Here is a 66,707-nt window from a genome sequence, read left to right as displayed (position 1 = left end):
CATCCCTTGTTTAGCATATACTCAAGAAATAACCATAAAAATGGGCAACCAGAAGCCCTCAGGGCGGCTCTGTCTATAAAGTAGCCATTCTTTTATTCCTCTACTTTCTTAATAAACTTGTTTTCCCTTTACTCTTTGTGCTCAGTCTGAATTTTCTCTTGCATGAGATCCAAGAACCCTCTCTTAGAGTCTGGATCCAGACACCTTTCCTGTAACAACCATGTATGAATTGAAGAAATGATTAGACAGAGTGAAAAACAGATAAAAAATTAGTACTTAGTGTATGATTTCAATTTTCTAAAACTCTACAAAATTCAAACTAATCTAAAATGACAAAAAGTAGGCCAGGGGTTCTCTGCAGGGAGGAGAGTAGACAGGATCACCAGAGTATTACAAGGGATCCCTTGGGAGTGATTTATATATTATAAGTAGTGATGTTTTCTTATTAGTTTAACACTTACTTATTGTTTGTTTGCTTGTTTCCTGGCTTTCTGTGTCTCCTACTAGAATTGATTATCTATAGCAAGAGTTGGCAAATTATGGCCCCATGGGCCAAATCTTACTTATAGTCTGCTTATGTATGGCGCACAAGATAAGAAGAGTCTTTATATTTTTAAAGGGATGTAAAAAAGAGAAAAGTGCAGCAGTAAGGAACAATATGCAACAGAGACTATGTGCACCTCATAAAGTCTAAATATTTAATATCTGGCCTGTTACAGAAGAAATTTGCCAATCTCTATATGATCAATTATCTTCTATTCAGCCTGTGTATTACAAAATAGCTAGAAGAGAGTGTTGGAAATAAATTTTTGGTGCCGCAAAAGAAATAGCACTTGAACATGAATTTTCTCAGCAAGGCAATTTTACTTCTATAGAAGAGTGCGTCTCATGGATGGAGCAATGGTGACAGCATACCTGAACGAGGGAGGGGAAGGGGTTCTTATCCCTGACACAAGTAGCCCCTGCTGCTGTGTCATTCCCCTATTGGCTAGGGTCGGACTGCACATCTAAGCTAATTCGGATTGGCTATTTTAAAGAGAACAGAGGTATGAGCCAGAGTGGCAGGATGAGTAGTTTGGTGGGAAGGATGGTTACAGAGCAGGTGACTCAGAATGACTAAGAACAGAGCAGGTGACCAAGGATGACTAAGGTCAGAGCAGGTGAACAAGGGTGACTAAGGTCAGAGCAGGTGATAGAGGGTAGGAGGAGGTTGTTTACTGAAACTAGGGGCAAGGAGACATAAAGAACAAGGAAATTCAACTTTAAAATGAAGAACAAAGAACGGGGAGCTGAACATACTGATACACTGGTTCTTCGGAGAGGATCTCAGAACTCATTGTACTTAACAACTTACAAGCTAAAACCTTTGAGGAGGAATTTATTATATCCTACAATATTCCCCCTTTCAATTTTCATAGTACTTCCTCTTCAAACTTTTTTTAACATACCTTGTCTTTGCTGCTCAACTTAATCCTCTAAAAGAAAAAGCTGATCTGAATAGGATGAAGGAGAGCTAAGGGAGGTTTTAGTAAATCCTGCTTCTATAAGTCTTTGCACTAGCCCACGGATGCATGGTATGACGCAACACCCAACAAGAATGAGTACACCTACTACAGCTGCAAGAGAAGAATTGAGGCTATGATTCCTTTCCATTTATTGAACCATTTTTCTAGCCACCCTGTGAGGGGTTCATTTACTCCTGAGTTTTTGGCTAACTCATTGGACAGGGCAGTTAGACTTTGCAATGCCTTTGTTATACTTCATCAGGGGTGGTATTGTTTAGGATGAAGGTACAACATTGAGTTTTAATCATGACGCAAACTCCTCCTCTTTCTGCTAATATTATGTCTAAGGCTATTCTATTTTCCCAAGCCATCTGGCTGGTAGGCCCTAATTGCTCAGCTATTACTTTAACAGAATCTCTAGTGTAGTTAATAAACTGCTGTTGGTTGTAATAAATGTAATTTATCCAATCTATGTTTTTATTCATTGTCACCCACCAAAGTATTGACTCAAATCCTGCAGCTATTTAATCTCTGGCTTTAAATTTATCTGGTACTCCTCATGGGACTCCAGTTACATCTAAATAAATGTGAGAGTCACAAGACCCATAAAGGGTTTCCCTTGTTTTATGATGTTGTATTTTTCCTGTCTCTGATTGATGAAATGCCAGGGTGAAAGCGATAGCCAATTAAACTAGAGCACAAGTGCTGCTCCAGTTACTTGGCAGAGAATCCAGTAAAGGTCCACCACAATACCACCATACATCTGCTCAGGGATGAACAAGGGCTGACTCATTGGTAAGGTCTTGGAAAGTCTAAGCTCACTGCATCCTTTCAGGTCACCAAGAAACGCTAAGTTTCCTCCTTGTTATGAGAGACAAGATGGATGGCCTTCGGGGGCTGACCTGCAGAATGTTGAACTTCAGGACATAGCAGAGAGAGAGCTTGGCATGACTTGTTACCCCAGGCTGTGTAATCCTGGAAAAGAGCTACCATGCAGCCCATGCCTGGTCGACTGGAGGACCACCCTAGTGGAAAGGGGTCAATCTGGACCTCTGGTCTGCCGTCCACTCAAGCAGAACAATTGCTTTTGTTTAATGTGTGGATGGAATATTTGATCTATTCCAACCAGGCATTTGCATTTTGATATCCTGTCTCTATTGCTAAAATTTGTTTTAAATCATTTACTTCTACAACGTCTACTTTGGTCCTATCATTAGATGGAGGAGGAACAACTGTTTCATTGTGAGAGGTTTTGGAGGAAGGCTTAGGGGAAAGTGTAGGCAGTGGGGGATCAATGAAACATTTCAAAGGATCTGATAGAGTCTGTTCCTGAAACCTATACCGTAAAGCTGGCTTAAAGAAGGGAACCAGCTTAGAGAAGGGAAAAAGCTTTGAGGGTTTGGGATAATAACCTGTATTGGATTGCACTGGTTTAGCTGACAGCTAGGTGAAGCTGTTCCTTTAGTAAAATGAATGTATGGCTTTAGGAAATTACAACTACTGCTTGAGGCAGCCCATCCTTGCTCTTTAGTGGTCCACAGAACGTTGGACCAACTGCAGCATAAAAGCTCTGTCTATGAGGGGCAAGACTCGCAGTTGACACTGGGGTCCTCATTGAAATCTTCCCAGACTAAATGATCTCAATTCATTAATGTCCAATCTGAGGAGAGCCAGGAAGGACAGAGGTACTTTTCTGAAGTGGAGAGCTGTCTTTGGCTTAAAATGTCTCCACAGGATGTAACACAGCAAGCATCAAATGTAATAGTGTGAGGTGAAATTGACTTGGTTACATTAATAACTAGGTGGTCAGCAATAGAGCGAGGAAAGAAGAAGTAATAGAATGGATGAAAGAAAGCTAAATTTTTATTACCTTTAGTTTGGTAGGCTTTTACCCTGGGACTATGGCCCATGACTCTGGAGGGGGCGGTGCTTTCTTGACTCAGGTGTAATGGGTCCATCCATTTTCTGCTATTCGGACTGTGGTTTCAGTAGTTAGAAGCATTAGGTAAGGTCCTTTCCAGGCCGGTTCCAGTTTTTCCTTCTCTCCAACTTTTGATCCCCAGGCTGATGTTGGTGTACGGGAAACTCTAGAGGTGGCACCTGTGCTAAAAGACCTTTAGTTCTGAGGGAAGATAAAATGGAAGATAAACCAAGTATATAATTTCTGAGAAATTGATATTTTGTTTCCAATGTAGGAAGATCAGTAGTAGAATGTAGATAAGGCGATCCATAAAGCATCTCTTAAGGGGCTAGGCCTATGTCTTTTCGGGGAGCAGTTCAGACTCTTAACATGGGATAGGCCTTTCTACTTTCCCTAATGAAGATGGGTGCCAGGGCGTATGATATTCCCACGTTACATCCAGTACCTGGGATAATTTCTTAATGACATGTGCAGTGAAATGAGTCCTATTATCTGAATTAATGTTTTCTATTAATCTAAACCTGGATATAATATTTTCAACTAATGCCTTGGCTACATTATTAGCAGTTGTACTTGAAAAGGGAATAGCTTCTACCCAGTGAGTAAGGTGATCTACTACTAATAATAAATACTTTAGACGACCAATTGGAGGCATCTCTGTGTAATCAATCTGGATAGTTTGGAATGGCCTTAAGCCTGGACTCCTTCCCCCAAGATGTAATCTTTTACTAAGCAACTGTCTGGAACCCATTTGGCCAGGGTATAAATTCCTATGCACCCATAAACTCTGAGGACTGCGTCACACATGGCTTGGGGCCCACAATGGGTCCCTTGATGCAGCTGGAACAAGATTTCCCTTATAAGGGGCTTGGATAACATGTCACTCTGGTCTAGCAATGTCCATTTTCCTTCTAAATTCTCTTTAGCACCTATTTTTATTAGCTTTTAGACCAAAGAAAGCCAAACACCATTTTATATTTGACAATACTTCCTGTATGATTTTATACCAGATAAGCTAAATTTCACCTTTATATTAGTGTGCCATTAATGTTAAACTCAATTTTAATAAAACCTTGTAGGCATATTTATCCAATTTTAATGTCTGACCATAAGGTAAAAATTTTTATAGACTCTTTTTAAGCCTTTATAATTTTTGTTAAAGAACAGGTTAGTGCTTTAAGAAAAACCCGTTGTGCTTTTATTTTAATGTCCAGTTTACAGAGAAACTGTACCAGTCAGCCTGAGCTCTTGTTATTTGAGTAACTTTGCAAGGAACTTGGCCCTCTTTAGTGAAAATCATAATATTCTGAGACTTTTTTGCATACTAGGAATACGAAAAAGTATGTGAGAGGATAACCAGAGAATCATGTTTTCTGGACAGGGCACACTGTACTGCACACTGTAATACACTATAAACAGTAATACATTTAAAAAGTGTGCCATCTGGGTCAAAGAAACCAAAAAGCAAAACACCACAAAACTTGTATAGGGAATCCATTCTGCTATTTTCTAGCTTTATAATCTTGCACCATATTCTTAATACTTCTTTACTGTATTTTTATCATATGTTAAATGAAAGGAATAAATATATCCTAGAGATATTTTAAAGCTTAAAAAGATGTAAAACTATTACCACATTTCTTGTTGTACAATGTTAACTCAGTTGTAATTAGTACTAGTACCACAATATATCATGTGTTTTATGCATAAAATTAGAATATGCAAAAATATTGTAAAATTTTGGAAGCATTGTATTATTGTAAAAAGTTTTACTACTTTTTTATACTTACATTTTTTACTTATACTTTTTATATTTAATTTTTTTCTTATACTTAAATGTTAATGCATAGTTGTTTTATTTTCATTTTGTTATTTCTTAAATAACTCGGAACACTTTGGCTCAGAAACATTTTTTTCCTTTCACTAATAGAAATTATTGAGTCCCTTTAGGAGACTCTAAAGACTGAAGTCTGGAAAACAATCAGTTAACATTATACCAGATTGTGACTAGAACCCATTAAAAAAACACAGGAATAGCCTTGAATGCTATAAAAGAGGAAAAGCCTAAAATAGCCTGTAGAGGTGAATCCCCAAAAATCTTGGTCTTGTAAGTGATCAAGGAGGGGTAAATTTATGATGAACTCTAAGGTCTTCAAATAGGGTTCTGTCATTTTCAGAGCCTACATTGGGCAATTTAAAAATGAAATGTCAACTGAATTTAAAAGTCCACATAGAAAAATTATAATATCTACCAAGAACTAATATAAAAACACTCTAATAAGATAAGATCATGAAAATCTAGGGGGAGAATGTTTTATACTAAGATTCAGACTCCTACTATAATGAAGATAAGTGGTAGAGAATTATAACTCATCTCTGGTTCCCCAGATTATTTTATCATATTAAACAGAAATTAACATAGGCAAATACAAAACACATCAGTAAATAAATGTGTTCAGGTGGTTGTTTTTCATGAGAACATATATTAAGCAGCCACTGTGAAGAAGGATTTGTGAAAGTGTTGAACATAAATGCCTTCTGCTGGGTAATGCCCTTTTACATTTTTACTGTATCTTTCACACCATTCAGAGATGTGTCTTCATGTGCTGTCAGATATACAGTGCAGTATAAAATGCATTCTTATCTAGATCGATCATATGTTGTATATCACATATCATATACTTATAAATAGATCTATTATCTCTGTGGCTTAGAGATATGCACCTATCATTACTCCAATGTTGGTGTGAGCAGTACTGTTTTCAGAGGGAGAGATAACAGTATATTAACTACTTATAAGGCAATATCATTTTCTCAATATCATCAAAGTCTATATCTTAAGTTTTAAAATAAAGAATACAAAGTAGGAAATTAAAGAAAAAACATCCAATGGAGAAAGAATATTTAAAATCACTGAAGTTTATTTCATGAGTTTTTATTATCATTACAGTTTACTTCAAATCAATCAACTGACCTTTCCCATAGGCCAAGTTGATTTGCTTTAAGATTACAGTGAACCCACTTGTAAGTGTATAGAGACAGGGCTAAAGTGGTAACAGTGTCATAAGTTTACTCTGTGTCTAGGAAAGAGCATTTCTTACGACTACAGAAACCTGACCAGGCTTCAGATACCGACTCTTCAATTTTGACATAGCTGCCTTCACTTCTTTGTTTCTTAGCGTGTAGATTACAGGGTTTAAAATAGGCGTGAAGATGGTGTAGAATACAGCAAGGACTTTGTCAACTGAGTAACTGCTGAAGGGCCACACGTAGATGAAAATGCACGGTCCAAAGAATAAAGTGACCACAGTGATGTGAGCCGTCAATGTGGAGCGGGCCTTCGCCATGCTCGCAGAGGAGCGATTCCTAACTGTAACAAGTATTACAGTGTAGGAGACAACCAAGAGGAGAAAGGAACTCAGAGAGAGAAAGCCACTATCTGCAACTATTAGTAGGCTGACAACATAAGTGTCTGTGCAGGCTAACTTAGTCACTAGAGGAAGGTCACAGAAAAAACTATCTACCTTATTAGGGCCACAAAATGGCAGGTTAACAGTGAATGCTAACTGGCTGGTAGTATGGATGAAGCCCACAAACCAGGAAATGAGGACGAGCACAACACATACATGGCGGCTCATGATCGTCATGTAGTGGAGAGGTTTGCATATAGCAACATAACGGTCATAGGCCATGGAAACTAGGAGCACCATTTCACTGCCAGTGAAGAGATGAACAAAGAAAATCTGGGCCAGGCAGGCATCAAAAGAAATAGTCTTGCGCTCAACCAGAAAGTCTGCAACCATTTTAGGGGTAGCAAAAGAGGCAACACATACGTCTATAAATGACAGGTTTGCAAGCAGAAAGTACATAGGGGTGTGAAGGCGGGAATCTGAGGTCACAGTGAGGATGATGAGAAAGTTGCCCAACAGAATTGCTAGATAAAATAGTGAAAATATAAGAAACAAGAAAGGTTGGAGCTCCCTTGAACTAGACAGTCCCAGCAATACAAATTCTGTTACCCGAGAATGATTTGTCTCATTCATTGATTTTGGAAGGGACTTAGTTTCAGTTACCTGAATAGGAGAGAAACAGAGATCAGTTAATGAAGTGAGCATGGGTTTGATGTTCCAATTACACTTAAACTTTTCAGAATTGCAATTCCTATTCCTATTTATGTGTCTGGGTTTTCATGAGTTATTACAAATTATACAGCTAGTACAGCTAAGTATGGAAGGTTGAGTTAAAGGGGAGAATTGTCAAGGAGATGTTCAACCAATGGGGATATCTAAATACATGAATTTCAGAAACAAATTGACAATTTAAAAATGAATTTGAGCATCTGAAGTTTTTGTGACACTACAGAAATCCAGTCTAAAAATCTATAGAGACAAAATCTAAACCAATTTTTCTAAAGTAAATGATATAAAAATTTTTGAACATCTGCCACAGAGGAAGATAATTTCACAAACTTAATGATGACTAAAAAAGTTAGACACAGAAGAGTATACACTGTGTTGGTCTACTTCAGTGAAGTTCAAAAATGGCAAAACTAAGGTGTAGAAAAACCACATAGTTATCCTTAAGGGACAGGAAGTGGAAATGAGAGGGGCTTCTGAAGGGTTGGTAATATTCTTTCTTGATGTAGTTGATAGTTACATGGGAGTGTTTACTTTATGAAAACTTACTGAAATATGAACTTTTGCTTTTTTCACTTTTGTATACATAAGTTGCATACTTATGAAAATTAAAACGAGAGAAAGAGAGACGGCATTAGATTTGTGTAAGAGAGCCCACAGGAGGAATCATTGCCTTAAGTGATTATATCTTATTTCTTCTCTACCGTTAAACGTTATATAAACTACAGTACAAAACCCTGGCAAAATTGAAGGCCCCAGATATTATTGGAACTCTTTTATGATTCAGATCTTCATGGTGTTCTACTTTATCGTGAAACCTAGCACACTGGTTCCTTTCAATTAATCCCTGAAGCTATGAAGCTTCTTTAAACTTAGACATTGGTGTTATTAACCATAGACATTTTATTGAGCTATGATTGACATTTGATTTGATGTGATGTGGCTTAACAATGTATAAGTTATATTGCTTACTATAAATACTAATATAACTAATAAGTTATATTATTACGAATTCAGACCAGGAAAAATCTGATTTTTCTTTTCTACTCAGTTACTCTATATTCTATGTTATCAGAACTTTCTTCCTTTTATGTTATTTTTATTTGTAGAAGCTATTTAGAACTTAGAAAGGTTTATGGTAAATAAAAAAAATAAAATGTGAATTGTAAAGGAGCAGTATATTATCTGATTTTGAAGAGTCTTTCTCTACATCTTAATCAGCTCTTGGGAGAGGATCTCTTATATTTCACTCATTTCTAACCACTTGCTATTTTTGATACTAATATCTTCTTAGATCATAACTGCAAATTGCTTAGTCTCTCCTTGGGTTAGACTGGAGGGTTTATGTATAAGAACGGAACAGGTGATAAATAGTTTTAACTCCCAGAAACCAAATTTAGACTGACCTCTGTATTTCAAATCTCCAATTCTCCCCCGCAAAATACAAATTTTCTCCATTATTTGCAGGTGATGTGTTCCAAGACCCCTAGTGGACGCTTGAAACCACTGATAGTACTGAACCCCATATAAGCTATATTTTCCTATACATGCATACCTAAGATAAAGTTTAATTTATAAATTAGGCTCAGTGAGAGATGAACAGTAATAACTAACAATAAAATAAAAAATTACAACAATATACTGTAATAATGTTTATGTGAATGTGTTTCTTTTTTTCTCTCTCTCTCTCTCAAAATAGGTTAATATTTTTGGACCACAGTTGACCTCAGGTAATTGAAACTGCTGAAAACAAAACCATGGATAGGGGGGACTCTTGTATTATCACAGATTGTATCAAAACTATGGCTCTAGGCATTTTAGAAGAGTTTAACAGGTGGAACTTGAAGGTAAAGCAGGCTACAGAAAAAAATATACAAATCTCTCTTTCTTCTCACTTCCCAGAAGCCTTGGCCCTTCAATCCTGTGACATAAATACTGCATTGAATCCCTAAGGCATGAATAGAAGTAAAATCTAACAAAATTAGTGAATAAGAGTTCATAGGTACTCCATTAGAAAGAGCAAAGCCATAAGCACAAGGAATGAGTGTCCTAGGGAGACCCTCCGGTGCTACAGCAGATAAGGACATCAGGAGGCATTTCTGAGCATAGAAACTTCCTGGCGTCTTTAGGCTAAAGCACCTAATCCAACTGTGTGAAAGACAGTCATAAGAATCATCCTCCCAATAGCTTTTCTGACTCTTCTGCAGAGCTCTATTGTACCATTTTCATTGGCTTCTTCGGGTGCTCAGAAAAAGAAAAGACCCTGTTTTTCACGGAGAAAAGCATTGGGCAAATTGATTCGATCAAAAACTTTCTTAGTACGTAAGATGAAAGTGGTGGAACACATGAACTCTAAACTTGTTTCTTACCTAAATCCATTCTTTTTTAGTTCACTTGCTTTATATAAATTTAAATGCCTGCTTTTCCCCAGGCACTGTGCTATGCACTGGTGATAAAGCAGTTAGGTTTACAACTTGCCTCTCTAAAAATTATTTGCTAATATTAATAACCCTTTGTTTATTTAGACAAGCTGATGAATTCACTTCCCTTTACCCCCAGTACATTCCCTATTAGATAAAATTGACTGTCTTTTTTTCCCAATAAAATCACTGTACTTCAGTGAAAACAAAGCTATTATTTTAAAATGTTCTATGTTGTATCATTGGGTAACTGTGTGACGCTGAGCAGTTCCTTTAGCCTTTCAGAGACTATTATCATCAAATATTAAATCTTGAGACTATTAACCTCAAAGAGACACTAAACATATTTCTTAAAAGATTATGTAGATGAAAATTATTTAACCAACTGTAGTGACTAAGTATATGTGTGCATTCTTAGTAATGTATTATTTTAGATCAGAAGAAGTAAATATTTTCTCATAATTTTACATTATGTGGTCTGACTCACACAAGAATGAGTTTCCAATAAGTAGATGTGCTTATGTAAAGACCGTTTTTAAAAAGAAGTTCTTGAAAACTTGTAGATGGATTAATGCATGTATAAAGGGCTGTGCTAGGCAAACCTCAGTTCCCTCCTATTTTAAATTCTGTCAAATGAATCTTGCTCAATATTTCTATCTCAGATATTATGACTGACAGATGAAGTGAAATAAATAGGTATCATATGCAGGGGTCACCAAACTCTACCAGTTCAAAGAGGTATCTTTCACAAACTTCCCAATATTGCTGTTCCCCTGACCCTCCCACTCCAAATGCAGATCAGAGAAATAGCAGTCTCTGTTATAGACTATGTTAGAGACAAACGCTGGTGCATGGTCTTCAGAAGGATGCTGACAAAACACTTTCACTTACCTAAGATGAAATGGAAAGTGTGGAGCTATCCTATAATCTGTAGTCATTAATGCTTGGGAAGAATTTCATTGTTATTCCACATCTCCTAAGAAAACAGAACAATCCCTGAGGAGATAAGTCATAAAGAATTTACTTCTAAATAAGACAGAAGTGGATTCAGGGTGTCTGTAGCTGAGTTGTCTTCAAGGAGGTGAGACAGGTCTGGATGCTGTATCTTAATCTAAGCCTTAGGCAACTAGAGGAGCATTTGGAGCAGTCGGGAATCTGAAAGGAGAAAAAGAGTAGACTGAAAAGAAATGCTGAAAACAAAATCTTCTGCTTCACAGTTTTGCAAAGGATTCAGCCTCACTGGAGCTATAAAACTGGAGAATGTTTTAGGAAGTACCACCAATAATAGTGATTTTTGTATGATTTGGGACCTGTAAAGACTCTGAAGTAGTGGGAATATTGCATCATTTTATCAAAAATTTCATCAGGAAAGATTTAGGGTTTTCTTCCTTTGATCTGGCTTTCCCTTGATTCAAAGTGTAGGTGACTTTTTACTTCTCACAGAATCATTATATAACTAAATCAAGCATCTTGTACAGTAGTGATATAATGAATTTGCCATAATAGTAGTAATATTTTAAAATATATTTTAAGGAATTATACATGGGATAGCTTTTGTTCACAAATAGAATATATATCCAGCAAGAAATGTTGAATTTCATTAGTGGTTTATATTACTACTTTCTAGTCATTGATTAAGAAGGACTATTCTAAACTATAAGCTTTAAAAACCTGAAGTTCAAATCAATGGATGCTGTCCAACGACATTATGGACTATTAAAAATGTATTAGTCATATTGAGTACAATGTACACTACTTGTGTTTGTGGGTGATAGGTGCACTAAAAGTCTTATACTTCACTACTATACAATTTATCAATGTAACCAAAAACCATTTGTATCCTAAAAGCTATTGAAATAAAAGAATATATTAATTTTAAAAAATTAAATATATATATTAGCCTAGGATATAGAAAATATATTTTCCAAGTCTATCTTTCACTAAATAACTTTATAATTGTAAGTAAATTACATGCCCTCCCAGGTGCTCTGTGTTTCCTCAAAAAAGAGTAGAATTCCCTCTCCCAAACACATTCTCCAGTTTTTGAAAAACATGATCCAAAATGAGTAAGTCAGTTCAAAGATAAGAATAATTACAAAAGATTATATTAAAATTAATATATATCCAAATAAAAGGGTAAAACACCTGGTCTTAGTAAAGTCATGCAGCAGTTACTCTTCGGAGTTAGGTGTTGGAACAACAGTAGGTAAAATGGGCACAGAATATTCAAAGATTAATTTAAAACATTATGGAGGATAATTGACTGTCTCTGGTCTCTGTTCTCTGTTCTGACTCAATCCCTGTCCTTGGCCTTAAAATATCAGCACCTACCCAGGAAAACAAACTTCACTGGGAGCCACTGGATGACGGAGAAAGATAGAGAACCCATGTCTTTCCAGACTTCAGTCTTCACCCTTTACACTCAAGTATCAGTATACCAAGCACACTGATATAAGAAAAGCCATCACAATTATTACAAGCTAATTAGGAATTTGACGTCACTGGGCTGTACTGACCAAAAGACCCAGAGGAGAGTTGTGATGGCAGAAATCACCTTAATCAGGGATAGTTGTGTGAGACAATTTGTTTGCCCACAAGAATTAAGTGTATCACCTCAAGGATTTCACAAATGGAAGAAGCAGCAGGCCTAATGGAAATGATTTGTTCTGTAAGAGATGTAACACTTTTTTTTTAAAGCAATGAGTAATTTTGTTAGCTAATTCTTTATGCTTTCGAAGAGCTTTAGAAAAGCACTATTGGGAGTGTCAAAAAATGATGGGGATTCATCATGCGACTGTGCATATTACACGGCAAACACCTTGGCATTTTGACAGCTTCACAAGAGCCATATGCTTGGTTTCTAGGGCAAGGATTCTAGAGTAAAAAAGTGAAAGCTGCTTTATTAATACAATAGAAATGCTGTATCCTACAGAGTAGATTCTAGTAAAGAGACTCCAAATAATTTTGCAAAAATTTGTATTTCTGAGTTCAAATAAAGAATCTGAGCATTAATGGGACTCTAGATTCATAATACAAAGCTCAAGACTCTGGTACCATACAATCTAGATGTGTCATGATAAAAGGTCCCCTGTGCACCCCCTTTACAGAGAGCCACTTCCCCCTCCTCAAACACCTGGAAACCATTAATCTGTTTTCTGTGCCTACAGATTTGCCTTTTCCAGACATGATACCAATGAAATTGTACAATGTGTAGCCTTTTCAACTGTCTTCTTTCATTTAGCAATATACATTTAAGATTCATTCTTCTTGTTGCATGGATTAATAGCTCATTCTTTTTTATCATGGAATATCCCATTGTATTATCTACCACAGTTGGAGTATCCATTTGTATATTGAAGGACTTCTTGGTTGCTTTCTCTCTGTTTTTGGTGATTATGAATAAAACTGCTATAAACATTTGTTTGTATGTTTATGTTATTTTTCAGGTCAGGTGGAAGATATGATTGGATAAGAAGATATGTTTGATTCTATCTATTTTAAACTCTGAAATTAGGTGCAAACAGATAAGGATTGGTATGTCTTCATGACTGATTAAGCCCCTTATCACATGACATGCTTCTTTTTACTTTTGATTATATTTTTTCTTCTGAAATCTACAGAGTCAGATATTGATATGACTACTTTAGCTCCTTTATAATTACTATTTGCGTTGTATTGTATATCTCTGTTCATCTTTTTATGTTTAAGTAGTCTGTGTCTTTATATTTAAAGTGGATTCATGGTAGACAGCAAATAGTTGGCTCTTGCTTGTATTGTTCATTCTAGGAATGTCTGCCTTTTAGTAGACTTCTTATACTGTTTACATATAATGTGAATGATATGTTCAGTTTATATCTACTACCTTGCTATTTTTTTTTAATTTGGGACTTCCTTTACTTTCCATTTTTGTAGTAGAATTCTGTCAACCATGATATGCCTTACTTTTGTTTGACTTGAAAAGTCTTCACTTCACTTTCATTTTGAAGGATAGTTTTCATACTTAAATGATTGTGTTGACTGTGTTGTTTTCATTCTGTTTTTTAACAATTCTAATCATGTTTTATACTAGTAAGTATTCAGTTATTTGAATTCTGGTTTTTCAGAATGTGGTTGTTCTTTTATCCATGGCTACTGTAAGATATTTTCTATATGACAAGTTTCCCGTGTGAATTGTGATATGTCTTCTTGTGATTTTCTTTTGATTTATCTTGCTTGAGGTTGGTAGAACTTCTTAACTTTTTTGATTATAACTTTCAATCAAATTCAGAACATTTTGGTCCCTGTTTTTAAATATATTTTTTCTATACGTTCCTTTTATCCTTTCCTCTGGAACTCCAATTACATATGTGTTAGGCCAATTGGCATTCTCTTACATATTACTGTGACTCTGTTCAATTTTTTCTTTCATATCTTTGTCTCTGTACTTCGGTTTAGAGATTTTCTGTTGCTATGTCTTCTAGTTTACTGATAATTTCCTTTGTGGTGTCTAACATTTTTCACCTCATGAAATTTTGATGTTGTTAATATATTCCATTCCTCTCTTCATTCTGTTTATATTTTTATTTATATACTTGAGCATATTTATGACAACTCTCTTAAAGTTATTTTATTCTAATTTCCACATCTTGATAATTTCTGAGCTTATCTGAATCAGTTTCCAATTCTACTCATTATGATGTATATTTTTATGCTTCATGACATTTATTGATGGTGGAAACTAAAAATATTTCTGAGTGCTGGATTCTTTCTTTTTGTATTCAAAAGTAGTAGTCTTTGTTCAGTCAGCAAAATTACTTATGGGCTAGGCTAATTATGTCATTTTATTTTAAAATATTTTAGGATGAGTTTAGAGTAGGCTTCTCTAAGCTACTTTAGCCTTGGTATTAAGGAATTATCTGATATTTAAGGAATTGCCCAGGATCGACTAAGGTCTTAGGTGTTTTTATTTTATTTATTTATTTATTTATTTAGATGGAGTTTTCAGTCGTGTTGCCCAGGCTGGAGTGCAATGGCGCTATCTCGACTCACCGCAACGTCTGTCTCCCAGGTTCAACTCATTCTCCTGCCTCAGCCTCCCAAGTAGCTGGGATTACAGGCATTCACCACCAACCCCAGCTAATTTTGTATTTTTAGTAGAGATAGGGTTTCTCCATGTTGGTCATGCTGGTCTTGAACTCCCGACCTGAGGTGATCCACCCACCTCGGCCTCCCAAAGTCCTGGGATTACAGACATGAGCCACCACACCTGGCCAGTGTTGGAAATTTTTAAAACTCACGCAGTTATAGAGTTTCTATATCCCATTGTAAGGATATAGAATTTTTAACTCATGCAGTTCAGCTTATAGCTCTACAAAATTTTTCCTAGATTTTAGGAGCTTTAGCCTTTGGGTACTCATGTTACTATTCAATAACAACTCAAGTGGGCCCCATAGAAATGTCTGGAGTGTTTTTTCTGTGTAATTTTTCTGTTTTGTGGTTGTTGTTGTTGTTGTCCTGGATGTAGATTTTGGCCATCATCAACCTTCTGAACTCCATTTTCTGTATTCTCACTCATCAAGTCAGTTGTGCCCTGCTTTGAATTACCTGTGCTGCCCTGAAATGTAGAAAGTACCTCCGTGGAGGAAACTGGGTTGATCATAATATTAATCTTATGTTTTATTCTCTCAAGGATCTTAGTCTTGTGTTGCATGTAGACCAGTGCTTAAACACAATGTAGTGATATATTTTATACAGTTTTCTTGTTGCATAATTATGAAAGGAAATTAAATACAGTAGTACCTCATGGCTGGAAGTGGAAGTTCATACTGTCTTTTTTTAAAAATAAAAATCATGAATACTGTTTACTTCTCTTTTAAAATGATTTATAATTCATTTACCATGAAATTTACCCTTTTAAAGTGTACAGTTGGGTAAATTTTATCATATTAACAAGGTTATGCAGCTATCACTACTAACTCTAAAACATTTTCCACAACCCCAAAAGAAACCCTGTAACCACTAGCATTTACTTCCCATTTTCCCTAAATGCTGCCCTTGGATACCATTAAACTATTTTCTGACTCTTTGGAATTGTCTATTCTGGACATTTCTAATAAGTGATATGACATAATAATAATGTGTCTGGCTTCCTTAACTTGCATATTGTTTTTAAGTTTCATCTACGTTATGGCATGTATCAATACCGTATTCCCTCTTATAGCTATGTAATATTCCATTGTAAGGATATAGAAATTTTGTTTATTCATTCATCAGTTGATGGGAATTTGCGTTGTTTCCAGTTTTGCTTGTTGATAGTACTGCTGCTATGAATACTTGTGTACAAGCTTTTGGATAAACATCTTATTTCTCTGAAATGAAATAGAAACCTATGAACTCTGACTAGAATTGGAATTTCTGGGCCATATGTTTCACTTTTTGGGGAACTACCCAGCAGATTTCCAGAGTGGCTACACCAATTTACATTCTTACAAGCAACAGATGGCGAAATTTAATTTCTTGACAATTTTGACAGCATTTGTTATCTTCCATTTTTTCTTTTTATTTATTTATTTATTTTTATTTTTATTTTTTTTGAGATGGAGTCTCACTCTGTCGCCGAGGCTGGAGTGCAGTGACCGGATCTTGGCTCACTGCAAGCTCCGCCTCCCGGGTTTACGCCATTTCCCTGCCTCAGCCTCCCAAGTAGCTGGGACTACAGGCGCCCGCCACCTCGCCCGGCTAGTTTTTTTGTATTTTTTAGTAGAGACGGGGTTTCACTGTGTTAGCCAGGATGGTCTCGATCTCCTGACCTCGTGATCCGCCCGTCTCGGCCTCCCAAAGTGCTGGGATTACAGGCTTGAGCCACCGCACCCGGCCCATTTTTTAAATTACTTACAGCTATCCTAATGGTTGTGAATTGGTATATCATTGTAGTTTAAATTTCCATTTTATTAACAACTAATGGTGTTGCACAATATTATGTGGTTAAGTTTATGTGCATATCTTGTTTGGAGAAAAGTCTATTCAAATCCATTGCCCATTTTTAAGTGGGTTTTTAGTCTTTAGTTGTTATTTTTGAGAGTTCTTTATATATTCTGGATACAAGACCCATGTCAGACATAAGTTCACAATCTTTTTTTCATTTGGTGAGTTTTCTTTGAACTTTCTAGATTGTATCATTTAAACCTCAACAGTTTTTAATTTTGATAAAATTAATTATCTATTTTCCTTTGGTTACTTGTGTTTTAGGTGTCAAATCAGAGAATTATTGCCTAATCCAAAGTCACAAAGATTTACATATGTTTTGGTATGTTGTGTTTTCATTTTCATCTTAAAGCATTTTGTAATTTCCCTTGTAATTCTTTCTTTGGTCCAATGGATATTAGGAATATGTTGTTGAACTTCCACTATTTGTTAATTTTTCAAGTTTTACTGTGTTACTGATCTCTAATTTCATTCCATTGTAATCAGAAAACATAGTTGGCATGATTTTAATCCTTTTAAATTTAGTGAGACTTGGTTTAGGGCCTAATATGTGGTCTATCCTGGAGAATGTTCTATGTGCACTTGAGGAAACTATGTATTCTACTGTTGCTTGGTGGAGTGTTCTATAAACACATTGTCTATTTGGCTTACAGAGTTTTTCAAGTCTTTTATTTCCTTGCTGATCTTCTATCTTAGTGCTCTACCTAAAATTAAAAGTATTAACATTTTTGTCCATTATTGTCAGTCTATTTCTCCCATGAATTATGTAAGTTTTTTCTTTACGTATTTCAGGACTCTGTTGGCATTTAATGAAATAATAACATACACACATGTGTACCAAATTGTTTAATCTTCTTGATGGGTGTATGCTTGTATCATTACACAATGTTCTTTCTCTTTCTCTATTAAGACTTTTTGTTATAAAGTACATTTTATCTGATGTTGATATATCCACTCCAACTCTCTTTTGCTTACTGTTGGCATAGTTTCTCTTTTTTCAAGAATCTTCTGTCAACCTATTTGTATGTTTGAATCAAAAGTGAGTTTTTTAACAGGCATCGCATAGATAAGTCGTGTTTTCAATCAATGCTGCTTATATCTGCCTTTTAATTGAAGTATTTAATCTATTTATATTTAGTCATTAATAATAAGGTAGGGCGTCTGCTACTCTGTTATTTGTTTCTATATGTCTTGTACCTTTTGTTTCTCTATTTCTTATTATATTCTTCCTTCATGTTAAACATATATTTGCTAGCATATTGGTTTAATTCTCTTGTATTAGTGGTTTCCATGGAGCTTACAATTATCACCTTAACTTATAACAATCAAATTTGGATTGATATCTATTTAATTTCAATAATATTTTTTAAACCTTGCTTCTGATACGTAGTTATATTTTTCCCTCTTCTCCTGGCTGGTATTGTCATGCAAATTGCATCTTTATATATTTTGAGCTGAACAACAAGTGGGTTTGTAGGTGTTTCTTTGTGAAGTTATCTTCTAAATCAGATAAGAGAAAAAAGTATTACAAATAAAATATATATTTATGTATTTTACATTGACATATGCCTTTACCTTTATTAGTCCTCTTTATTTCTTTATACGTATTCAAGTTACTGTCTAGGACTTTTATTTCAGCCTAACGGGCTCTTTTTAGTATTTACTGTTAAGAACCAAACTACTTCTCTTTAATAAATGTTCCCTGGGTTGCTGTAAGCCTTTCTTTAATCTCCAGGGTTTGGAAACTGTGGCTCTGTAAATTTTTGTCAATTTTTCATTTCTTTATGGAAGACAGATTTTGATTTAGCTCCTTGCTTTATCATTTTGGTGGCATAACACTCTGTTTTGTAGGGTGTTTTTTCTTTTACCATTTTTACTGGATATATATTCAGTAGAAAATAAATCATTCTACCAAAAACACACATGCACTTGTATGTTCATCACTGCACTATTCACAATAGCAAAGACATGAAATCAACCCAGGTGTCCATCAATGGTATAATAGATTGGATTTTTTAAAATGGTAAATATACACTATGGAATACTACACAGCTATAAAAAAGAGTGAAATCATTATTTGCAGCAACATGGATAGAGCTGGAGGCCATAATCATAAGCAAATTAACTCAGAAACAGAAAACCAAGTATTGCATATTCTTACTTGTAAGTAGGAGTTAAACATTGAGCTCATATAAATATAAATATGGTAACAATAGACACTGTGGACTACTAGAGGGTGAAAAGGGAGCTTGATTTAAAAACCACCTATCAGGTACTATGCTTACTACCTGTGAGATCCATAGTCAGTATTTGAGTTTTGGAGTATGGATCTCATCACATGTGTGAGCATCACACAAGATTCCCCTGTAACAAATCTACACATATATCCCCTGTATCTAAAATAAAAATTGAAAAGAAAAAAAAAGTCTCCAGGGATTTTCATGATCAGATAAATTTGACAACCCCTCAACTAGTTGACCTCTAAAGTCCTTTCGAATTAGATGTGCTGAGAACCTCACCTCCTCACCTCATGTGCCGTGAACTTCACCTCCTTCTACTTTATGTTTACATTTTTGGCTTTTTTGTTAAAATTATTTTTGCCTTCTGAATTGGCATTTCAAATAAGTTGAGCAAATAACAGTGTCATTCCTAGATAGCATTGTGGGTTTATGGCTGATTTAAACTTTGCAGTCATATACACTTTTTATATTCCTTATTTATGAAAGTTTTCTTTACAACAATAATTAACTCTTTTTAAAGTTTTTTCCACCTATTGAAGCATCCATATATAGTATGTATATATACTTACTATATACATATACATACTATATGCATACTATATCTACATATATACATACATAAAACTATATACATACTATATATAGTTTTTTTATTCTGTTAATACAGTGAATTATATTAAATTATAATCAAATGTTCATTCAGTTCATCATCAACATTGCATTGCTGTGTAATCTCAAATGGATAATATTTTATTATTATATTTTCCTGAATTTGTACTGCTCTGTTTGTAAAGGAATTTTGTATTTTTGTTTTTGAGTGAGATTGGCCTATAATTTTTCCTTCTTAGATGACCCTTTTCAAATTTTGAAGTCAGAATTATTCTAGCTCATTATGTGAGTGGAGCAACGTTCTCTCAGAAAGAGGAAGCAATGTCAGTCTGTTAGAGATGATACTTTATTAATTTTTTAATTTTAATTTTCAATTTTTGTGGGTAGATAGTAGGTGTTCAGATGATACCCTCGCACTGAGAAAATCAGCAGTTTCTTTTCTCCTTATGACTCGCTTTACCCATTTATATTTCCAGAGTTCATCATGTCCAAAATACATATATATATATATGCATTATATATGTATATGCATTTAGTTTTATGTTACAAAATCAGGAAAGAAAGTATTCAAGATAGACTCCTAGAAATACAATTATCAGCTCATGAATATGGACATAATTTGATAAATACAGCAAATTGCTTTATAAAAGTTGTTCAGTAATATTTGACCAAATAGAACTTCCATGTTTTCAAATTTTTAGTCTTAGTTAGTAATATCCTTTTGTTTTACTCTTTATTAATCTAATAGGGGTTCATTTTTATCTATTAGATTGATTTTTTTGCTACTTTTGTTTTCTATTTATATATCTTTAAAAATATTCTACTCATAATGTTTGACTCACAAAACTTTATAAGTAATAAAATAAGTCCGAGAGAGAGGGTTAAGTTCTAAAAACATATATAATGGGTAAGCAAACAAACATATGCCAATGTTCTCTTGGCGTGAGTCTTGGCTGTGTCTTGATTTTAACCTGTTAAGAGATATTAACACATGTAAAGAAAGACTATATTCAGCACCAATTATGTAAAGAAATAACAGAGGGAGTAATTAAGATAATGGATAGCAGTGACTATGTCAACATTGTTCAGGTAGATCTTTTTCTATCAGGCTTTCAGAGTCTGGTAACCTCACACATGCCAAGCAAATAACCAAAACTTTTCACTTTAACACAGATTTATCAAACCACTCCCAAGTAATTTGACTTCTGTTCTAATCATGATGCTGTGGTTAATTAACTTCACAATTATATTTTTTTATTGTAATTTGACAAATTTCTTCAAATTTCTTACAATTAACAATTTGGGGTTTCTAGGTCTATGAGTATGGGGTCAAAACTTAAACTGGCGCAATTCGTTAAGTTAATGTCACTTATCTGATTTTCTGGTGGTTTGCCAGCTAAATGTCCTCTCCTGGCCATGTAATTCTACAACCTTTATAAAGATTAAGCCCTTTTTCATTATACATTTCTGTGATTCTCTGCTTCTTTAATATGCAATTATTTCTACAAGGCCAAAGGCCTTTCTTCATCTCTTATGTGTACACATATTCTGAGATAAGTTAAGTTTTAAGAATTGCTAAAATGCATTGAGTTGCTTTGGACAAAACTGAGCATTAACACAATGGGATTATTATTAGGTTGGTGCAAACATAATTGTGGTTTTTGCAATTACTTTTAGTTGTGAAAACTGCAATTACTTTTGCATTAACCTACAAATTCAACGTGTGTTTTATTATGTATTCTACTTGCCCTTATTATCTGTTAATAAATATTTTATTGCTATCCTGATAAGCTTAAAAGCTTTTATGGAACAAGGGCCTATGACTTTTACCTCTTTACTTAGATAACTGTCATTGCCCATTATAATTCCATTGATAGAAACCTTTAATCAATGTCAGTTTAGTAAAGTCGCACCCAATGAAGTAATTCCACACATGGAAAAGTAAATGCGAAAGCAAGATCAGATTGTTACAGGGTACAATGACCCACATAAGCTAAGACTTAGAGATAGACAATCTAGTTTTTCACTGGCTTCCAACCCCATCATTCAAAATGCCACATTTGTGAAAAACAAGGGTAGAAATCACCTGAATATCAATTGCTCTGTGAAGTGTATCCTTTTTATGGCACTTGCTGCATGTGCTTGCATGTTAAACTTTTGATAAACTAACAACTATGGTGAAAGATAGGACAATATTTGCCCTAGGGTCTCACGATCTGTTTTAAGTAATAAAAACAAAACACATAATCATATCTTTAGTTCAAAAAATATAAGTTTGAATTGGAAGATATCATAAACAGAATAAACTCTTCAAGCTCGAATTTTATGATGCAGTGATGACAGTGCCAGATGCTGTGGCTGATAAAACACTGAATCAATCATGTGATGACCTTCTTTCTCTTATTCTTTCTAATGTTTGATGAGCTATTTCTGAAGTTTCAATTAAAGTTTGAGAAAAAGAGAAGCATGTGATATATTTTCTAATTACCAGTGTATATATTTTCTGCAACTTCTTTGAAAATTACACTCCCAAATGAAATTAAATAAACAAAATCACTGGCTATTCAGATACTTTGTAGTCATTGTCAGTTCATGACAGGTTTGTTATTAGTGGTGTAATGAGAGTTTGTAAGTGCTACTATATTTCTTCCAGAGAGTGTAAGAGTAGTCTTGTAATTTTAACTATGGACTTGGTTATATTTACTATCCTATAATTGATACTGTAGTATTTTATATGTTTAAATTCTAGCACAAATAATAAGTATGAAAAAAGACAGATTTGATAAGCATTAATGCCTTATTTGAGAATATAAAATTTTACCTTTATAACATTAACTTGTTAGCCAGAATAATTATGAACTGTAATTGATGAGGTCAAGCAGCACTTTTTAGTCTTCATGTCACCTTTTATGTCAAAGCAAATTCTGTTTTAACTCAAATAATGCTAAATTATTCTCTATGTTACCCAGAGTGAATCACATGAACTAGCTAATCTTCTTTAATATAGAGCTGATTTTTAAATGCTGCAAGAGATTTTTTTTTTACAGGGTCTCACTCTGTTGCCCAGGCTGGAGTACAGTGGCGCGATCTTGGCTCACTGCAGCCTCGACCTCCTGGGTTTAAGTGATCCTCTTACCTCTGCCTCTCAAAGAGATATTTTTTAATGGTGCCTGTATAAGGGGAAAAACTGCTTATGAGTTTTAATGCATGTAGTTGCAGCTTTAGGGAGGATGATGTGAGACACAGAATATAGGAACTGGCATCATAAGATTCTGCACTGTGTTTGCCAACTCCAGATCACCATATTCAGGCCCTCTAATTCAGTCTACTAAAAAACTATTTGTGACATAAAAACAATAACAATAATCACATATGATAATTTCAAAGCCCAAAAGTAGGAATTTGTATTACTTCTTTGTAATTGTCTAAAAACCCTGCCTGGAACCCACATGTCGTCTCCTTAGCGTCCTCATGGCTTCCTTTATGTCTTTATTCCTCAGAGTATAAATCATGGGGTTAAGGAGAGGAGTGAAGACAGTAAAAAACACAGAGATAAATTTGTCAATTGGGAAACTTTCAAAGGGTCAAATATAGATGAATATTAATGGGCCAAAGAACAGAAGCACCACAGTAATGTGGGCAGACAGAGTGGAAAGGGCCTTGGACGTCCCATCAGAGGCTTGACAATGCACAGTAGCAAGGATGATAGTGTAAGAAGTGAGCAAAAGGAGGAAACACATAAATGAGAGCAGACCACTGTTGGTGAGCACCAGGATCTCAAAAACATAGGTGTCTAAGCAGGCAAGCTTGATTACTAGGGGGAGGTCACAGAAAAAATTGTCTACCCTGTTGGGTCCACAGAAAGGCAGATTGACTGTGAATGCCAGGTGGCTGGCTGAGTGTGAGATGCCAATGGCCCAGGAAACCCCCACCAGAACAGTGCACACCCTCCGGCTCATGATGGTCATGTAGTGCAGAGGTTTGCATATAGCAGTGTATCTATCATAGGCCATGGCAACAAGGAGCACCATCTCACTACCCCCAAAAACATGCAAGAAAAAGATCTGTGACATGCATCCCTGGAAAGTGATGGTCTTGTGTTCATTGAGGAAGTCTGCAATCATCTTGGGAGTGGCAAACGTAGCCTGACACACATCAATGAAAGAGAGATTGCTAAGAAGAAAGTACATTGGGGAATGCAAATGAGAGTCTATAATTACTGTGATGATGATAAGGATGTTTCCCAACACAGCAGCTCCATAAAACACAGAGAAGATAAAGAAAAGGAAGACTTGGAGTCGCCAGGAGCTAGACAGTCCCAACAAAATGAATTCAGTAACCACTGACTTATTACTCCATCCATTAACTGAATCTGGGCTGCTGAAGTTATCTAGAGGGAAAAAAAGATAATTGAGATGGATTAAGAATAAGCTTTTCACCATTTTGCAAATCAAATAGATGCTTTGATTCTAATCAATATAAAAATTAAAAGGTGAAGCTATAAGACAATGAGTATTCACATGATTGTTAAGAATTAATATTTTGCCTGGGCTCACTTAGATAATTATATGAATTATTATTTACTTTTGACTTTATGCTTTGCCAAGATAGATAGATGGATACAGAGAGAGAGAGATTTATCTAACAGATCAACCTATATAGAAAGAGAGAAGTCGAGAGAGTTGCCATTGTATTCTAAAATGTTTTTGTAGAAATGTGCAATACCTTAATAGAACTTTGAAAATCATACATACTGTACTTACACATTCAGATTATTAATAGTTGAAAATGAGGAGTCTAGCACCATTTACAGAATCTTGAAGGGACAGGCAAGTTGGCCAGGTGTAAAGATATGGAAATCAGCCCAGTTGCTTTGATAAATGACATCAATAAAGGAATGGCATGAGGCCATATATTTGAGGTATCTGCGGCAATAAGAATAGATTAAAATTAATTTGTAACAAACTAGTGTGAGCAAGATACTGCATTTGCTTATCTGTATCAAAAATATGTAAAGTATACAACAGTGAGTTAAATAATTTAGCAATGACAGATGTATCTTCCTAGAATGTCAGAAGCATACATCCTTTTTAATCAAAAGTGATTCTTTTAGTATCACAGTTGTACTCTTTACCCTTTCCAATAAGATTCCTCTTTTACAGAAGTTAAGTTTAATATTATCTAAAATGATTGGCTACCTGCTCTTCAAAGACGAGACTAAATGCAATTTCAGATAGCATAGTAGATTTTCTAATTAAATTTATATTTGAACTACTTACCTTTGCTGATGATTTTACAGCCCCTTCTTACTGTATTTGAGCTAATATCACAATAACAGAAGAGTTTTCCAAAGCCTATTGAACAGCATCTCTGATGTAATTAATTTGTTCAACAAATAATTACAGATTGTCTTTTCTGTACCACTCACTTTTATAGACTCTGGGGACAAAGCAATGGGAGAAAAAAATGAAAACTGTCCCATCCTCATGTAACTTACATCCTAAAGGTGTGGGGGTGGGTGGTGTTGGCATAGGCAATTAAAAATAGATAAGCAAAATATGTAGTTAGTGACATCTGACATGATATACATATTTATGAATTAAGAGGGGAGAGGTGGAGAGACAGCAAAACGAGAAAAAAAGATAATTTGGTAATGAAGATAACCACCTTGGTCAAAGGAAAATATTTATTGAATAGTGCCGTGGAGCAAATAAAGCAGAACAAAGGAATATGGACTATAACCAGGTGATCAGTAAAAGCCTCACTAGGCAGGTTACATTTCAGAAAGACTAAGGAAAAATGAGGAGCAAGCCTTGGGGAAATCCACTTCAGACCAAGAAAATAGCAAGTATATGCAATACTTATTTGTGAAAAATAAGCATTCCCTTGGGAAACATCAGTGTAATTTTGCAAGTTTATTAGAAATTAATTAAATGAAAATTTAGTTTTTAACCTTATTATGGACTTGACATGCAGAATTGACTTTTTTGAATAATATTATCCTCATAGGCTTAAGCATGTTTATAATTTTAGGGAGCTATAAGTTTAGTCTTAAAATGTAGATACACACTAACAACTAGCCTTTTTATTTTCTAGAATGAAATATGGATATAAAATTGTTTTTCAAATTATCTATTGACATATGTATGCATATGTACATATGTCAATGTAAAGAATTTGAAAACAATTTTATAATTTTGATGTAAGTGCATGATGCTAATTTTATCTAATTTTATTCAAAATAAAATTGAAACAATCTGTTTTCTCAAAGAAGAGCCCTTTAAAATGAAATTTGTAGCCAGATCCCAGAAGCTACGTGGAGTTCCCTGTGTGTCTACAATAATAGTCAATAGTTAGTTGAGACAGACACGTATGGTATGACTTTCAAATATTGAAGTCATGAAAAACATAAAAATTACTAATTGATTTTTTGATATTACCTCACAGAATCGGATGCCTTTTGAAGTATCTGATACTATAGCTATATGTATACAAAGCCTGACAAAAATGTAGAAAGTGATAAGTATAGTAAGTCAAAATTGTCTAGTCTAAAACCATTTCAGTTTGTCTGCAACTTGATTCTACAAGTACAGGCAGAATTTCTCTAAAATCATTCTAAAAATATTTTTCCGTAGTAAGAGATGATCATATTCCATATTAACAGTTGTGTGACTAGTCAGTCTTCTTGGAAAGGCAGAGTGTGACTTTCCTCAAGATGCCTTAATATAAGGACACACAGTTTGAGATCAGATGTGGGTTTAATTTCTGGCTTCACTACTAGTAAGTAGTGACAGTGTAGAACAAACACTGTGATAGTGTTTGTTCGTTCATTCCAACTTCTTGAGTACCTTTGGTGATTACGTACCAAAAACGCTGCAGGCCCAGAGAGATAATGATGATCAAAACAGAGAGGATTAATGTCCTTGTGCAATTTACTGGAATTCTCTAAACTTCTGAGTACTCATTTGTGATAGTGTACATTTCAAAGAGCTGTGTAAACTATAAAGTGATATTCTAATTGAAAATTATATAATATAGTTTTACTTTCTTACAAGTAAAGCCAATCTGAATGGAAAAATATTTGCTTCTGAGAATATTAACAATCTAAGAGACTTTTAAAGACCAAATAAGATTAAAATGAAATATTAGAATTAAGTCATTATTTTCTAGAATAAACCTATAATTTATTAAAACATTGGAATATAAATCTGACAAAAAGGAAAGTAAACACTGAAGAAAAACCACATAGAGTTCTTTACAATTCTCTATTCACCCATAGCTACTTCTAACCTTTAGCATTCTTCACCTCTAACTTATTTTTTTTTTAAAAGTAATTCAGTAAACTAGAACTAGAATTATGTTACAAATGGATACCATTGTGAAATAGGGGAAGACATTCTTTGATGTTTCATTATTAACTCTACTTCAGATTTGAAATACAGAGTTAAATAATGCCCTGTCTTGGATATCAGATTATACTGGAAATAATCTTCTCTAATGGAGTTAACACCCCATTCTGAGTAACTGATTTGGAAATTAATTGCAGGTCTCTGCCTAAGGTAATGATAAACCAAATATGAAATAAAACTTCCATTTAAAGGAGAAATGTGAAATTTGTATGAATTACTTTCTGGACTCAGAAATTAATTTGACCGAGCAAGGAACTTTAACTAAAAGCATTCTGGTCAAACAGGAAGGAAGAAGCAAATATTATAAGGCAGGAGGTCAAACTGTAGACTCTTCTGTGGCTCAAACTCTAGATTGCACAGCTCAGATTAACAAATAGATACATTTAAAGGTCTTAGTGATAGTGGTACAGATGTCAGACATGAAAAGAGCCAATCAAAGTTGTAGAAGAGAAAAGATAGTGTGGTAATGAAGATAACCATATTTATGGGAAGAAATTGTCTTCTTACTATGTAGATAATTAAGTTGGATAAAGGCTTTTGGGTATGACGAGATCAATTTAGTTATCTTGCAGTGATATGTGACCAATAATTACTTTATTATCCTTACAAAGCTATAAAGTAGATACTATTACAATCCTCACTTTGTGTTAGAAGCAGCTACATTTTAGTGCTAAAGTTAGCGTCACAGGGCACACTGGTAGTCTGAAGGTTTGAATACGCAAAGAACCTATGCTTAACTGCTGTATATTGCTTAATTAAGGCTCTTATTACTGAAAACCTCTATCTAAGGATGTCTACCTGGTCATTAAAATAACATTATTATTATTATTATCATTATTATTAATTATTTTAAGAGACAGAGTCTTGCTCTATCACTCAGGCTGTAGGGCAACTATGTGATTATGGCTCACTGCAGCCTGGACCTCAAGTCATCCTCCCAACTCTAAAACAACAAAGTTGTGCCCAATTATATTCTCTGCTCTTTCTGAACTATACATCAACATATTCACTTTTATCTTGCTACTTCAGTCCCATGCTTGTGTTAGCAGTGCCAATAATCAGCAATAATTCGCTATTTTGTTTTATATTAGGCTTTCACACCCAAACCCCAAGTCCCCATGCTCAAAAACCCAGGTTGCCTTGACTGTAGGAATAACTGTAGCCCAGAATCCCTTTATCTCTCTGAATGGCAAAATATAGAGTTGCTCTTAAGCTTGATGCGATTGGAGATAAATCTCAGGAAAGTAACAACAGGGTGAAGAAGAGAAGCTTCCAAAACTTTTTTAAAAATAATTTTAAAAAGGGGATCACAGGAGCCTATAAGGAACTATTTAAAGATCATGACACTCCCCAAAGTCTCAGATAGCCAATCCCATGAATTGCGAAAGTCAATTAATAAACGAACTTTGTTAAATAAATTCATCTTTTTGCTATGGGAGTTATTAACACTATTTTGGTTGCTTCTCCCCATATCAAGATGGTAAGAACTTTTACATTGTTTGCCCATAATTGCAAATGAGAACATATGTCATTGAGAGAGAAATGTAGTGACCTCAAAGTTTGCGACAACTACATTTGCCCTCATTTAATGTTCTGCCTCTATCCATGTGCCTTCTTTGTCCTTGTCTAAAGTGACTGTGCTAGTAAATACTAGCACACATGCACAGGGCCTGAAGAAAATTAGATCTAAAGAAATATAAATCCGGCAATGGGTCTAAGAAAATTAGAATTTTGTTTTCTCTAATCTTGTACTTCTTCTTTCTCTTGAAAATTTTTATGTCAAAGGTTTTCAAATTCCATACAACACAATATTTTGCCAAAATTATCCAATATTGTAATTGTCACTACACAGTAGTTGACCATACAAGAGAATCAGAAAAGAATCTTAGTCAGACATAAGTGGGTAAAACTGCCCAGACATAAAAATAGCTTGCTTTGGGATATTGCAGAAACATATCCCATTAGAGCTGTAGAAGGACTTAGGAAATCTACAGAGAAGAGCAGGTGACAAAGACAAAAGTAAATGTGACACAGAGTGAGTGCCCAGGAAATTTGATCAGCCTGATCGAGGAGAGGAGCCCAGTCGTCAGCCCAGACAGATAGATCACGTTTCTTCTTCACATCTTCTCTTTAATTTTCACAGGCATTTCAATTCTTCTGTTTCCAAATCTAGTCCTCCTTTAGTCTCCCTTTTCCCAGGTAATGGCATTTCTATTGCCCCAGTGGTTTCAGCCAGAAACTTCACTCCTTCTGTTTTCTCACTCCCACATCCAGTCCTGTTGTGCCTTTCTCTAAAATATTCCCAATCCATCAAAGCTTTCTATTAAAATTTCCCTTGTCTAAACCTTCCCTATCTTTATGCTTCAATGTTTCGAAGGCCTTATAAATAATCTCCAACTCTCTACACTGAATTTTTTCCAATTTCTCCTGAATGCTCAGAGCAGTCTTTAAAAATAAGATAAATCTTTAAAAATAAGATAAATAAGTCAAACAACTTTAAAATGATAAATGTGCAGTCATTCCTCTGTATATATGGGTTCTGTGTCTATGGATTCAATCAATCACAGATGAAAAGTATTCAGAAAAAAAAGTTCCACAGATCTTCAAAATCAAAACTGAAATTTGCAACACATCAAGTACTACATTGAATTCACTTAAATTAAGTGATATGTAGACATTGTATTAGATATTATAAGTAATTTAGAGATGATTTAAAAGTATACAAGAGAATGTACATAGGTTATATGCAAATGCTACACCACTTTATACCAGGGACTGAAGCATCCATGGATTTTGGTATCTGCAGGGGTCTTGGAACCAATTCCCCATAGACCCCAAGGGACCATCATAGTCCCCATTGCTCTAGGAATGTAATCCAATCTCCATAATGAGCCCTTGCTATCCTGTATTTTACATATTAACCTTCAGCTTCATCTCTTCTCACTCATGGGTCATTCACTAAATTCCTGCTTTCATTTTCTGGAACACACAATCCCTTTCCACTTCAGGGAGTTTCCATTTCTCTTTTGTCTGCCTGAATATTATTTCCTTTGGCTCTTCTCATGTATATCCTTCTCACAGGAACTAAACAAAAGGTTATTCATTACACAGAGCACAGAGAGGCTTTTTCTAAGCACCATTCCCACCTCTTCACTCCTATTTCTTTTTTCATCTCACAACATTATTTACTACCTTCCTAATGCTCATTAAACTTTTAATTTGTTCTTTTGATTTTCTTACATGTTTTTGTTTCTCTCTCTTTCCTGCATCTCCACTCCAAGACAGTAGGACCCATGTGGGGAAAAACTGAGTCTCAGGATCACTATCATCTCCCTAACACCTGGCCCAGAACCTAGCAAATAGTAGATGCCCACAGAATATTACTGATTCACTGAATAAATGAATGTACAAGTGGCCTTGAGGTGGTTACTTTTTACCTTTCAAAAATACCATAAAACTCTTCTTTTAAAAAATGAGAATGTTATAATGGGGTCATACGTATGTTTTTATTGACACCGGCTTCTTTTACTCAACCTAATGCCTTTGAGATTCACTCAAGTTACTCTGTGAATCAATAGTTGGTTCCTTTACATTGATGAGTGGTATTCTGCACTGACTCTGGACTTGGCCATGTGTCTTGTTCTGCCAAAAGGAATAATAGCACAAGAGAGTTTTGCACTGGGACTGCCATCTAGTGTTACTATTGGAATACTGAGGCCACCATATAATTGAGCCTAAGTCAGTCTTCTGGAAGATAAGAAGCAATGATGTCCTGGTAAATGTTTAAGAGCTGGTTCTTGGGCTAAAGCGGGGAGAGAAGGCTCTGATTTGTAGTATTTTCCAATGTCTGTGGTACGAATACTCCCACTATGGCAGATTTCAAGCCACCAAGTATATAATAACTACCTCACAAAACCCCTGATAATATAAAAGAAGCTCTCATTCAGGTATAAGTCAGCTCCAGCTGATGACAGATGAGAGGCCACATGAAGAGAATTTGGGGGCCTGGCTGACAGTAAACCAGCTCATGTTGCTAACCTGGCATCTACCAGACATATGAGTGTAGTCAGGATAGATTGTCCAGCTCACCCAGATTCACCAGACATCTTAGTAACGATCAGACATATTGGCCCAGACCAGAAAAGGTACTCACCTGGTTTGTGAACAAATATAAAATGGTTCCTAGTTTAATTCAACAAATTTTGAGGTGGCTTAATATGGAGCAAAATCTAATGAATACAATTGGCTATCATGTCTTTCCATATCACCTATAGGTATCTTGAATATTATAGATAAGGCCGGGCGTGGTGGCTCAAGCCTGTAATCCCAGCACTTTGGGAGGCCGAGACGGGCGGATCACGAGGTCAGGAGATCGAGACCATCCTGGCTAACATGGTGAAACCCCGTCTCTACTAAAAATACAAAAAACTAGCCGGGCGAGGTGGCGGCACCTGTAGTCCCAGCTACTCGGGAGGCTGAGGCAGGAGAATGGCGTAAACCTGGGAGGCGGAGCTTGCAGTGAGCTGAGATCCGGCCACTGCACCCAGCCTGGGTGACAGAGCAAGACTCCGTCTCAAAAAGAAAAAAAAAAAAGAAAAGAAAAAAAAAGAATATTATAGATAAACAAATGATAAGCAGTTTCTGAAAAAAAAAGAGTCTGCAAGACACCATGGAAAGTAGTAAAATTTTTGTTTTACTGAGATAAGCGGCTATGTTGTTGTCATATTGCTAGTGTACTGCTAGGTTCATGTGGAACTTGAATTATTTTTTTTAAACAGTGAAAATACGAGTTGTAATACCAGGAGTAAAAATGAGCTGTTGACGCTAGCATCCCATCCTAGTTGATGTTACATTTTTTTCTTTTCATTATATGTTGTTGTGACAATTGTTATAGAACATTTCACACAAGTTTCCTGTAATAAACTGTGTGTTAATACTAGTGGTCAATGTCGAGAACCAGACCCAAAGCTGAAACCAAATATTTGAAACACAAAGATTTAGAGATGTTCTGCTCCTCTTCTTTTAAGAAAAGACAGAATTCATATCATCCTGGTGGCACAATAGGAGCTGAGCTAATTTTTTAAATTGAATTTTAATGCCGGTTAATTTGCATAGAAATGAACCAAAATAAACCACTCAGAATTAGGTTCCTTCTTGTACAGTTGGACAGTAAAGAGATTTAACCATTATGGACCTATGTAACGATAAGGGGAAGAAAGCACAGAAAACAGCCTTGATCATCATTCTCATCCCTAAAACAAGATATTTGGATTTTCTTCTTTACATGGGCTCTTAGGATATGTATATATGTACTGTATAAACTCATTTCCTACTTTGTAAAACCAAACCCATTACCATGAGTCTGAATTCCCTCAACTTTCTCTCTTAAGTATCTAACTTAAGCGATACAATATTCAACTTTATATAACTTTCTTAACACATCATTAAGAAAGTTGTATGTGTTAAGAAAAGTATATAAATGCATCTCTTCTCATTTATACCCTAAATTATTGAGATCAACTATTACATCATGTCAGTTGTCCCGAGGTCATCATCTCCCATTCATTTTTCTTGAAGTTTTGTTTAGTCGTTTGTTTCATTCTCTAGCCTTTTCCGTTCTGGGCCCCTGTTGGCTCACTATCATGGCTACATTATCTGGGCTTTTCTGCCTCTCGCCTTTACTGAGATTGGAGAATGAAAGGAACTGGCAGGAGATTAGAGGGAAGGAGAGAAAGGTCTGGATTTTACCTCTGTTTCTTCTCCCTGCCACTTCACTACAATTCTTCTAGTAACCTACCCTTGAGTATTTATATCTTGAAGGTCCCTTTATGGCTCTAGCTCTCATCAGTTTCTAACCCTCTTCTTGTCTCTTCAGGCGAAGAGTATGAAGTTTCCTGCTGGTTCTGGTGATAGGAGGCCTCATTTAATCCTGCCAATATTTTTATAGATAGTTGATCCTCATATTATATTGAAAACCTTTGCCAAATATGTTTTATGTTTCCTTCTGTGACCTTGACTAATACACTTCTTGACCCATTGTAATGGGTCTGCTTCCTGCTCAACACTTACAAAAATGTGACCCACCTAGCTATTTCACTAAATAAATGGCCTCTGGTTTTAGGGGGAATTTTGTCATGCTCCTGTGAGAAGGTGCTAAAAGTATTTTTTTTAATAACATGTCTTTTTCTGTATATTTTTCTATATATTCAATTACCTACTGAGTATCTCCACTTGTTTTCATATGCACACTTCAAATTCATTATGGGCAATATTCCACTTGTCTTTCCCATATATGACAAATAATACAGATATTTTTTAAAATGAATGAACTCCTGGAGTTGTGTATTGTCTTGCTAGCTCCTCAAGCAAGAAAATTTTGCACCAATTTTGTTTCTCCCTTACCTTCAAATGTAGTCAATTAATAGGAATTATCTATACAAACTTTAAATATTTCTGAGTCTGTTCAATTCTATTTTACTATGATCCTCAACTAGCCCAACTTCATTACACACTGGATTGATGCAATAAGTGTCATCAACTTATCTCATTATCTTTATGATTTTTTATTTCTAATACATTTTCTGTAATCAATCAAATTGCTTAGTCTAAATAGATAACATTAAACCTCCTACAATACCTCAATCTTTCCATTGTACTTTTAGCAAAGTTGAGACTTCTTGGTAAGACTTACAACATCATTCTAAAATTAATTTATCTACCCAGGCTTATTTCCCACTCTCTTTGTTATTAGTTTGAGGAATTCTAGCTAATGTAACAAAATATCATAAAATTTTAGGTACTTAGCCACATGAAATGATATATCTGCTCATGTAACTGTGCTCAGTAGTGTTATGGTTGGTGACTGGTCACCCGTCAGTGATTGAGCAACCCAGGTTTCTTCCATCTTTATTTTTGAAAAGTTTTATTTTGTTTTTAATTGTCTCATAATAATTTTACATATTTATGGGGCACAGTGTGATGTTTCAATACGTGCATACATTCAGTAATGATAGAATCAGGGTATTTAGCATATTCATTATCTAAAACATTGATCATTCCTTTGTGGTAAGGACTTTTAAAATCCTCTCCTCTAATTATTTTGAAATATGCAATATTAACTATAGTCACCCTGCAGCCAATAGAACCAATAAACACTTGGGTGATGAAATAATTTGTGCAACAAACTCCCATGATACAAGTTTACCTATGTAACAAACCTGCACATGTACCTCTGAACTTAAAATAAAAGTTTTAAGAAAAAGAAATGCTACTGATTTTTTTAGGTTGATACTGTATCCTGCAATTTTACTGAATTTGTTTATCACTTCTTAGAGCTTTTTGGTTGAACCTTTATATAAAATCTATGTATAAAATCATGTCATCTGCAAATAGAAACAATTTGACTTCCTTCTTTCCAGTTTAGATCCCTTTTATTTATTTCTCTTGCCTACTTTCGCTGGCTAGGACTTCAGTACTATGTTGAATAAAATTGGTGAAAATTGACCTCTGTGTCTTATTTCAGATCTTAGAGGAAAAGCTTTCAACTTTTCCCTGGTTAGCTGTGGTTTGTCATTTTTGGCCTTTATTGTGTTGAGGTACATTTTGTTGAGAGTTTTGATCAAAGAGCATTGTTGAATATTGTCAAATACTTTTTCTGTTTATCAAAGTGATAAATTAGTTTTTATCCTTGATCCTGGTTAATGTGATGTGTCACATTTATTGCATTATGTAGGTTGTATTATCTAGAATGAATCTCATTTGATCATGGTGAATGATCTTTTTAATGTGCTGTTGAATTTAGTTTGCTACTATTTTCTTAAGGATTTTTGCATCTATTTTTATCGGAGATATTGTCCTGTAGTTTCATTTTTTTGTTGTGTCTTTGACTGGTTTTTGTATCAGAGTTATGCCTGCATTGTAGAATGAGTTTGGATGAATTCTCTCATCTTCAATTATTTTGAAATAGTTTGAAAAGTATTGATAACGTCCTTTAAAAATGTTTGGTAGATTTTCAGCAGTGAAGCCATCAGATCTGGAACTTTTCTTTGATGAGAGACTTTTTACTATAAATTCTGTCTTGTTACTCACTATTGGTTTCTTCAGAGTTTCTACTTTTTCATAATTCAATTTTGGCAGGTTGTATATGTGTATGTTGGCATGTAGTTGTTCATAGTAGTCTCTTAGAATCCTTTGTATTGCTGTTACATCAGTTGTAATGTATACTTTTTATCTCTGATTTTATTTGAACCTTCCCTCTATTTTTCTAAATTAATCTAACTAAAGGTTTGTTTCTGCTCAAAAGACTCACTATGGATTTCTGTATTGTTTTAGTAACTATTCCACTTATATCTGCTCTTATCTATTTCTTTTTTCTGCTAATTTTGTGTTTGTTCTTTTTGTTCTAGTTCCTTGAGGTATGATGTTAGACTGTTTATTTGAGGTTTTTTTTTTTTTTTGTTTTTTTTTTTTTTTTTTTTTTTCTCATTAAACTTTTTTAATGGGTCTCAAAATTCTGTGACAAATTTTTGGTCAAGTTGTTTCCATTAAAAAGTACTGATTTTAAAAACTAATAACTTAAAACTGCCACACGCAAAAAAGAAAACCAAAGTGGTCCACAAAACATTCTCCTTTCCTTCTGAAGGTTTTACGATGCATTGTTATCATTAACCAGTCTTTTACTACTAAACTTAAATGGCCAATTGAAACAAACAGTTCTGAGACCGTTCTTCCACCACTGATTAAGAGTGGGGTGGCAGGTATTAGGGATAATATTCATTTAGCCTTCTGAGCTTTCTGGGCAGACTTGGTGACCTTGCCAGCTCCAGCAGCCTTCTTGTCCACTGCTTTGATGACACCCACCGCAACTGTCTGCCTCATATCACGAACAGCAAAGCGACCCAAAGGTGGATAGTCTGAGAAGCTCTCAACACACATAGGCTTGCCAGGAACCATATCAACAATGGCAGCATCACCAGACTTCAAGAATTTAGGGCCATCTTCCAGTTTTTTACCAGAACGGCGGTCAATCTTTTCTTTCAGCTCAGCAAACTTGCATGCAATGTGAGCCGTGTGGCAATCCAACACAGGGGCATAGCCAGCACTTATTTGGCCTGGATGGTTCAGGATAATCACCTGAGCAGTGAAGCCAGCTGCTTCCATTGGTGGGTCATTTTTGCTGTCACCAGCAACGTTGCCACGACGAACATCCTTGACAGCCACATTCTTGACATTAAAGCCCACATTGTCCCCAGGAAGAGCTTCACTCAAAGCTTCATGGGGCATTTCGACAGATTTTACTTCAGTTGTTACGTTGACTGGAGCAAAGGTGACCACCATACCGGGTTTGAGAACACCAGTCTCCACTCGGCCAACAGGAACAGTACCAATACCACCAATTTTGTAGACATCCTGGAGAGGCAGGCGCAAGGGCTTGTCAGTTGGACGAGTTGGTGGCAGGATGCAGTCCAGAGCCTCAAGCAGCGTGGTTCCACTGGCATTGCCATCCTTACGGGTGACCTTCCATCCCTTGAACCAAGGCATGTTAGCACTTGGCTCCAGCATGTTGTCACCATTCCAACCAGAAATTGGCACAAATGCTACTGTGTCGGGGTTGTAGCCAATTTTCTTAATGTAAGTGCTGACTTCCTTAACAATTTCCTCGTGTCTCTTCTGGCTGTAGGGTGGCTCAGTGGAATCCATTTTGTTAACACCAACAATTAGTTGTTTCATACCCAGTGTGTAAGCCAGAAGAGCATGCTCTCGGGTCTGCCCATTCTTGGAGATACCAGCTTCAAATTCACCAACACCAGCAGCAACAATTAGGACAGCACAGTCAGCCTGAGATGTCCCTGTAATCATGTTTTTGATGAAGTCTCTGTGTCCTGGGGCGTCAATGATAGTCACATAATACTTGCTAGTCTCAAATTTCCACAAGGAGATATCAATGGTGATACCACGTTCCCGCTCAGCTTTCAGTTTATCCAAGACCCAGGCATACTTGAAGGAGCCCTTTCCCATCTCAGCAGCCTCCTTCTCAAATTTTTCAATGGTTCTTTTGTCGATGCCACCGCATTTGTAGATCAGATGGCCAGTAGTGGTGGACTTGCCCGAATCTACGTGTCCAATGACGACAATGTTGATATGAGTCTTTTCCTTTCCCATTTTGGCTTTTAGGGGTAGTTTTCACGACACCTCTGTTCTGGCGGCAAACCCGTTGCGAAAAAGCTTTTTGTTGTCTCTTATGGTACAGGTGTTTATTGCTATAAACTTCCCTCTTGGAACTGCTTTTGCTGTATTCCACAGGTTTTCATATATTGTGTTTCCAATTTCATTTGTCTCATGAAGTTTGAATTTTCTTTTTAACTAATTCATCAACCCATTTGTTATACAGGAGTGTGTCGTTAAATTTACATATATTTAAATGGTTTCTAAAGGTTTTCCTGTTAGTGAGTTCTAGTTTTATTCCATTGTGGTCAAAAGAGATACTTGATTTTGGTTTTTATAGATTTGCTGAGATTTGTTTTGTGGCCTAATATCTGATCTACCCTGAAGACACTTCCACGTGCTGATGAGAAGAATCCATACTCTTCAGCTGTTGAGTGGGATGTTCTGTGAATATCTATTATGTCCACATGATCTAGAGTGCGCTTTATATTTGTTGTTTTTTGCTGAATTTTTGTCTGGATGATTTGTCCTTTGCCAAAAGTGAGATGTTGAAGTCCTCTATTATTATTGCATTGGAGTCTATCTCTCCTTTATCTCTAATAATATTTGCTTTATACATCTGGGTATTCTGGTTTGAGATTTATATATATTTGTAGTTGTTACATCCTCTTACTGAATCGACCCCTTCATCGTTGTATCATGACCATCTTTGTCTCTTTTTACAGTTTTTGTATTAAAGTCTATTTTATCTAATCTAAGTATAGCTACTCTTGCTCTCTTTTGATTTCCATTTGCATGGCATATAATTTTCTTTTCTTTATTTTTAGTCAATATGTGTCCTTACAGGTGAAGTGAGTCCTATACGCAATATATAGTTGTATGTTTTTAAAATGCATTTTGTCATCTTTTAATTACAGAATTTAATACATTTATATTGAAGGTTATTATTGATAGGTACAGATTTCCTATTGCCATTTTGTTCATTGTTTTCTAGTTATTTTATAGGTCTTTGTTTCTTTCTTCCTCTCTTGTGTTTACTTTTGTGGTTTCATGGTTTTATTCCATTCCCTTTTTCATTTCCATATATGCTGTAACTTTTTTTCTTTGTTGTTACTCTGGGTCTTTCATAACAAATCTTATAGTTCTAAAGATCTAAATTTCCTTGGATATTCTTGCCTCTTTGTATTTCCATATAAATTTTAGAATCAGCATGTCAATTTGCTCAAATGTATTATTAGAAATTTGATTGAGATTGCATTAAATATATGGATCAGTTTGGGAAAAATTAACCATTATCAAACAACATTGCTAAATGCACTAATTTTAATAGCTTAAAATATTTTCTACATATATACAGAAATGTATATATCTATATATAGATAGATAGATATATACAGAGAAAAAGTTTTTCTAAAAATGTATTTTTTCTAAGCATATATTTTATTGCTATTTTATCTCAAACCATCTGGAATCTTCAGCACATTGAATAGAAATCGTGATAATAATATTTTCTGTCTCTTTCTCAATCTTAAAGGAAATATATTTTAATTGTAATATGTAGTCTCCAGAATTGTGACATAACAAATTCCTTTTTTTTAGCCACCCATTTTGTAAAAATTTGTTATGGCTGCCCTAGTAAACTAATACAACATCCAAACATTGAAATCCAAATCTATTCTTTCCATGTCTTTTTTACTTCAGGAGTAAGAAATTAGTTTTCTTTCTCATTTCTATAGTACATTTCTCCACTATGACATTCTTCAAAACCTAGATTGTATTTCAATTATTTGTGTTTAATTTCTGCCATATTTGATACTAAGATTTTGATGGAAAGGATTAATTCATATCTGTATAATTCTGATAGTGTATTTTATACATAGCATAAATTTATTTCTTATTGAATATATTTAATTTGGTTTCTAAGTTGGTGCTAATAAATGATCACTGCAAAATTCTAAATTTACAGTTGTACATTTTAATAAAGGAAAACAGAGAGTGCTCCCATACATCATCAGTTTTGTTTACTTGACAGGCAGAAGGAACAAAAGGCTACCTGCACAGAATTCATACCCATCCAGGTGCCTGCAGAATTACCTTTTCAAAAGTAATAGCACTAAAGCTATTTGTATGTTTTATGCTTCACAAAGTGCCTTTATTTCCATTATATCCTCTTGTGTCACATAGTTGCTGCAAAATAGCTATTTTTAACAACTTTATTTTACATATGAGAATACTGAGAATGAGAGCAGTGAAATGACCTCATTTTTGAAGTATACAGTCAACACCTTTTCACTTCCACTAGTAGTGAGGAGAAAATAATACTACCAAAAATATCATCACTAGTTTCATGTTTATTGTGTGTCCAAAATGATTTTGGCACCATATGAAAAATATAACAGGTAGTCAAGTTTAACAGGTCATTATGTTTGAGAGTGTACAAATGAAGTTGACCAAAAATAATCTGAAGCTCAAAAAAAAAAAAAAAAAAAACCAGCTAAACATAAACAGTATGATGATTTAACAGGACTGTGTATCTATATCTAATATTTTGCTTCCACTAGGACTTAGCATGCAGAGTTAATATCTGTACACATAGCCAGTAACATAACTCTTATAATTAAAATACGAATCTAGAGTGGTGACAATCACAGGCTTTATCTTTTCCATAAAGTAGTTCTTTTTTTCATTGTTATTATAGAATACAATTAGTCTTTCTATTCCAAGAACTTTTGATAATGCAAATCTCAGGGAGAAGTACATAAGAAAGCTTTTAGCTGGGAAATGAAACAATACTTAACAGACGCTTTTAATCACTAGTATTAGAGGTACATACATTTTACTTTTCTCTCTTCTGTTTTCAAACAAATATGAAATAATAGATTTCAGTATGGGTCTTCAGTAGCAAATGATTTGTATCATTCTTACATTTGTATGCTTTAGATACTTAACTTTTTCTTTGAACTTAAATATTCAACATCTGCCATATTTGCAAACAGTTTCAAAGATATTGAAAATTTTCTGTGAATAATGTGGAATTCATTATAGCCAATTTATTCTACTTTAAAAATAAGCAGGCTTGTGAAAAATGTGTGTGTATATATATATCTTAATACATAAGATAAAGACATATCTTAATACATAATACATCTTTATCTTAATACATAAGATAAAGAAAAGCTAAAAATGTATAACAACAAGGTGAAATCCATGTTGTAAAATGTAATACTTTTTCTACTATGTCAATATATGTTATAATGTTATAAATAAATTGGGTAAAGATATCAGAAATTCAGTATGCCTGTACATTTTGATTGTCAGGTCTAAATATATCATGTATTCGATTGAAGAGAATCACAAGCTTAGTAACATGAATAACATTTTATGCACATTGGAATCTCTAAATTCTTTATAAAATATTTTAAAGTATTACTAAATATTTTCAAGACAATTTGTACTTTAGAATTATAAACAATGAAAAAAATGGTTAACATTATATATAAATAGAATCAGAGACTGACTTGATGCAATTCCCTTGCATTTAAAACAAAAAGTCAGTTCTGTAACTCAACAACCCATATCTCTGGCAAAGATGGTTGGCATGACACTGTGATACACTGGAGGGTCTTCATTCTAATTCAGGATTATGCTTCTTCATAGCAATCTTAGTTTTTCCAGGAGTTCACATGATGGTTTCTCAGCTTCCACATGGCTGATTTAACATCTTCATTCCTCAGAGAGTAGATGATGGGGTTCAACAATGGAGTACAAACAGTGTAGAAGACAGAAAGAAATTTGTCCACAGAAAGTCTGCTAAAAGGCCATATATAGAAATAGATGCAAGGCCCAAAGAAAAGAATCACCACTGTGATGTGGGCAGTTAATGTAGAAAGAGCCTTGGATGACCCACTGAAGGATCTGTGTCGGACACTGATCAAAATGATCATGTAGGAAATAATTAAAGCCAGAAAACAGCTCAATGATATCAGTCCACTATTCATTAGGGTCATAATTTCCATTTCATATGTATCCATGCAAGCCAGCTCTATCACCAAGGGAAGGTCACAAAAGAAGCTATCTACCTCATTGGGACCACAGAATGGCAGGTCCACTGTAAAAGCCAAGTGGCTCACAGAATGAAGAATACCCACCGCCCAGGAAATAGACACAAAAATTATGCATAGCCTCTGGTTCATAATTGTACTGTAGTGCAGGGGCTTACATATGGCTATAAATCTGTCATATGCCATAGCTACGAGCAACACCATCTCACTCCCAACAAAACTGTGAAGGAGGAATATCTGGGCCATGCAACCCTCAAAGGAGATAGTCTTGTGCTCAACAAAAAAGTCTACAAGCATCTTGGGGGTGGCAAAGTTAGACTGACAGATATCAATGAAAGAAAGGTTACTGAGCAAGAAGTACATAGGAGAGTTCAAATAGGAGTCAAAAGAAATAATGACAATAATTAAGACATTGCCTAGCACTGATGTCACATAGACTACAGAAAAGATGGCAAAAAAGAAAAGTTGAAGTTCCCAGGAATTAGAGAGTCCCAAAAGTACAAACTCAGACACCACCGATTCATTTCTGTGAGCCATGTATCCAATATGCGGTTACCTAAAAAAAGAAATCAGTAAAATATCACAATGAGTGGCAGTACAATACCTCTAGTTTATAAACAAAAGAAATATAGTCAATTTAATTAAGTTATTTATATTTATATATGTAAATACTCAATTGACTAGTATTTAACACCCATGACTCCTATGAAAGTTGAAAGAGTATAAAAAGAGGATTAGACATGAATCCCTGTCCCTGTCATAATTAGAAAAAAAAATACACATACTAAAGTAACTAAAATATAAAACCAGAAACAGGAAAGTATAAGTGACAATACTTTAATAGCATAAGTATTAATAAGATTAAAGAGATTATGCCAAAGTGGTAAAATAAGTTTTAGCTCGAATAACTTTTATTTTTGTGCTAAACTTCTTAAAAGCTTGAAATTTGCTGGCCAAAAATGAAGGAAAAGTCTGTTATTTCAGGCAAAAGGAATAACAGGAATAAAGATACGAATGTAAATATATAAAGATGTACTTTATTCAGGAACCTTTAGGTTGAGTGGCCTGACTGGAGGAGAGGGCATGCTAAGAAACAATAATTATTAAATTACCAATGGTAGGTCAGGAGCAAATCGTTAATGCAATTAGCCTTAAACACAAGACTAAGTAGAACTGAGAATCATAATGTTCTTGAAAGTATTTTAAGAAACAATAAAAGCGGCTGGGCATGGTGGCTCACGCCTTTCCTGCCAGCATTTTGGAAGGCTGATTTGGGTGGATCACCTGAGGTCAGGAGTTTGAGACCACCCTGGCCAACAAGGTGAAACCCCGTCTCTACTAAAAATACAAAAAAAAAAAAAAAAAAAATTAGCCGGGCGAGGTGGCGGGTGCCTGTAATCCCAGCTAGTTGGGAGGCTGAGGCAGGAGAATCTCTTGAACCTGGGAGGCAGAGGTTGCGCCTCTGCACTACAGCCTAGGCAACAAGAGAGAAACTCTGAAAAAAAAAAAAGAAAGAGAAAGAAAGAGAGAGAGGGAGGGAGGGAGGGAGGGAGGGAGGGAGGGAGGAAGGAAGGAAGGAAGGAAGGAAGGAAGGAAGGAAGGAAGGAAGACAATAGAAGCAATTTGCCATAATAGAGAAGGAAAAGCCAATGGTGACCCTCTGAAAGTTCCTCTGAAGGTCTCCTCTGAAGGTCAAGAACATTGCCTTTCAACCTTTTAACAGTTAATCAGAGTTCACCTTCTGTCACATAAAGACCGATCAACGATAAATGAAACAATAATCAAGAATGTGTTTTCAGTCTCTTTCTTCTGTCTTTTATCTCTTTCTACATATGCCTGACAAACTTGAATTTGTCAAAATCTCTAACACATTTCAGGAATGGTCCTTTAGGAAATATCTCATATGGTTCATTTCAAATGCATAAGAAATTCTCAGAAAAGAAAAGCTAACTAGCATGTAAATTGCCTCTTAAATGTGTTTGTTTGTTTGAGACAGAGTTTGGTTCTTGTTGCCCAGGCTGGAGTGCAGTGGCGCCATCTTGGCTCACGACAACCTCCACCTCCTGGGTTCAAGCGATTCTCCTGCCTCAGCCTCCTGAGTAGCTGGGATTACAGGTGCCTGCCACCACACCCGGCTAATTTTGTATTTTCGGTAGAGATGGGTTTTATCCATGTTGATCAGGCTGGTCTCGAACTCCCGACCTCAGGTGATCCTCCCGCCTCGGCCTCCCAAAGTGCTGGGATTATAGACATGAGCCATTAAATGTTTTTTGACATTTTCTTAACACATGTGGCCACTTGGTCCCAGAGAAAACCCTACACAAACTTCCTGAAGTGGTTCAGTAAACATTTTTTAACTTAGTTCTGTGTATCCCACATTAAACAACAGATATATATTTGTCCTTATACTAATTGAAGCTCTGCACCCCTCCGTATTCTTCAGTGGTTTGTTAGAACCAGGTTAATTAGATATGACCAAAGTAGTAAATATTACATATTTTAGAAGTTAAAATTGTATAGGTAACCATAAACCAATTTAAAAAGTATTTAAACTGTGTCTAAGCTTTCATTATGTAATTTTAACCTGGATGTTGAAGAACTATATCTTACACTTTCAGGGGCTTCCGTGTTTACATATGGTTAAAATATGTAATTTTAAGAAGAATGCAGAAACCTAAGTTACTCAAGAATGTAAATGGATCAATGAGGCAATAACTGACCTAACTACAAGTTTCCATATGGAACCTCATTTCCATGTGGAAGATTTGGGGCAATGCTGGCATGTCTAATCATGTGTATCATGAGCAGGGGAAACAAGGTAGCAAAGAAACATTGAAAAAGAAAGATATTCCCATTCCTAAGAGTAAAAAAATTCCTAAAGAGCTATAGTTATGAATTTAAAAAGATAAAATTTGACACCATGAGGGACTGCTTATAGCATTCTATTCATTGTGGAAAGCCTATTAAATATGATTATTTAATAGAATAAAACATTATTTATTTTCATAGGTTATTAAGCAAAAGTTATCCTTGACACAGAGCATGCAAATAAATTTAGATTCTACTACTATGGGTATAGAATATATACCAGCTCATTATACAATAATAATAATGAACCATTATTATTACAGTAAAAAATACTCCATAATTGAAATGTCATTTGTGATAAGATTTACCACTTCAATGGACCGCACAGTATTTTGTACATGCATCTATCACAGCAAATATTAGAAAATGTGCTTTATATAAAAGTAATAATAATAACATTTATAGCACTTTCTATGTTCTAAGCAGTCTCCTAAGCATATGGCATGCATTTGTACTCACTTAATGCTCAAAATAACCCTACAAAGTAGCTACTGTTCAAATATGCATTTTAAAATTGAGGGAACTAAGGCACAGAGAAGCTTAGGCTAAGTAAATTGCCCAAGTTTATACTACTAGTAAGTTGTATACTTGTAGTAATGACTGCTATAGTAGACTGGGAGATGCTTTTGCACAAACAAAGCTAAATGTTATGAGTGATAGAACAGAGTGGTGGAGCTCTAAAGTGGGACAGGCTTGGATTCAATCTCAGCTCCTAAAATTTCTAATGGAATGAACAGTTCCTTGACTTTTCTCAACTCCTTTTCTAACATGTGAAATGGTGATGTCACTTGTTACATTTCAGAGAGGAACATGATAGGCATTTACAGGGGAGTGGGGATTGAAAGAGACGAAAGAGGGTGCTCAAGAAGACAAAGGGGGAGAAAGAGGAGGAAGAGAAGGAGCAAGAGAAGGAAGAGGAGGAGGAGGAAGAAAAAAGAAGGAAAAGGAGAAGGAAGAAGAAAGAGAAGAAAACATGATTAACAAAAAATTGTTAAATAATGTTAGTGGTATTATTCCTTTTTCAAAAATCATCTTATCTTTGAAAAATATATTTTTTGAAAATATCCAAATTTCCCACAAATTATATCTTTTCAATATCTAATAAATGATAAGGTTTTTAGTCTTATTTTTCAAAATGTAAGAAGCAACTAGAAATTCCTCTCCAAACTAACTTCCTACGATTTTTTTAATGCAAGTAGAACAGATCAAGTTCAATATTATATCTCATTTTCTTCTTAATAATTAAGGTGGTTACCCAACAGTATAGACAAGTAACATTTGCTACTTTCTAGCTGTGTGACTGAACTTAAAAGATAGAACTGGATTATCTCTAGAGCTAGTATCATTTCTAAAATTCTAAGTGCAGAGGCAGTTATGGAAACACATGGAGTTTATAAACGTGCGAATTCCTTGGGCAGTCTGCAGAGCACCCAGAAGCTTCTTCATTATTGAGTCAATCATTTTGTCATTGCCACTACACCTCAGAGACAGGAATGTTTTCAGATCCCAAAATACACCGTAAGAAAATTTCCCTCTTCTTCGTGTAAAACCAAGTTGGATATGAAAGGGTTGCTGTTAGATTAATATCTATCTATACAACGTGTCAATAGGACTCTGAAATCATAAGCATGAATAATTTTTCTTATCTTTATTTTAATGTATAATACTTGATTACCTCTAAGCCTAGAAGCAAACAATAAAGGATATCCTACTGACCATTACTCTACTGTGTATAGCTACACCTTTCTTCATTTGAGGCAAATTGTGATAGTCAATAAATATTTGTTAAACTAATGGCTACAGAGTCCCTGAACAGAAAGCATAAACGGGTCAGAGAAGGGAAAGATAATGGTTGTAACATATGTTCCTCTGACTATCAGATTTTGATCCTCTTCTTACCAGCGTTGCCCAAAAGCAGTACAGTGGAAGAATGATATAGACAGAGAAGTGGAGAACAGGAATGTTCTTCCAGAGGGAGTTTTCAATTTGAGACAACAATAACTTCCACTTTGCTATCTTCTAGTTGCTGATTTTGCATCTATAAGAGATCTTGTTCATTATTTCTCTAGTGCAACAATAGGTTCACAATGAATGTATAATACTTACACTTTGAAAAAGTTGTCCAAGTCTTTGACTTCTTCCTTATTTTCTCCAGTTTGGTGTCCTCTAGTTTGTTTCCGTTTCCCACTTTCTGCTATGAGTCTTCATACTGAAAATATTTATGATATAGTCTTAACTTGATGCATTTTAACTTGGTTGCCTACACTATGCCGTATGGAAGCGAGCCTCTCAAGTCCTGTCCTGAGGTAGTGAGGGCTCTGATCGTCTTGCACTCAACTGAGCAATGACAATATCTTTAGGCAATACAATATAAAGCCTTTTAACCTCATTCTAGAAAACTGATTTCATTGGTGAAGCAAGAAATCACCCTTTAGAGCTCTTAGGTCACTTTCCAGTGGGAGTAATTATTTTTCACAAAATAATTTTCCAGAAATGGAAAAGAAAAAAAAAATTGTTTTGCCAGCCAATGGATACATATGAAACAAAAGATTACTTGATTTTAACTGAATATCAGTCAGCAAAGGAAGTATTTAAGTATTCAACTCCTAACTTTCTGTTAATAAAACAGTCACACAATCTTAAAAATGATCACCTTGCCTCAGGGTGTTTCCTCCAATCACAAGGAGCCCACTGCTTCATAAGACAGTTCAATCTATGCTCCACTGTTTCTACCGCCTGTAATTTAAAGAGTAAATCTATTAGCACTTCAATATTATGTTTCTTCAAATATTTAAAGAGGCTCTCATTTATTCCCTATATAAATTTATTTGTTTCCCAAAATACATCAACAGTCTTTTTCAACTATATTTTATAGAATAAGTTTTATAGATATCCACAGGTTCTGATGTAAGTTTCAAGTGGTGATCGTTAAGTATAGAAATTAAAGGTAAGAGCCCCTATTACTTAGTGTTTCTCTCTATCTTCCTATGTATCCTCTGTGTGTGTACCTCTTAGTAAAACGTTCACATATATAAGCATTTGTGCAAAATGACACATATTGCAGCACTGACTGAAGGAGAGAGATACTGGAAAAAACCTAAGTACATATATATATATTGAGAGTGGAGAATTATAATATTTTAGTGTGATGAAATACATTCAATGATTAAAATTGTTAAATAATATTTTGTACATATATATAAGGTTAGAAACATAATGTTGAGGGAAAAAATTAAAGATTGTAAAATTATGTTCAAATTTTTATAAACCAAAAAAAATGGACACACTTATGAATTAAATTTTAAAAATATCCAGACTACAAAGAAAAATTCTAAAAAGCATAAAGTCTAATTTAGCATCTTAAGCGAGAAATACAATGACAGACAGTTAAGAGACTACCACAATAGTAAAATAATGGTGGATTTCAGCAGCAATGATTCAGGGAAGACTCAGTGTCAACAAGCATCTGTTTTTACCAGACAAGCATAATCTTGACTGTTTTCCATGCTGTCTGGCTCCTAATGCTCATTTTCTGAGGCTACTTCTCCAAATGTACTACCAAACATGCAGATAATGCCAAATCCTCCTAATAATTGTGTTTTGCTCAGGATGATTAGAAATAGTTTCTTTTGATTGCATAAAATAATCATTATTAAAATAGTCTACAAAGGTTACTAGGAGATAAATTGTGTGGGAGTAGACAGGAAATATTTGCAAGAGAAAAATAACCAGAAATAACTTTACTAAAAAAAATAACAAAAGCTCCAAGGTGAAATATTTTGATATTTTGGTCCATGCTCTCTGTCTCTCTCTCTCTCTCCCCATACACACACACACACACACACACACACACACATACATACACACAATGTGCAATATGTATAAAATGTATACATTAAATTATATATATTTATATATAAAGAATAAAACAGAATAGTATCCAGAAATATAACCAAATATATATAAATTATAGTTTGTAATAATAGAGTTATTTATAATAATTTAAAGAAATATAGATTACTATATAAATGAAATTCATGGGAAAAGGTAAATTTCTATCTGCATACATACAGTTATAAAAGCAAAATAAATTTTAATTGGATCAAAGATTAAGTTTGAAACATTAGAAAAAATGCACGTGAAGATTTTTTAATAATCTTGGAGTTAGTAAGGCCTCTAAAGCATGACATTAAAGAAGCCATAAATATATGGATACGTAATGGATAGAACTGACTGACTTAATCATTTTTAGATTTGATATATCAAAACCCCACAATGAATATTAATAAAAATCACAAACTATAAAATATGTGCAACACGTATGACCGAGACTAATTCCTTGTAAATCAAAATGCTATTAGAAATGAAAATAAAGAAATATCAACAACTAAGTAGAAAAATGAGCACATGCACAGGGAGTTCAAAAGAACAAATATACTTTACAACTCTATGACAATAATAAGACCTCTTTACATTATAGATTGAAAAAATGTCAACATAATTTGAAGTAATTTGGGGAAAAATGCGTTAAATCATTGTCAATGAAAGTTTCATTAGAAACATACATTTTATACTTAGTGAATATATTTAAAGCAGAAAACAAGTAATATATTCAATTAAGAGACAAAAAATGCCCAATTAAAAATAAAAACCCTATTTCTCATTTAGAGAAATAAACAAATAGGAATTTAAAATAAACAAATAGGAATTTTGAAAAAACAAGCTTTTTGTTGTCACTTAAATTGGCAAAGATGACAAAGAAAAGACACACATTAGATACACACGAGAAAAAGACAAACATAATTGAAGTCACAGAAGAAGAGAGCACAAAGCTAGAACAATAGCTAAAGAGATTCTGGCTAACAGCTTTTCATAACTGAAGTATACTTCTAGCCATAGAACCAAGATGTTCAATAAACCACTAGCAATAAATAAATAAATAAATAAATAAAGAGCAAGCAAGATCATAGTAAATCCTAGAATTGCTGGGGCAGGAAGCACAAAATCCATAAGTGAATCAATGGGAATGTTGGGAAGAGAGTCCAATCTATTCCTTGCCTATTCTTTGTTATCTATATGTGAGTATTTTAGCTACTGGTAATGCAAAATTACAAATTCACTGTCGTTTCAATGAATATTTTACATTTTGGAGTTCACCATCTCAACAAATTTGAGTATAATCTCTATAACAGTCTCTTATCTGAGGCTTATATATGCCATTCCAATGTTGTGTATGGCTGGAAGCTTCTCAGAAAAACAGATCTCATGATATGTCTCTACTGTCACACCTCTTCACTGTAAGTTCAATAAATTCCACCTTCTTCACTGTAAATACTTTTGTCTCTAATTCCAGAGACAATCTTTGTGGAATCCTATATCCATATATTGAACACTCTGTGTGCCCTGGAATTGTGTCTGGGGAGAAGGAATACAGGTAAGGAAGGAAAATTCATATCAGGAGTAGGAATGAATTCCAATAAAGACAAGTCACTACCCCCACTTCAGAGGAAGGGGTGTGATACAGTTGATTTGACACCAAATGCATGTGGTCTGTCTGAGGAATGGCACCATAACAAAGCTGCAGCATGACTCCCTTCTGCCAACAGACCAAGCATTCAGGAGCTGTAATGGTGGTATGAGACTAACCTTGATAAAAGAGAGTCCATATTTTTGGTCCCTGATGGGCATTGTTGTGAAGTACAAAAATCTGCACACTTAGAGCCCACTCACATAGGTTCATCCTCATTCTTCCCTCCCAGACTACTTTCCTCCAATTTTCAATTTTGATCTTCAAGACCCCTAACAAGCTAGCAAAGCCATTTTTCAAAGCCCACGAATTCATGTTTATTTTTACTTATGACCAATTCTCCATCTAAAGCTGATAACTAAGTGTGATGTTTATGGCTCTGAACAATGAGAGAATTCTTCCTCATAAGTGTCCGTGAAGGTCATCTGAGTGAGCTGTAATGCAGCAGCAGTCCATTTTTTGGCTTGCACCAAGACATAGAATGAAGTCATCCATAGAAACTCTCCCATGAGGCCATAATATTGAGCTTAAGAAAATATATTAATGCCACAGAAATACTTGATAAAGGATTTAAACTACCTGTTCATACCAATTACTAGTGCCTTTATACCTTCAGCGTGGTCCCACACATGCCATTTCCAATGTATGATGGCTTGCTGCTGTGGCAGCTAGAAATTATGACTTAATAAATCATAACAGTTTGCGATGAGCAGTGCTCACATAGGCAGTCACTTGGAAATCAATGGTCAGGTACTTAGTCCCTAATAAGACCCAACAACATACTAAGATCTATGTTTTAAACAATAAACAGTTGTCTTCTGCAGAGACTTTTTTTTCTGGAATCCTAAAAGTTAGTAATTGTTATTTATCTAATTGACTTTTGTAAATAATCTACACAACATCCTTATTTATCATGGATATCTCCATTTCATTGGATTCCTGGTTGACATAGCCTGAGTGGCAGGGCAGTTTGCACTGAAGACCGGAATTAATACAGGGACTCACTGAAAACTGGAAATGCTATGAATCAACCTAAAATTGATATAAAGTAGTATTTATGAAGCAGTTTTTATGCTGCCTGTAACACTCAATGATCTTGCAAAAACTGTGCCTCTTTCTCAGTGGTAAAGAATATAAAGTAAAATAATGTGTATTTTATGTAATGGGAGGATACTCTAGCCTTTCCTAGTGTATTGGACTCAAAACCTAAATGATTTGGCAGAATTCTGAAAATATCTAAGGGTATTGCTAACCTTCTTGTATGTCGTTTCCTACCCACAGGTCTAATCAGAGCATGCCTTCAATGTGTGACTAATATGACGTTCTATAGATTATCATGACCATTAAGTTCCCTAAGGACTATATTATGATAGAGAGTAAAAGAGTTTTAAAAAACTGAACAAACTATAAATGTTCAGAAAGTTATGGAGTAACAAATGTGAATTTTTAAGGGTGAAAACTCCATCACAAGATGAAGTTGAGTGGTTTTCTGCAACTTTGTGTTAACATGTTAGTAGTTTTATGATATCCTTCATGTACTCAGTATGAAGTTAAATCTATTGGAATTTCAATATATTGCAAATACAACATATAATGTGGCAAGGATCTTCTCCATGGAAAAGTATTTATGATGAAACATAAATTAGTTTAAAATGTAAAACACCTATGGTGAAATACTGGATCATGGCTCTGCTGACAGATCCATTCCACCCACACCCCACCTTTATATTCCTCTAAAGACCACCCTGAAGTGCCTTTGCAATCACCTACTCTGTTTTTTCCTGGAGGGCTCTGTTACTCTGTGTTCCTGGAAAGTGTACCTCTGATACTTTCCTCCTTGTCCTGTGATTAACTTGACTTACACTATTGCCAGTTGTCTAGACTTAGTCAATGGAACTAAAGCTCCCTCATCTTTTATCCTGTTGGCATTTTGAGGTACTCTCTCCACTAGCCATGACACCCTCTCTCTGTAAAGTCTGGAGTATCACGTCAGCTCCTTCGAACACTTCTGAGCTGGGCATCGTCTGAAGGACTGTTCCTTGTCAGAAGGACTGCTCATCAACTTAGTTCATAAGCATTGCAGAAGTAGCTCAAATTGTGAGATCTCAGGAAACAAATAAAAGTCTGCCCTGGGTTTGGTAGCATCCCTTCTTACTTTTGAAAATATCTGGATTATCAAAAGCAATTTAGGAATATATTCATCTACCATAGACAAATCCCCTAATATGGTAGAGTTTGGCTTAGCCAGGGAGAAATATGTTAATTAATTCATCATGTGAGTTATAGTGGAGAGGGATCCATATAATACAGAGCCTGTGCAGACCAAAAAGTTTGTTTTTGTTTTTTTTTTTCTTCTTTATTCTAAGAGAAATACCTAAAAATTAAAAGACTGAAGAGATTGGTGACTTGATCAAAAGCTAAGTAATCTGTTCAAGGTCACAAAATAGTAATATAATCAATGTTCAAATCCCGATTTTTGACAGCCAACTCAAGACACTTTACACTTTTTCAATTGACTAGAGTTATTTCCACATTTACTAAAATGTTCACTTCTTCTGCCATTTTATACAGTTAAAGTTATCTGTCTGTCAATTTGTACAGCAGTGTAGGGAAAGTCTATAGGATCTGTAAACCAGAAAGAAAAAACAAACAATTTTTAATACTATCCTGTTACTTTGAAATGTGTGTATTAAATAGTTGATTACAAAGTTATATTAATAGTTGCTTTATTTTTTATATTTTAAACAAAATTTAAGGTGGGATTCTACAGCACATAATATCACAATCCTAACTGAAATGCAATGCTATGTGCTTTTCATAGTTTCCCTTAACTAGGAATTAATTAAATTAGAAATTCATTGCTATTAGCATTAGGAATGTCTCTGTTTTTATTGGAACTAGAGTAATTTGAAAATTTTGTGGAAATATGCTGCAATAAACATACATGTGCATGTGTCTTTAGAATAGAATGATTTACATTCCTTTGGGTATATAACCAATAATGGGTTTGCTGGGTCAAATGGCATTTCTGGTTCTAGATCCCTGAGGAATAGCCACACTGTCCTCCATGATGGTTGAACCAATTTACACTTCCACCAACAGTGTAAAAGCATTCCTATTTCTCCACAGTTTCACCAGCATCTAATGCAAATCAAAACCACAATGAGATACTATGTCACACTAGTCAGGATGGCAATTATTAAAAAGACGAGAAATAAATTTTAAACAGTGAGTTTACCAAATGATAGCATTGACTTTATAAATGCTATCTTTTTTTTTTTTTTTTACATGGAGTTTTGCTCTTGTTGCCCAGGCTGGAGTGCAATGGCATGATGTCAGCTCACTGCAAAGTCTGCCTCCCAGGTTCAAGCGACTCTCCTGCCTCAGCCTCCCCAGTAGCTGGGACTATTGGGCTAATTTTGTATTTGTAGTAGAGACGGAGTTTCTCTATATTAGTCAAGCTGGTCTCGAACTCCTGACCTCCTCCCCAGCTTGCATAAGAGGTGGGCTATTAGTTGCCCACAAGTTGGGAGACCAGCTCTGACCTAGCCAAATCAGTGAGCTTTTTTACTCACCAATGAGATGAACCATTCATTTCCCAGTGAACCTTAACCTCTGTTAAGATTGTGGTTCCTTCGGTACTTTCTCTTTGCTATAGGGCACCACCTAGAGTTTCCTTGTATCTTATAGTTACTTTTCCATTATAGTTCATTCTTTATACCAAACTACTTAATCTGTTGTATGATTTCTGTCTCCTGACTGTACACAGACTGCTACATATTTCTACAAACAGTGAATGAAGTGAAGGTTTTATTGAAATCTTTAGTGATGGTCATGGAGTTTGTCTCTTGTTCCTTGTAATTCTGCACCTTATACATTTTGAGGCTGACATTAGGATTATACAAGGTTAGGAAGATAGTATAATCCTGGAAAACATTTCCTTCAGCAATATAGTCTCACTTAAATTAGGTCTGATATGTTCAATATAATTAGTCATTAGGGAAATGTAAATTTAAAATACAATTAGCTGCAACTCCACACTTGTGAGGAAGGTAAAATTAAAATGACAAATAACAAGTTTAGCAAACATGTAGAGGAAGTGAAATTTTCATGGGAATATAGGAACATAAAATAATGTAAGCACTTAAAAAAGGGTCTGTCAGTTTCTTTTAAAAAGTTAAACATACACCTACAACATGATTCAGACATTCCAATTTATTATTTGCCTAAAAATGGAAAACTAAAATCTATATCCATACAAAGACTTATATACAAATAAGCAACTATGTTGGTAATAGGCAAAACTGAGGCACAATAAAAATGTCTATCGACAGTGAATTAATCAATAAACTGTGGTATTCCCATACAATGAACTACTTCTAAGCAATAAAAAGGGAACATAATATTGATACATGTATAAAAATAGATAAATTCAAATAAATATACTGAGTTAAAGTAGGAAAAACAGTAGAACAAGTAGTGGATTGGGGAGGGGTGGCAGAAAACTTTTGGGACCATGGATACATTCATTATTTTGATTATAGAGACAGTTTTATGGGCATATGTCAAAACATCAAATTGTGCACTTTAATACATTCAATTTATTGCATATCAGTTATACCTTAGTAAAGCCGTCTTAAAAAAACATGACTACATGTGACTCAATCATCTCATTCCTAGCTATCTACTCACAAGAAAAGAAAACCTAGGTTCACACAAAACCTTATAAAGAGATGTCTGTAGCAACTTCATTATTAATTTCCAAACCACCCATACATTCTTCATCAACAAACGGAATAAACCATAACCCTCAAAACAACATTGATAAATTTCACATACATTTTGCTAAAGTGCCAGCAGGAAACCAGATTCCAAAAAGCTACACACTACAGGATTATATGAATATCTGAAAAAAAGCAGAACTACAGAGAAAAAAAGAAATCCGTGGTTTCCAGGGGTGTAGGAGGTGGTGAGAAGTTGTCTATATGGGAATAGCAATGGGAAAATTTGGGTGATGGAACTATTCTGTGTGGAACTGTAGTGGTGGACATAGAACTCTATGCATTTGTCAAAATGCATAGAAATACACAAAACTAAAAGTGAATTTAACCCTAAAAGTTTTTTAAAGGTAATCACAAATGTAGAAACAGCTGTACTCTTCTTCAACCTGGCAAAAGTACAAATGGTAATTAAAATAATACTAAGCCTGTAACAGAGAATGAAGTGTTAGGGCAATTGACAAAATATATTTTTAAAGCTTCATTAGAAACTAAGGTAACACAAAATAAAACAATGGTTTTATTTACATTTATTTTCTCATTAAATTAGCAGATTAAAATTTTATGCTCAATGATACAAAATATGAATTGTATCAAATATGTCTTCATTAAATTCATTAGGAATTTTTAGTATTTAAGAAAATATTTATGATATGACATATAAAATACATGAGTATATTTACAATATGATATGCAAGCAACTGCAGTTGACTGAGTGTGTGCTGGAGAGATCAGGTGTCCTTGACCTGTTTCCCACTCTCAGCTGCTGTTGCCTGAGCAAGGCCATGGCCTCCACAGTCCTTGAAATCCCACCCCCTGGGTCACTGCCTGTGAGCTGCTGCTGCCACCAGCCATCTCATTTTCCCCACACCCACTATAACAAAGAAGGAGAAATTCTTCAACCCAAATCAGGCTGAGTGGAAGTTCCTCTACATCCTGACCAGTGAAGAACATTTGGGGCAAATCACCAAGTGCCAGAGGGGCCCTGAGGTGGCGTTTTCTTAGAATCGCCTGTTCCCATTCTGAGTCATGGCTTAGTAAATGTTCTGGGAAATGAGAATTTCCATCTCACAGTGATTGTCCGTAGAAGAGAAGGCTATAGATGAATGTTAGTGACATGTGTGTTGGTGGCAGTAGCAGAGGCACACTAACCTGTCACCTAGCAGGAGACAGTGCTTCCTGGACCACTAGTGAGAGAGAGGAAAAGAGGTTTGCTCCTGCTCTTCTATCTAGTCTTCTGTGGGTTCCTAGCTGTACTCTTTTTGTTCACAATGTGGGCTATGCTTCAGATACTGAAAGATAGGGTTCCAAAATACCAGCTTCCTAGTTCAGGACTTAAAATTTCTCCAGAACCAGTGATGGCATTAAAATATGCATTCAGTATGTCTGATTCAGCTTCCTAGAATAGGTATTTTGTAGATTTAATAATTTTCTAAAGCTGTATTAGATGAACAGAAGAATCTCACAATCCATCCTGATGAAGTTCTTTTTGAAAGAAGGGACTAGTTTATAATGCATGTAAATTTCCTGCTACCTTAGTTTAAGCATGCAGTGGTATGGAGGATCCTGATATTTGTGCTTTCAAAGGAAACCCTTGTATTCTTGTAAAAATTAGCAGTGTAATTAGATTAAATCCTCAAGTGGAACCAAGGCTAATGAGTTTAAAAGAAGAACACCAGACAAGTCTGATAACCTCTCACCATGGATTTATAGACTTAAAATATTTAGCACATTGTGGAAAAAAATATGCATGTGGCATATCTATAGCAGTTGTTGTGTCTAAGTAATCTTTGATCATAATGCTGATACCAGGAAAGAAGCAACACTACAGTGCAGGATTGATGAATCACCCAACGTATAAAACCAAGGTGTTTAAAAGCATAGTGAATGCATAACATGAATAGGATAGCTCCACAGGAATAAATATTGTGTTGTTTGTTTTTATTTTGTGTCAAATGGACTGGACAGTATGTAATAGAGTGAAATCACCTTGAAGGAAGTTGGGGTGGTACCTAACCCTGGATGTCTTAGTTCATACTGGCTGTTATAACAAAATGCCACAAAGTGAGTGGCTTATAAACAATAGGAATTCAGTTCTAGAGGCTAGGAAGTCCAAGATAAAGAAATTAGTAAATTAAGTGGCCTCTACCGACTCTAGATCATAGACAGCAGTTGCTCTAACTTCATATGTCAAAAATAAGAAGCTCTCTGAGGCCACTAATGACATTCATGAGAGCTCCATCCAAAAGACCTAATCACTTACCAAAAGTTTTACTTCCTGATACCAGTAACTTGGTGGTAAGGATTTCAATACATCAATAGGACATAAAATGTTCAGACTATAGCACTACAGGGGGTGGGGGACATAAAAATTCAGCACACAGCTCTGGGGTAGCATCATAATGTACTTTTAGATTACAGTGTTCATTGTTCTGAAGTAACTGCTTTTGCTTCTTGTTCTATTTTTATGTGGTTTTATTGCCAAGTGTCTAAAGCTTTATATGCTATGTTATGTAACTGTTTTATGGACTTAAAACTAGTTAACTGTCATATTTTGATGTTAACACCATTTTGGTGACAAAATGATAAGAATAAATGGTACCTTGGTAACATCAAGTGATTTTATATAGCTTCATAAAATGTGATCTCTTGCATCTCTCAAGTTTTGTATGTGAGGAGGAAAAAATAAAATAAAAGTGGATTTGAGAAGTGTTATCTTAAATTCTTATAAAATTAATTTTACATGCTTAATTAGTCTATGGATCATTTTAATACAGAGCATGAACTTTTTGATGTAAAATGTATGAAGAAAAGAATGTTAACGGAGTGTTTTTACTGCTAAAGGTAAATCTCACAAATTACTTAGTATATCTTAACCATAAAAGAAACAGCATTTTTAGTTTAGCAAGTATGAATATGCACATAAGTTTTTATCAAACAATTTCCTATTTTATCAAAATATTTTAAATTGTGCAATCATTTGTGAAACACTCTGTATTGATTTTAGTTAGCAAATATAAGCAAATTAACTACAAAACTATAGCAAGTATGACTGAAGAATGCACAATTGTGTATAGGCTTCTTTACAAGTATTTAACAAAGAACATGCATTTATAATTTCAAGCAAACAAATTAACTGTTAAAAACATTGACGGTTAGAAGAAAAAGACAAAGTCTGTGTCTTGAGTTCCCACTTGTCTACTCAATTCAACAAATCTAGTCTTCTGAGAGAGAGCCGGGAAGACACCCTGGAAGTTACATACTGGGTCTTCAGTTTATGAATTGCTGATTTTACCTCTTTGTTTCTCAATGTGTAAATAAGGGGGTTTAATGTAGGTGTGAAAACTGTAGGGAATACAGACAAAATGTTATCCACTGGTAAGTTGCTGAAAGGCCAGGCATGGATGAAGATACAGGGCCCAAAGAATCGGGTCACCACAGTAATATGGGCAGTCAGAGTGCTGCGAGCCTTGGCCATACCTGATGAGGAATGTCGCCGCACAGTAATCAGAATGACCATGTAGGAGATCAGCAAAAGAAAAAATGAAGTTGCCCCCATAAGACCACTGTCCAAAAGCATCAACACTTCAGGGATATAAGCATCTGTACAGGCAAGTTTGATGACCAAAGTAAGGTCACAATAATAACTGTCCACTACGTTTGGGCCACAGAAGGGGAAATTTACAGTGAAAGCTAACTGGCTCAGGGAGTGCATAACCCCAATGACCCAAGATCCTACCACTAGGCCTGTACATGTGCACAAGTTCATGATGTTTGCATAATGGAGAGGTTTGCAAATGGCTACATACCTGTCATAGGCCATGGCTACAAGGAGCACCATCTCACCACCAGCAAAGACATGGAGCAAGAATATCTGGGCCATGCAGCCCTCAAAGGAGATAGTCTTGGGTTCAAGAAGGAAATCATGGATCATCTTAGGGGTTGCATAAGAGTCAAGAAAAATATCAAAAACGGAAAGGTTACTGAGCATGATGTACATGGGTGTATGCAGGGCAGGTTCCGAAATCACTGTAAAAACAATGAGAAGATTGCCCAGCACAATGGCAATGTACAACAAGTTAAAAAACACAAAGAAGAAATACTGGAGCTCCCAGGAACTGCAGAGTCCCAGCAAAACAAACTCCGGCACCCTAGAATAATTTCCCTTGTCCATGGTCTCAGCCTACAAGAGAAGTAACTACAAAGAGAAACATCAATGGGTTATTATCAAGATCCAGAAAAGTAGACTACAATCCAAAGTGTTCTTCTCCACATTAATTTAAAATACTCTAGAGTTATCCCACTAGGAAATGTCTTATCTGTAATTTTGACATATATATATTCTTCTCTCAATTATCCTTATTAATGAAGAATGGCTATGAGGTACAACCATAGGAAGTCAACAACCCCATTTTATAAATTTGTGGGTTAAATCTGAGGCTAAGCAAATAACATATGTATACCATAAAAACGTCAATTAAGAAGAGATGCTAATATATCCAGATTATTTGTTCCACCTTCCTTTGCCCTGCTTCTTTTTATATCCACTCAGAATTATCTACAAGCAGCTTCAATTCATAGAGAATCTCCACAAGGCCACATTTACAAGGAAAATACCTATCTTTTCCCCCATATTTTTTACTCTGGTTTTCTCTCCTGTTGCCTCTGTCTTTACTCTATAAGCAACACCTGCAACCTGCAATGATTTTATGAATTAAACCATGAAAACTGCTTAATCCATATTGTCTCTGAAGTTACGTGAACTGCTTGGGTTTGAGGTAAATTCCCTTGCAGTTAACATTGTACTGTATGAGAATATGTAAACTGAAATGTACATATGTCAGTACAGAATATCAGTAGATAAGGTGATAATAGCCATAAAATGAAGATTTGAAAAATGCCAGAAATCCTCATAGAGAATGGCACCATATCCTCTACTGAATGCCATTTTTGTCTAGATGTTGCACTGGGCGGGGTTGAACTAAGTATAGAATGATATTAGTATGCTTCTGTAGAGTCTCCTCTATTCAGTATTTCAGAAAAAGAACCCACAGAACTAAAAGAAACCTCAAATATTACAGACACTGATCTTTAAGTCATTTTCTATCATACCCAAAGTCAAATTTTATGCTCTAGACTAAAATTGATATAATTATTATGTGGTAGAGTCAAAGGACTTTGCACAAAACTCTAAGTCCAAGTATCATAAGCCATTGCTCCACGTTTCAGTCTCCAGTTAAAGGTCTTATTGCTATTTTCCAAAAAGAAAATCTCAAGCAATTGGATCAAGCAAGTTGTTGACATACATTTTTTTTTTTAAGCATACCTCATTCAATTATCTACAGATTTTGAGAAAGTTGAAACAGGTTTTGGCTTCTTTCAGATCAAATGTTCTTGTAGGGGAGCCACACCAAATGTGCACATACTTTTGAGTTAAGGTGTTATAACTATAATAAACATTGACTTAGGTAAACCTCCTCTTCTCGACACTCTATTTCACCCTTTTCCCGTTTTATCATTTACCTGTTTCATTTAGGACTTGGGATTGAACAAGGACCATGGGAGTATGAATGTGTCCCATGATGATTCCTTGCCATTAAATATTTGTTGGCTTATTGAATAGGGAAAAGGGCTCAAGTCCAGACAGCCAAACTACTTTCAGCTTTCTTTCAACTCCCAGAGCTCTTTCCCTTGTCTTACTATCAATTACATGCGCTATGTCTCTAATAGATTTAGGAAGAGTTTTACATGGAGAAATTTCTGTAACCCTACAGGAAGAATTGAATTGAATTGAATCTTCAGTGATATTCCACACATCAGTGAGAAGAAACTCAGCAAAGAACAGCTGATGCACTGCAATAGGAATGTTAAATGAATTCCTGTTGTAATTTTAAACGTTAAAAATTATTGATAGGATATCCCATACAAACATATTTGTATTCTTAGCATACACTCCACTTAATTATGGTGTGTTATATGAGAATATTATAACTTTGGTCTGATGTGCTAATACTTTACTTAGGATTTTTTCATATAGGTTTCCAATTACAATAGTTTTAAATTGTTGGGCGATGCACTTCCTATTTTGGTAGTAAGACAATGATAGGCTCACAAAATTAGTGGAGTTGCTCAGAAAAGTGTTTCTATATCCTAGCATTATCTGTCCTTTGACAGGTTTGGGAAAGGTTGTAAATAAACATGAGTGTAGCTTGTGAGTTTTATAGGATGATACTTTTAACTTCTTTTAATGTATTCCATGATGATTAGACCTTTAATTTTCTCCTCCTTAGAAAATTTGACAACATATGATTTCTGAAAAAATTAAAAATTCATATCAATGAATGTTGTCTTCTTCTACATTATTTAAGTTGCTTAATTTCCTAAACATATAAATTTATGAACATTTTTCTAATCTATAATGATTAATTGTACAGTCTCTTTTTAACTTTAATTTTCATCAGTACTGATCTTTTCTCTTTTTTTCTTGTTGTTCTTTTATTTTTGCTTTTCCAAGAGCCGTATATTTGGTTTCACAAGGAACTGCACTAGATTATTTGTTTTTTTATTTCAAGAACTTCTGTTATTCTTTAATTGACAAGTAAAAATTCTATATATTTTTATTGTACAACGTGATGTTTTTGATGTTTTAATGTTTGTGTACACTGCATAATGACTAAATCAAGCTCTTTATCATGGGCATTACCTCACATACTTTAGCATTTGTTTTTTCTGATGAGTACCACTTAAAACCTACTTTCTTAGAAATTTTCAAATATACAACATACTGTCATTAACTGTGGTCACCATGAAGTATAATGGATCTCTTGAATATAGTCCTTCTGTCTAGATAAAATTTTATGTTCTTTGACCAACATCTTCCCAATTGTCCCACCCCCAATCCTCTGGTGACTACCGTTTTACTTCATGTTACTCTGAGTTCAAATTTTACAGTTCATATATAAGTGAAATCATGCAATGTTTGTCATTTTGTGCCTGCTTTATTTTACTTAACATAATGCCCTCCAGTTTCATCCATGTTTTTTCAAAAGACAATAATTTCTTCTTTTTTAAAGATGAATAGTATTTCTTTGTATGTGAAGAGTCTTCAAAAGGTTCATGGAAAATAAATATAAAATGACTATGGATGTATTTCAAAATCTGCACTAAAATAAATTCAAACTAACTTTTTTATAACATATCTGAACAGGATCTAGTTTGAGGCACTAAGAAGGATAAGACATCAATTTGAAAAGAAGTCCTATGAGAGCAACGAGAATTCTGCTAAAACTGAAGCAAGAACACACATCAAATTTATGGTGAAGCTGAAATGGAAGAATGGTGAAATAATTGAAACTTTACTAAAAACTTATAGGTACAACACCCCAAAGAAATCAAGTATTTACAAATGGATAACTTGTTTTAAGAAGGAATTAGATGATGTTGAAGATAATGCACACCATGGCAGACCATCCACATCAATTTGTAAGCAAAAAATTTATCTTATTCACGCCCCAATTGAAGAGGACTGATGAGAACTAACAATAGTCAACACTTGTAGACATCTCAACTAGTTCAGCTTACACAATTCTGACTGAAAAATTAAAGTTGAGCAATTGTATTGTCCAATGGGTGTCAAAACCACTGTGCGCAGATCAACTGCAGATGAGAGCAGAGCTTTCAATGGTAATTTTAAACTAGTATATATCAGTAGGTGCTTGCATTACTGTAAAGCAATACCTGAGACGGGTTATTAATTTTAAAAAGAGGTTTAATTGGCTCATGGTTCTACAGGCTGTACAAACAAAGCATAAGCAACTGCTCAGCTTCTAGTAAGAACTTCAGGAAGCTTACAATCATGGCAAAAGGTAAAGGGGAAGCAGGCACATCACACTGTGAGAGCAGAAACAAGGGGAGCAAGAAGATGCCACATATGTTTAAATAACCAGTTCTCATGGGAACCCACTAATTACAAAAGAGATGGTGCTAAAGCCATGCATAAGAGATCTGCCCCCATGATCTAAACACCTCCCACCAAGACCACCTCCAACACTGGGGATTACATTTCAACATGAGATGTGGAGGGAAAAAATATGTAAACCATATCATTCTACCCCTGGCCCTCCAAATCTCATGTCTTTTTCACATCACAAAATAATCGTCTCCTACTAACAGTCCCCCAAAGTCTTAACTCGTTCAAACATCAAATCCAAAGTCTTAAGTATCATCTGAGACTCATCTCCTTTTACCTATGAGCCTCTAAAATCAAAACAAGTTATTTACTCCCAAGCTCTAATAATAGTACAAGCATTAGGTAAACATTGCTATTCTGAAAGATAAAAATTGGCCAAAAGAAAAGAGTAATAGGTCCCATACAAATCTGAAAACCAGCAAGACAGTCATTAAATATGAAAGCTCCAAAATAATCTCCTTTGACTCTATTTCCCACATCCAGAACATATTGATGCAAAGGGTAGACTTTTAAGGCCTTGAGAAACTCTGCCTATATAGCTTTGCAGGGTACAGACCCCATGGCTGCTCTCACAAGTTGGAGTTAAGTGCCTGTGGCTTTTCCAGGCACAGTGTGCAAGCTGCAGGTGAATCAACCATTCTGGGGTCTAGAGGGCAGTGTCCCCCCTCTCACAGCTCCACTAGGCAGTGCCCCAGTGGGGACTCTGTGTGGGGACTCCAACCCCACAGTGCCCCTGAGCATTTCCCCAGTAGAGGTTCCCTGTGAAGTCTCCTCCCTTGTGGCAAGCCTGGGTGTGGAGGCTTCCTCATATACTCCATGAAACACAGGTAGAAGCTGCCAAGCCTTTTTCACCCTTGCCACAGTATCCTTCTGTGTACATGCAGGATTGACACCACATGGAAGCCACCAAGGATTATGGCTTGCACCCTATGAAGCAGCAGCCCAAGCTGTACCTGGGGTCCATTTAACTGTGGTTGGAGCTGAAGCAGCCAGAATGTAGGAGCAGTGTCTTGAGGCTGAGCAGAGCAGTGCCATCTTAGGCCTGGCCCCTGAAATCATTCTTTCCTCCTAAGCCTCTGGCCCTATGATAGGAGGGGCTGTCTCCAAGATCTCTGAAATAAATACATTTGGGGCCTTTTTCCCATTGTCTTGGGTATTGGCACTTGGCTGCCTTTCATTCTTGCTAGTCTCTCTAGCAAGTGATTGTTCCACAGCCTGCTTAGATTGGATTCTTTCTCTGCCACATGTCCAGGCTAAAAATATCTGAGTTTTACACTCTGCTTCCCTTTTAAATACATCTAAATTTCAGTTATTTCTTTTTTCTCATCTCTGACCATAGGCTGTTACAAGCAACCAGGCCACATCTCGAATGTTTTGCTGCTTAGAAATTTCTTCCATTAGATACCCTAAGTAATCACTCTTAAGTTAAAACTTCTACAGATACCTAGAACATGAACACAATGCAGACAAGTTCTTTGCTATGGTGTAACAAGACTGACCTTTACTTCAGTTCCCAAGCTCTCATTTCTATCTGAGATCTGATCAGTGTGGTCTTCACTGTCCGTATTTCTATTAGTATCTTGGTCACAACCATTTAACCAGTCTCTAAGAAACTCCAAACTTTCCCTCATCTTCCTGTCTTCTTTAGAGCCCTCCAAACTTTTTCAACCTTTCCCCATTTCCAGTTCCAAAGCTACTTCCACATTTTCAAGTATCCTTATAGCAACATCCCACTCCTCATTAGCAATTTTGTGTTATGTCATTCTTGAATTGCTATAAAGAAATACCTGAGACTGGGTAATTTATAAAGAAAAGGGGCTTAATTGATCACAGTTCCTTAACTGGCAGGAAGAATGGTGCCAGCATCTGCTTCTGATGAGGGCCTCAGGAAGCTTACAATCGTGACAGAGGACAAGTGGGGAGAAAGTGCATCGAATGGCAAAAACAGGAGCAAGAAAGAGAAAGAGGAGTCCCAGACCCTTAAACATCCAGAGCTCACATGAACTAACTGAGCTAAAACTCACTTATCATCAAGAGGATGCTGCTAAGACATTCATGAAGGACTAACCCCCGATTCAATCACCTCCAGCCAAGCTCTACCTCCAACACTGGAAATCACATTTAGACATGAAATTTGGAGGGGACAAACATCCAAACTATATCAAGTGGGATCAATATCTGAAGTATTTCTTTGAAGAATTGTAACAGAACATGAAACATGGCTTTACCAGTATGATCCTGAAGACACAGCACAATCAAAGGAATGACTATCAAGAGATAGAATTGGTACAAAGTTGAGCAGTCAAAAACAAAGGTCATGGCAACAGTATTTTGGGATTCTCAAAGCATTTTGTTTGTTTACTTTCCGGGGGGCCAAAGAATGGTAGCATCTGTTTATTATAAGAGTGTTTTGAGAAAGTCAAACTTTGGCAGTAAAATGCACAGGAAAGCCTCAACAGAGAGTCTTTCTTCACCATGCCAATCCTCTTGCTCATTCTTCTCATGAAACAAGAGCAATTTTGTGAGCGTTTTGAGGGGAAATTATTAGACATACACCTTACAGTCCTGATTTGGCTCCTTCTGACTATTTTTTGTTTTCCAGTCTTAAAAATAATCTGTAAAGGACATCCATTTTTCTTGAGCTAATGAAGAAAGACTGCATTGACTTGTTAAATTCCCAGGATATTCCGTTATTTAGGGAAAAACTGAATGGCTGGTATCACTGCTTACAAAACTGTCTTGAACTTGATGGAGCTTATCTCGAGAAATAAAGTTGTTTTTTAAAAATTTTATCTTTTAACTCTATTTTTTTCATAAACTTTTTGAAGTACCTTCATATATATGCCACATTTTCTTTCCCCTTCATCGATTCATGAACATTTGATTGATTCCATCTCTTGGCTATTGTGAATAATGATGCAGTAAACACGGAAGTACAGATATCTCTTCAACGTACTGATTTCAATTCCTTTGGATATATACCCAGTAATGGAATTACTGGTCATATGGCAGTCCTATTTTTAATTCTTTAGGAACCTCTATACTGTTTTCCATAATGAATGTCCTAATTTACATTCCCACTAACAGGGTACAAGAGTTCCCTTTACTTTCTTGCTAACATTTGTTATCTTTCATCATTTTGATATACCTCTTCCAAGAGTTGTAAGTTAATATCTCATTACGGTTATTTGCATTTCCTTGATAATTAGTGATGTTGAGTATTTTTTCAAGTTGGCCACTTGTATGTCTTTTTTTGAAGAAATGTATATTCAGGTCCTTTACCCACTTTATAACTGAGTTATTCATTTTAGTGGTATTGAGTTGTTTGAGTTCTTTATATGTATTGGATATAAACATTGTATCCCATGTGTGGTTTGCAAATATATTCTCCCATTCCATGGGTTGATTTTCATTTTATTGGTTGTTTCTTCATACAAGGAAAAGATTGTGTAGAAGCTTTTTAGTTTTATGTAATCCAATTTGTCTATTTATGCTTTCTATCTTCTTTTGGTCTGTGCTTTAGTATCCAAAAAATCATTGGCCCAACTAACAGCATAGAAAATTGTTCCTATGTTTTCATCTAGTAATTTTACAATTAAATCTCATGTATAAGTCTTCAGCCATTTTCAGTTGAGTTTTTAAATATGGGGTAAGATAAGGGTCTAATTTTATTCCTCTGCCTGTGGATTTCCAGTTTCCCAACACCATTTATTGAAGAGACTGTCCTTTCAACATTATGTGTTCTGGGCACCTTTGTCAAAAATGAACTGACCATAAATGCGTGGATTCATTTCGGAGCTTCCATTCAGTTTTGTTGACCTATATGTCTGTTTCTATACCAATACCATGCTTTTTTTGGTTACTATAACTTTGTAGTAGATTTTTACATAAGGTAGTGTGATGCTTCTAATTTTGTTCTGTTTTCTCAAAATTTATTTGGGTTTTCAGGGTTTTTTGTGGTTCCATACAAATTTTATTATTTTTTCTATCTCTGTGAAAAATGTCATCAGAATTTTAGGAACTTCTGTTTTAAAAGTAGAACTACACTGAAATATAATTTCTCATTGACAAAAATCTAAAATTTCAATGTACCCTCTTGAGAAGGCTATGAGGTACTCTCATATATTGCAAGTGAGA

At 35.1% G+C, this 66,707-nt stretch overlaps 5 protein-coding genes across 7 annotated transcripts; all 5 read right to left on the bottom strand.

Annotated features, from left to right (window-relative positions):
- Positions 1 to 6,403: 6,403 nt before the first annotated feature.
- LOC105527454 (olfactory receptor 4K15) lies at positions 6,404 to 7,610 on the bottom strand. Its single transcript, XM_011963783.1, has one exon. It carries the CDS (start codon positions 7,539 to 7,541, stop codon positions 6,507 to 6,509), a length of 1,035 nt encoding a protein of 344 aa, XP_011819173.1. The 5' UTR covers positions 7,542 to 7,610; the 3' UTR covers positions 6,404 to 6,506.
- A 15,609-nt stretch (positions 7,611 to 23,219) lies between these two features.
- On the bottom strand, positions 23,220 to 33,126 carry LOC105527467 (olfactory receptor 4K1-like). The gene is given in 2 exon segments (XM_011963794.1): positions 23,220 to 24,184; positions 33,060 to 33,126. Coding segments are annotated over 2 exon segments (1,032 nt in total).
- A 2,534-nt stretch (positions 33,127 to 35,660) lies between these two features.
- On the bottom strand, positions 35,661 to 44,972 carry LOC105527452 (elongation factor 1-alpha 1-like). 3 transcript variants are annotated; one of them, XM_011963778.1, is made up of 3 exons: positions 44,962 to 44,972; positions 41,170 to 41,172; positions 35,661 to 37,426 (listed from the first exon to the last, which is right to left on the bottom strand). In XM_011963778.1, exon 3 carries the CDS (start codon positions 37,362 to 37,364, stop codon positions 35,976 to 35,978), a length of 1,389 nt encoding a protein of 462 aa, XP_011819168.1. In that variant the 5' UTR covers positions 37,365 to 37,426; positions 41,170 to 41,172; positions 44,962 to 44,972; the 3' UTR covers positions 35,661 to 35,975. The 3 variants fall into 3 exon arrangements, with proteins under 3 accessions (XP_011819168.1, XP_011819169.1, XP_011819170.1); XM_011963779.1 differs by lacking the exons at positions 41,170 to 41,172; positions 44,962 to 44,972 and having other exon boundaries at positions 35,661 to 36,698; positions 36,918 to 37,436; XM_011963780.1 differs by lacking the exons at positions 41,170 to 41,172; positions 44,962 to 44,972 and having other exon boundaries at positions 35,661 to 36,750; positions 36,973 to 37,436.
- LOC105527453 (olfactory receptor 4K1) lies at positions 41,030 to 41,965 on the bottom strand. Its single transcript, XM_011963781.1, has one exon. It carries the CDS (start codon positions 41,963 to 41,965, stop codon positions 41,030 to 41,032), a length of 936 nt encoding a protein of 311 aa, XP_011819171.1.
- A 12,831-nt stretch (positions 44,973 to 57,803) lies between the features above and the next one.
- Positions 57,804 to 58,775, bottom strand: LOC105527466 (olfactory receptor 4K15-like). Its single transcript, XM_011963793.1, has one exon. It carries the CDS (start codon positions 58,773 to 58,775, stop codon positions 57,804 to 57,806), a length of 972 nt encoding a protein of 323 aa, XP_011819183.1.
- Between the last annotated feature and the right edge of the window lie 7,932 nt (positions 58,776 to 66,707).

Source organism: Colobus angolensis, unplaced genomic scaffold (assembly GCF_000951035.1).
Source record: "Colobus angolensis palliatus isolate OR3802 unplaced genomic scaffold, Cang.pa_1.0 Scaffold625, whole genome shotgun sequence".
NCBI classification, from domain to species: Eukaryota; Metazoa; Chordata; class Mammalia; order Primates; family Cercopithecidae; genus Colobus; species Colobus angolensis.
The sequence above is the reverse complement of the archived record's forward strand: the minus strand, read 5'-3'. Positions and strand labels throughout refer to the sequence as shown.

Bases quoted from the DNA above. Each gene is read 5' to 3' on its own strand.
- LOC105527466 (XM_011963793.1), bottom strand. From the start codon at position 58,775: ATGGACAAGGGAAATTATTCTAGGGTGCCGGAGTTTGTTTTGCTGGGA.
- LOC105527452 (XM_011963778.1), bottom strand. From the start codon at position 37,364: ATGGGAAAGGAAAAGACTCATATCAACATTGTCGTCATTGGACACGTA.
- LOC105527454 (XM_011963783.1), bottom strand. From the start codon at position 7,541: ATGCTCACTTCATTAACTGATCTCTGTTTCTCTCCTATTCAGGTAACT.
- LOC105527453 (XM_011963781.1), bottom strand. From the start codon at position 41,965: ATGGCTCACAGAAATGAATCGGTGGTGTCTGAGTTTGTACTTTTGGGA.